Genomic DNA, 72,089 nt, shown 5'->3' with positions numbered 1-72,089 from the left:
GATGAGGCCTGCCCATCAGCACATCCAGCCACGAGAGGCGGGAGCAGGCGGCCGGAGCAAGAAGATCAGATATTGAAGTAGTAGCACGACTGTTGGATTTGATGGGGAATGTTGCATGAAAATAAAAAAATTCATACGAAACACCCAAGATATAATCTAGGAGATGCATACCAACGAAAGTAGAGTGTGTCTACATAACCTTGTAAACCGAAAGCGGAAGCGTATATAACGCAATTGATGTAGTTGTACTCTTCGCGATTCGATCACGATCCAATCCGATCTAGCGCCGAACGGAGGACACCTCCGCGTTTAGCACACGTGCGACTCGGCAACGTCTCCTCATTGATCTATCAAGCAGGAGAGAAGAAGTAGATCGGATCTCAACCAACTCAACTACTGGTGAAGATGGTGGTGGTGCATTGCTGGCAGAGCTTCGCCAAACGCTGCCGGAACCAATCTGAAGAAAAAAAAACAGAGTTATGGGAGAGGTAGCATTGTCGCTGGGGCGTGGGAATTGGTGTGCTCAGACACTCCCTCTCCCCCACTATATATAAGAGGCAAGGGGGAGGGCTGGGTCACAGCCCTAACCGCTGCTCCAAGGAGGGGACGTGGGCCTAGGGAGGTCTCCTCCCTCCCCAAGGCAACTGATACGTCTCCAACGTATCTATAATTTTAGATTGTTCCATGCTGTTATATTATTATTCTTGGATGTTTTACAATCATTTTATAGCAACTTTATATCATTTTTGGGACTAACCTATTGACATAGTGGCCAGTGCCAGTTGCTGTTTTTGCTTATTTTTTACTTCGCAGAAAATCAATATCAAATGGAGTCCAAACACCATGAAACTTTTTGGAAAATTTTTATGGACCAAAACACCCAAATGAGCCAGAGAAGTACCAGAGGGGTGCCCCGAGGGGGGCATGATCCACCTGGGTGCGCCTGGGGGCCCAGGCACGCCCTGGTGGGTTGTGCCCACCTCGGTGGCCTCCCGCACCGCCTCTTCGCCCTATAAATTGTCAAATATTCCAAAAACCCTTGGGGTAACCCTAGATCAGAAGTTCCGCCGCCGCAAGCCTATGTAGCCATGGTAAACCAATCTAGATCCTGTTCTGGAACCCCGCCGAAGGGGGAGATCATCACCGGTGGCCATCTTCATTATCCCAGTGGCCACCATGATGAGGAGGGAGTAGTCCACCCTGGGGGCTGAGGGTTTGTACCAGTAGCTATGTGTTTAATCTCTCTCTCTCTCTCTCTCTTTCTCTCTCTCTCTTTCTTTCTCTCTCTCTCTCGTGTTCTTAGATGGCACGACTTGATGTATCACGGGCTTTGTTAATATAGTTGGATCATATGGTGTTTTCCCCTCTCTATCTTGTTGTGATGAATTGAGATTTTCCTTTGAGATTTTGTTTTATCAGATTGAATACTTTTATGGATTTGAGAACACTTTATGTATGTCTTGCTATGAATATCCGTGGTGACAATTGGGTATCATATTGATTCACTTGATATGTGTTTTGGTACTCAACTTGCAGATTCCCGAGGTGACATTGGGGTAATCTATGCATAGGGGTTGATGCACGTTCTCGTCTTTGTTTCTCTGGTAGAAATCTTGGGGCACTCTTTGAGGTTCTTTGTGTTGGGATTGAGTATTATGAATCTAAAACTATTTTATGCGTATCGTATAATTAACTCATGGATACTTGTGGTGACATTGGAGTATCTAGGTGGCATTAGAGTTGGTTGATGCGTATCATATGGTGTTATTTTAGTAGGAACTCTTGGATAGATCGAATGGAAAGAATAGCCTTGTGTTATTTTAGTGTGAACTCTTGAATAGATCGAACAGAAATAATAACTTTGAGGTGGTTTCGTACCCTACAAACAATTTCTTCTTATGTTCTCTGCTAGATATGAACTTGGTTGATTCTTCATCGCACGTTGAGGGATGGTTATATGATCCAATTAGATTAGCATTGTTGAGAGATTGCACTAGTGAAAGTACGAACCCTATGCCTCATTTTAAAGCATTGCAATACCTTTTGTGCCCCATTTTATCAATTGCCACCTTGCTGTTTTTATTGTTCCTATTACAAAAATCAATATCTACTATCATTACTACACTTTTATTACCATCTCTTCGCCGAACTAGTGCACCTATACAAATTACCATTGTATTTGGTGTGTTGGGGGCACAAGAGACTCTTTGTTATCTGGTTGCAGGGTTGTTTGAGAGAGACTATCTTCATCCTACTCCTCCCATGAATTGATAAACTTTAGGTCATCCACTTTAGGGAAAATTGCTACTGTCCTACAAAACTCTGCGCTTGGAGGCCCAACACGTGTCTACAAAAATAAAGTTGTGTAGTAGACATCAAGCTCTTTTCTGGCGCCGTTGCCGGGGAGGTGAGTGCTTGAAGGTATATCTTTAGATCTTGTAATCGAATCTTTTAGTTTCTTTGTTTTATCACTAGTTTGGTTTATAAAAATAAAACTACAAAAGATGGAATTGTGGTTGCATCATAGTATTCATCTTTTAATGTCTTTTGTGAAAATGATGGAAAGGAAAATTGTGCTCAATTAATAGAAGAAGAATTTTATAAAATGTTTGACAAAAAATCTTTGAATGATGAGCATCATTACAATGTTGTTGGTATGAATTCTTTTAATATCCATGATGCTAGTGATACGCAAAGCCACAAGCTTGGGGATGCTATGTTTGATGAAGATGATATTTTTATTCCCCCAAGTTTTGATGTGCAAATTTGTTATAATGGTAGCATGCCTCCTGTTTTGATGATTATAATGATGAAAGTGGATTTGGAGAGGTCATGACTTAGTGATGAATCCACCATTTTAGATGAGGCTTCAATTGACTACGATAACAAAGTTTCTATCTATGATGATTATGGTGATGACATGTATGCTATTAAGAATAATGATAACCATGAAACTTGTCATCATAATTTTAATTTTCACTCTCATAATAGTTATTTTCTTGAGTTTTCTCCCACTACTATTGATGAGAAGAAATTTTCTTATGTGGAGAGTAATAAGTTTTCTATGCTTTTGTGTCATGAAAACAATGCTTTATGTGATGGTTATATTGTTGAATTTCTTCATGATGCTACTGAAAATTATTATGAGGGAGGAACTTATGCTTGTAGGAACTGCAATAATACCAAGTTTTCTCTCTATGTGTTGAAAATCTTGAAGTTATGTTTGTTTTGCCTTCCTATGCTAGTTGATTCTTGCTCTCATGAACTGTTTGATCACAAAATCCCTATGCATAGGAAGTGGGTTAGACTTAAATGTTCTAGTCATATGCTTCATGATGCTCTTGTTATGTTTCAATTCTTATCTTTTATGAGAGCATCATTGAAATCATCATGCCTTGCTAAAAGGCATAAAAGAGAAGGGCTTGTTGGGAGACAATTGCTACCTCTTGAGCATGCATTGGTTTTCCCTTGAAGAGGAAAGGGTGATGTAGCAAAGCAGCGTAAGTATTTCCCTCAGTTTTTGAGAACCAAGGTATCAATTCAGTAGGAGGTTACGCACAAGTCGCCTCGTACCTACACAAACAAATAAGAACCTTGCAACCAACACGATTAAGGGGTTGTCAATCCCTTCATGGCCACTTGCAAAAGTGAGATCTGATAGAGATACTAAGATAAATATTTTTGGTATTTTTTATGATATAGATTGGAAAGAAAAGATTGCAAAATAAAAGACATAAGGAATAGTAAACTAATAGGAAGATAATATGATGAAAGATAGACCCGGGGACCATAGGTTTCACTAGTGGCTTCTCTCAAGATAGCATAATTTATGGTGGGTGAACAAATTACTCTCAAGCAATTGATAGAAAAGCGCATAGTTATGAGCATATCTAGGCATGATCATGTATATAGGCATCACGTCTGCGACAAGTAGACCGAAACGATTCTGCTTCTACTACTATTACTCTAGACATCGACCGCTATCCAGCATGCATCTAGAGTATTAAGTTCATAAGAACAGAGTAATGCATTAGGCAAGATGACATTTTGTAGAGGAATAAACTCAAGCAATAATATAGAAACCCCATCTTTTTATCCTTGATTACAACAAGACAATACGTGCCTTGCTGCCCCTGCTGTCACTGGGAAAGGACACCACAAGATTGAACCCAAAGCTAAGCACCTCTCCCATTGCAAGAAAGATCAATCTAGTAGGCCAAACCAAACTGATAATTCGAAGAGACTTCCAAAGATAATTAAATCATGCATAAAAGAATTCATAGAAGATTCAAATATTGTTCATAGATAATCTCGATCATAAATCCAAAATTCATCGGATCTCGACAAACACACCGCAAAAAGAATTACATCGAATAGATCTCCAAGAAGATCGAGGAGAACTTTGTATTGTGATCCAAAGAGAGAGAAGAAGCCATCTAGCTAATAACTATGGACCCGAAGGTCTATGGTAAACTACTCACACATCATCGGAGAGGCTATGCTATTGATGTAGGAGCCCTCTGTGATCGATTCCCCCTCCGGCGGAGCACCGGAAAAGGCTCCAGGATGGGATCTCATGGGTACAGAAGGTTGCAGTGGTGGAAATAGGGTTTCGTGGTGCTCTCAGATGTTTTCAGGGTATATGAGTATATATAGGTGAAATAAGTAGGTCGGTCGAGCCACAAGGGGCCCACGAGGGTGGGGGGCGCGCCTACCCCCTGGGCGCGCCCTCCTACCTTGTGGCCTCCTTGGTTCTTTCTTGACCTCCACTCCAATTCTCCTGGATTACGTTTGTTCCAAAAATAACTCTCCCGAAGGTTTCATTATGTTTGGACTCTGTTTGATATTCCTTTTCTGCGAAACACTAAAATAGGCAAAACAACAACAATTTGCGCTGGGCCTTCGGTTAATAAGTTAGTCCCAAAAATAATATAAAAGTGCATAGTAAAGCCCATTAAACATCCAAAACAAATAATATAATAGCATGGAACAATAAAAAATTATAGATACGTTGGAGACATATCAAGCATCCCCAAGCTTAATTCCTGCTCGTCCTCGAGTAGGTAAATGATAAAAACATAATTTTTCATTTGGAATGCTACCTACATATTTCTCAATGTAATTTCCTTTATTGTGGTATGGATGTTCAGATCCGAAAGATTCAAGATAAATGTCACACCCTAGCTAGTTCATCCATTAGAGTGTTGCATCATGTTTATCCTTCACCAGGAACTTGAAATGGGGATGACAGATCCCCCAACCCCCCCTGAAACCAACTAGGGTTTACTAAAAATAATTTCAATGAACCTGAAATGCCCTTCTAAATGTCCATCATTTTGGTCTTGGGTTAGAACCTCTGCCAAAATTGGTTCACCTTTTTCTAGGACACATAAGGTCACTGGATTAAATCTTAAGCTATTTGAGTTTGTGCATTTTAATAATATAAGATATTTTAAATGCTCAAATAATTTTGGAAATAAGTGTGGGCTGTTGGAAATATTCTAAACAAGCCCCTAATTATTTTCAGGATTTTTGGAAATGCCTAGCTATTTTTAATAAAGCCAAACAATTGCACAAAATTAGAAAAAGAATTTAAATGAAAAGAGAGAGAGAGAGAGAGAGAGAGAGAGACAGAGAGAGAGAGACAGAGAGAGAAAGGCCAGAGGCCACTTACCTGCACTGGGCCGGCCCACCTGGACCATGCGAGTCACCACCCACCGCGACGTCGCCGAGCTCGCCACGCCACCTCCCTGCCTGCCTGCGTCGCCCGCGCCAGCGCGATGCCTCGAAGGGCCTCCTCAGCGCCACCCCGAGCCCCTGGACATCTCATTCTCCCCCTGTCCTCTCTCTCTCCCTCTCCCGCCATGGCGGAAACAGCTGCCGCCGCACCGCCGTCGTAGCCGTGCCCACCGTCGTCCTCGCACCGCTCCACCGTGTCCATGAGCTCTACCGTCATCCGCTCCGTCGAGCTAGCCGAGCCCCGAGCGGTCGCACATTCAGCACCACCTCCACCGACTTCGTCTTCACCGCCCGTCGCCAGAGATCCCTTACGCCTTCACCGCTGCAACAGCTCGTCCCCGACCTCATCGTCTGCTCCGCCGTAACCACCATGAGCCTAGCTACCTCCCCATCCTCTCCGTTCCTGCTCTCGAGCACCGTAGCGATCGCATGAAGCTCAACCGCACACGTCGTCGCCAAGCTCGTCGCCGACGTGACTCCGGCCATGCAACGGCCTCACCACCCTGCCCGTTAGCCTCACCGCACCTCCAGGAGCCCGCAACACTACTCCACGCTCCTCGCCGTGCCTCCTAGCGACGAGCCCGAGCTCGCCCGAGCTCCGGCAGCCGCCAAGGTCGTCACCAGCGCCGTTTTCGGCGACCCCGAGCCCAACCACCACCACCACTGGACGCGGCTCATCCCTAGCTACACGTAGATGCCCTCCGCCGCCCTTTTGGTCGCCGGAGCACGAATCCCGCACTGTCCTGCCCCGTTTGGCCTCGCCGGCGGCTAAACACCGGCGAGTTTGACCCCGCTGACCGAGTTTGACCCCGGGTAGACCCATTTTGACCCCCTGGGTCAATGACAGGTGGGGCCCGCCCTGCTAATTAACCTAGGATTAGTACTAACTAAAATTAGTTAGTCTAACGACACTGACAAGCGGGACGCACTGGTTAGGTTTGACCTAGACCGTCTCCCTGACGCAATGCTGACGCAATAATTCATTTACTAGATTTATTCTTATACAGGAAATTCCAGAAAATGCTGCAAACTTCAAAAATTCATAGAAATTAATCTGTAGCTCCAAATGCAAAGTGTTATGTATGAAAAATGATCAGAAAAATCCAATCTATCCATCTGTACTGGTTTCATGCATGTTTAAGCAAGTTAACCTGATTTTTAGTGCAGAACATGATAAAGCACTATTAAGGGCCATATATGAGCTTGGAACTTGAATCTTTGATTCAAAATGATCCAAACCCATCTGGTCTTAGTATCATTAGCCCAATACACTCATTTTACCATGTCTCATGCATGCATCATATTGTTGCACATTGTTTGGTGATGATTGTATATCGGTGCTCTCTGCGGCAAGTTCTGCCCCCGAAGAGTATCGCGAGTATCCAAACGAGGAGCAATACCAATCCACGGACCCGCAAGGCAAGCAACCAACCAATTGATCATATCGATACAATCCCATGTTCTCGCCTCTGCTCTCTTTTACTGCATTAAGACAACGCGTTTCAAACTGCTGTGTGCTACGGTAGTTGAACCCATTTCCTCTGCATGACCTGTCATTGCCACAGTAACTAGATGAAACCCACTAGCATGTGTAGGAGTTGATTGAGCCATGTGTATGTGTTTCCTACCTTGCTATGCCTGCTATGCTTAGAGTTGTGTCAGGTCTGGTTCATCTGGGTGATGGGCTAGAGTGAAATGATCATGTCAGTAAAGAGAGTGATGTGTTGAACATGATTTGGTAAAGGTATTGATGAGAGGCCATGTAGGAGTACATGGTGGGTTGTTTCATTGAAATCGTCCTTAAGCACTGAGATCTGTAAGTGTGATTTAAGATTCAGGTACTACCATGCATTGGGCCCTGAAATATGACCCCACTCGACTTCTTATCCACCATAGTCCTCTGTCGAGGAGTTGCAATTAGTTTCTAGTGTTTGTAGCTTACTGGAGGCCGTGGGTAGCGCTGACCTCGGGGTGGGCTGTGATGCGGTAGGTACGTGGCCGGGCATGCCGGGCACCCATTAGGTGTCTCCGAACCCTATACACATCATTCGGGACCGTATGTGGAAACCTCGGCCGGACTCCCTACGGATGGAACCTTAATAGGCGATAAACCTGGACTAGAGACTTAGGTGTTTAGGTAGGTCGTGGTCTACACCCACGTCGGCTTTCGCTTGAAGTCTGCCGAGCACATGTCGTGTGCAGACGCTAAATGGTGGAAACATGTATGAAGAAGTACACCCCTGCAGGGTTAACATCATCTATTCGAATAGCCGCGTCCACGGTAAAGGACTACTTGGTTGCCTATACAGTTCATAGACAAGTAAATGGATACTACTAAAAGCCTCAAGATAAGCGTGAGTGCCGAGGATGGATCTTCCGTAGGATGATGGGGGTGGATCCTCGGTAGTGTATTGAAGTGGTGTGTAGTGGACTCGAGTGCGCAAAACAATTTCAAGTTGGTGTCTCATAAGATAGCTTAGCCAAGAGTCAAAGCTAGCTTGCTCCAACAACCCCACCATCCCTTCTTGATAATGTGCATGTATGTAGGATCTGATGTAAATCTTGCTGAGTACCTTTGTACTCATGTTTGCTCAATTTACGTTTTACAGAAGATGCTGCAACCCCTTCTAATGGGTTCTTCATAGACGTCGATGTCGACGAGTAGGCTGAAGCCCAGGTGGTGATCCTGAGCTCACGATGGGCCGTGTAGTATAGTCAGGCTTTCTCAAGCCTCTTTTATTTTCTAGTCGTCTATACTCAGACATGTTACTTCCGCTGTTGGATTGTATGTTTGTATGACTTGAATGCTGGGTCGTGTGACCCGTACTTGTGTGTATGATATGTATGGCTCTCTGAGCCTTTAAATAAAGTACTTGAGTTGTAGAGTCATGTTGTGATGCCATGTTGTATTTGCACATATCGAGCATATTGTGTGTATCATTGAAATGCTTGGTATGTGTGGGATCTGACTATCTAGTTATTTATCCTTGGTAGCCTCTCTTACCGGGAAATGTCTCCTAGTGCTTCCACTGAGCCCTGGTAGCTTGCTACTGCTCCGGAACACTTAGGCTGGCCGGCATGTGTCCTTGTTTGTTCCTATGTCTGTCCCTACGGGGAAATGTCACGCGATGACTACCGGAGTCCTGTTAGCCCGCTACAGCCTGGTTTACCGGAGTCCTGCTAGCCCGGTGCTACAGCCCGGAATCACTCGCTGATGACCGGCACGTTCGTTGTTGTGTCATGTATGACTGTCCCTGTAAGTTAGTGCCACTTTGGGTTCACAACTAGCCATGTCAGCCTGGGCTCCTTGTCATATGGATGCTAGCGACACTATCATATACGTGTGCCAAAAGGTGCAAACGGTCCCGGGCAAGGTAAGGCGACACCCATGGGAATACCGTGTGTGAGGCCGCAAAGTGATATGAGGTTTTACATGCTAGATCGATGTGGCATTGAGTCAGGGTCCTGACAGCGTTGGCATCAGAGCCGGACTGCCTGTAGGTTCTCCAAGCCAAACTGGTCGATGTTGAGTCTACAAATGCTTTAGTTATATGTAGGGGAATTGAATGTGGGATGGAACATAAGGTTCTTTTTACTCCTCTACCTCATGGCATTCTGATCTGAGTCAGTCCATTCTTTCCATCGGGGGTTAAGGATTAGGATCTCTTCCCTCTGTCAGGTTCACGTGTTACTAATCAGTAGTACCTTATAGGATTGATGGATACAAGCCTAGTTCAGTTCTACTGCCCCATTATGTTGCTAAGATGGGCCTAGAATCTTGATATGATGTTGTTCAGTGTCTATGCAATCCTTTACAAAGTGTCTCAAAATCTTTTTTGAGCATTTACAGCCGTTATGTCGTCCAATTTCTGCTAGAAATTCTAATGCCTTTGCATTACATCGTGTTTCAGATGGCTTCCCGCACCCAGAATCAAGTTGTTCGTTTGACTCGGTGCCTCGATGTACCTGGCCACACCGCCATGTTGGTCCGCGTAATTATCGAGGCTGGTTACCGATGGTATCCCGAGTATACCGTTGAGGAGCACTATAGTGATTTCAATCAAAGCCAATACCTCTACAGGTCAGGATATTCCCTTCCTATCCTGGATCCACTGAACCCCTCCATTGCTCATATGGACTTGGGGTTACCATCGAGATGTCCATGCAGGATGCTGCTTATTCGATGATGACTATTATGCGAGCTAGAACTGCCTTGCTTCGGAACACTGACCTCCGCTATATGCCAGCGTCACTCCCTGGGGCAGAAGGTTACTTCATAGCTATCTACACTAACTCTTCTCATGAGGATTCATTACTCCACACCACCGCATAGATGCTTGAGGATAAGGACCGCGAAAATCGTGCCTTGCGATTGGAGCTTTTCAACTCCCGGTCTGATCATTGGGCCACTTTGACCCGGTTTGCACCTAGTGTGCAGGCTGGGTATATGGATATGCGGGATCTATAACCCGTGCGATCTAGTCTGCCGGATCGTATGGATTGGCGTGATGTAGGGGGCATCACTCCTCCCCGTGGACCTCGTCTGCCGCCGTTTGTGGGACCAAGGCCACATCCGTGTCCTTATGGACCGCAGGCTGCACAGGATCGACTATTTCCAGATGATCACGTTCAGCTTCCAGGACATGGGGGTAATCTCTATGAAGATTACTATCGAGATGTTTGAGCTGATGGTAGCACCACCAGTATTGTAACAGTTATATCATCCACAGTCCTGCGTGACTCGTGGGATATGACTTAGTGTGTACCAAATTCCGGAGGTGTAGAAAAATAATGTATAGGAGCTTGGGATGCCTCCAATGAGATGTAATCTTCCTTTCACCGCAGTTGTACTCAGTTTGGTCTTGTCCTAAACCTTGTATGGTGTGTATGACGATGGAATAAATGTAGCAGTTTCTGTATTTACCATGTCATACAGATGATCATCTTGCATTCCGAGTTATCCCTTACATTCTGCATTTCTATGTCAGAATCTTATCATTCTAGACTAAACCATTGTCTTGTTTTCCTAGGATGGTTGAGGGAGTCCTGGATTAGGGGGTATCCGGACAGCCGGACAATATACTTTGGCCGGAATGTTGGACTATGAAGATACAAGACTCAAGAATTCGTCCCGTGTCCGGATGGGACTTTCCTTTGCGTGGAAGACAACCTTGGCGATTCGGATGTTAGATCTCCTTCTTTGTAACCGACTTTGTGTAACCCTAGCCCCCTCCAGTGTCTATATAAACCGGAGGGTTTAGTCCGTAGGACAAGAACAATCATAATCATAGGCTAGCTCCTAGGGTTTAGCCTCTACGATCTCGTGGTAGATCAACTCTTGTAATACTCATATCGTCAATATCAATAAAGCAGGAAGTAGGGTATTACCTCCATCGAGAGGGCCCGAACCTGGGTAAAACATCGTGTCCCCTTCCTCCTGTTACCATTAGCCTTAGACGCACAGTTAGGGACCCCCTACCCGAGATCCGCCAGTTTTGACACCGACATTGGTGCTTTCATTGAGAGTTCCTCTGTGTCGTCGGAGCAAGGCTCGATGGCTCCTTCAATCATCAACAACAACGCAGTCCGAGGTGAGACTTTTCTCCTCGGACAGATCTTCGTATTCGGCGGCTTCGCACTGCAGGCCAATTCGCTTGGCCATCTGGAGCAGATCGACAGCTACACCCCTGGCCATCAGGTTAGGTTCGGAAACTTGAACTACACGGCCGATATCTGCGGAGAATTGATCTTTGACGGATTCAGGCCTACACCAGGAACACCGAACAGTCATGACGAGCACAGCTTAGATATGCTGTCAGGCAATATTCGGGATACCGCACCTGCCATTGCCCCGGACCTAAATCCGGGGCAGATCACGTCGTCCGACAACGGGTGGATGGACCCCTCCCTGGAAGCCGCATACCCATCGGCGGTAGAGCCGAACACAGACTCCACCTCCAAGGAAATCTGTGTCACCGGACCCCGGACTTGTGTCCGGCTGCAGGCTCCGGACCGTACGCACCCGGGCCCATCAAATCCGATTGGGCTCTGGTAATGGAGTTCACCGTTGCAGATATCTTTCAGCACTCGCCCTTTGGCGATATGCTGAATTCATTAAAGTCTCTCTCTTTGTCAGGAGACTCTGGGCCGAACTATGTCCGGCTCGAGTGGGAAGCAGGCGACGAGGAAATTCGTTACCCACCCACCACCCACTTAATAGCCACTGTCGATGACGTAACAGACATGCTCGACTTTGACTCCGATGGAACGGACGGTATGGACGTCGGCGCAGGGGACAATTTCAAACCACCGCCCACGGGGCGCTGGACTGCCACCTCATCATATAATATATACATGGTGGACACGCCTAAGGAGGACAATGGCGACAAAAAGGACACAACGGAGGATAAAACCCCCGGACAAAAGCCAAAACGACGGCGCAGACGCCGCTCTAAGTTCAGCCATAGTAAAAACAACGATAAATAGGGGCTTCCATCTATAGTAAGAACTTCATCCACAACAAATAGGGGCTTCCAGCCGCGATTTCTCTGCCTGTCGAAGCTCCTCCCACGCATCCCTAATTTCGGAACGCGTCTCCTTAGCCGCATCAAGGGCCTTCTTCAGGTCAGTCGACTTCGCCTGATTCTACTTTTCAAGGAGCTCATACCGGCTGGTGGCGTCTCTCAGCTCCACAGCCATCTCGGCTATTTTATCTTGGCTTCGGCGATGAGCAGTCTGTTTGTCTCCCAAATATTCGGCCACCTTTAGGGCAGCCACATTGCTAGCCTGGGCTTGTTCCTTGGCTAGGGCAAGTTCTGCCCTCAGGGCCTCCACGGCAGCAGCTCCGCCTGCAGCCAAAGCATATCACATTAACATCATGCTCCTCGTAATATTTCCTATAACAAATGAGGAAAACAGAGCACATACTCTGTGACTCGTCAAACCGCTCATTCACAAGCGTGATGTCGGCGTCCACAACTTCAATGTGTCGCCTCAGTTCGGCAAATTCAACGGTCCGGTCTACCGCCGGACCCTTAGCCACCTGCGCATGAATGCAGTGCGATCATTACTTGAGAGTGTGATACTCTGTTTGCCGCCTAGGGCTGGCAACCAGAGTCTCAGGGGCTACTATCTATACAGAGCACACCTAGCGCATGCGGTACAACCAAAAAATTACGTATGTACCTCAAAGCCTTTGAGCAGGCTCGTAAAAGCTTCATTCAACCCGCTTGTGGAGGATGAAATCTTCTCAAGCATAGTGCCCATTAACGCATGGTGATCCTCTGAGAGAGAAGCTTGCTCTAGAAGGCCTGTCAGCATGTCCGGTCGGCAGACGGACTGTACCAGACCCTTCTTATTGCCCCCCGTGGGAGCTGAACAGTCTGGGCTCAGGGCGGTCGAAGTGTTAGCTTCTGGCCTCAGCGAATCTGTCTCCTTGACGACACCTCGGGGTCGCCCGCCCCATGGGGCAGAGAGGTAGGTGGGGTTTCACTCTCCATCATCTCCGGAAGAAGATCTCCCGAAGACAAACTCTATCGAGAAGAGCTACTAGCCGGACTGCAAAGGATGAATCCTGGTTATGGTTCTCAGAGGAGGAAGCGGTAGCTTTGTATTTACAATTAACTTACAACTCGGTAGAGGGCTGGCCCATTTGCGCGCATGGCGCGGTGAGGATGCCCTCCGGGATAGGGCCCCCAGGCAAAGTTTTCTTCACTTTTCTAGGCACCTCCGTTTCTGAGTCTTTGGAGGCAGCCCTCCTCTTCCCGCAGGGGGATGAGACCTTAGAGTCCCCTCCCCGACTATCCTCCTTCGTGGAGATAGTAATTCCCCCGGTTTGGATGTGCAATGTGTCAAGCTCTGCTTCCCTATTCTTTGCTTCGTCTTTCCCCGAGGCCACTTGGCTTAGCACACGGCTAAGCATCCTAGCTATTGCAGGACTAGGCGAGCCTTCGGGAAGTGGTGCCGGACACCTGATTATCTCCGCCTTGCTGAGCCAATCTTGGCCGCGGATGGTTTTCAGAATAATGTTGTGATAAATATAAACGAAGTGTTCGGGTTCAGGGTTACTTACTTGGGTATTTGGGCGGTTGCAGCTCAGGCCCGCATCGTCGATGGTGTCCGGACACTTTACTTGTGGTCCAAATAATAACCTATACATCCATTCGAGGGTCATGCTGGAGAAGTGCTGAATAGTTCCCAGACCTTCCGTGCTGAACTCGCACATCCGGAGAGGCTGACGTTTGCACGGCAAGATCCGTCGGACTAGCATTACCTGATTTATGCTGACAAGACCGATGTCCCTCTCAAGAAGCTCCCGAATACGGCTCTGCCATGTCGGTACATCATTAGTAGGCCCCCAGTCCGGTCCCACATTGGCCCACGATGCCAGTGGAGGCGGAGGGCCCGAGCGGAAGTCGGGGGCAGCCACCCACTTTGTGCCTCTGGAAGCCGTGACGTAGAACCACCTCCGCTGCCATAGATCGGACACCTCCGAGAAGAAGCCCTCTGGCCATGGGGCATCGGTGTTTCTGCTTATTGCAGCGCCTCCTCACTCCGCGTGTGCCCCTTGATCTCCTTCGGCTTTACATTGAAGGCCTTGAGCCATAAGCCGAAGTGCGGGGTGATGTGGAGGAAGGCTTCACACACGATGATAAATGACTAGATGTGAAGGATGGAGTCCAGAGCTAGATCATGAAAATCTAGCCCGTAATAGAACATGAGCCCTCTCACGAAGGGCTCGAGGGTGAATCCTAAGCCACGGAGGAAGTGAGAAACAAATACGACGCTCTCGTTGGGCTCAGGAGTAGGGATGACCTGCCCTGGAGCAGGAAGCATGTGCTTGATGTCGGCGGTCAGATGTCTGGCCTCCCTAAGCTTTGCAATGACCTCCTCTGTGACCGAGGAGGCCATCCACCAGCCTTGGAGCTTGGATCTAGACATGATTGAAGATCTGAAGTGCCTAAGCTTGAGCTTCGGGTGTTGGAACTCGAGATGCGGAAAGGCGCGGGCGTGGTAAGAGAGAGGGATAGGCCTCGGCCCCTCTATAAAGAGGGTGAATATCAAGCGTCCTCAGCGTGACCGTTTGTGACTCGCCTAAAAACACGGAGTTATACCAACAAGCGTACTGGGGTTTCCCACACCCGTATTGATGGGAATCCCGCAATAAGGGGGACATGATCTCTGCTTCGACAATACGTGCCCAGGAAACCACCTCGCAATATGCGCAGTAGCTGGCTGAGAAATGGTTCAAATAATTACTCGGCCATGGTGTGATGTCACGTTATCTAAAGTTGTCAGCAGATTATATTTGTGGAATATTGTTCTCTCTATGGTGGTATGTGAAAATCGTCTTGCAGAGTCAGACACGATTTGAGTGTTTGAGATTACTTTGGAGTATTCGGAGGTGGAACCCGCCTTGCAATGCCGAAGACAATCTGCGCGCCGGACTCGTCGTCATTGAAGCCTGGTTTAGGGGCTACTAAGGGAGTCCTGGATTAGGGGGTATCCGGACAGCCAGACTATATACTTTGGCCGGACTGTTGGACTATGAAGATACAAGACTCAAGACTTCATCCCGTGTCCAGATGGAACTCTCCTTTGCGTGGAAGACAAGCTTGGCGATTCGGAAGTTAGATCTCCTTCTTTGTAACTGACTTTGTGTAACCCTAGCCCCCTCCGGTGTCTATATAAACCGGAGGGTTTAGTCCATAGGACAAGAACAATCATAATCATAGGCTAGCTCCTAGGGTTTAGCCTCTATGATATCGTGGTAGATCAACTCTTGTAATACTCATATCGTCAAGACCAATCAAGTAGGAAGTAGGGTATTACCTCCATCGAGAGGGCCCGAACCTGGGTAAAACATTGTGTCCCCTGCCTCCTGTTACCATTAGCCATAGACGCTTAGTTCGGTACCCCCGACCCGATATCCGCCGGTTTTGACACCGACATGGAGAACCGGGCCACTACATGCGAGAGTGTCCCCAGACCAACCCCAACCAGTCTGGAAAGGCTGTTGGCCGTGGCAAGCCAACAAGGAAGGTGTACTATGCCAAGCCGGCCACCGCTGCACGTGGCCATGTGAACCGTGTCTCAACTGAAGAGGCTCAGGAGGATCCTAATGTCGTTCTCGGTACGCTCCTTGTTAACTGCCATCCGGCATCTGTTCTTTTTGATACTGGAGCATCTCATTCATTCATATCCAAAAACTATGCTCGTTTGCATAACACCGCATTCTGTGACATGCCTTCCACCATGGAAATTTCGACTCCTGGTTCTAGGTGCCAAACCTCTAGATTAAGCCATGGGAATGAAATTCAGGTTGACAAACTTGTTTTCCTTGCATCATTAATAGCTCTCAAATCTTCGGATATTAATATCATCCTGGGTATGGACTGGATGTCAGCCCATCATGCCAAGATTGATTGCTTCTCTAGGGTTGTTCAACTTACACATCCATCGGGCGAGATAGTCAATGTCTTGACTAGAGTAGCCAAGTGACAGCTATATTCTATCAATGCCAGTCCTTTGCCAGACCTTGAAGACGTTCCGGTAGTCCGTGATTTTCCGGATGTCTTTCCAGAAGAATTGCCAGGTGTTCCACCTGACCGAGATGTCGAGTTCGTGATAGATCTTATTCCAGGAACTGTCCCAATCTCTAGAAGACCCTATAAGATGGGGGGTATCCAGACAGCCGAACTATATACTTTGGCCGGACTGTTGGACTATGAAGATACAAGAGTCAAGATTTTGTCCCGTGTCCGGATGGGACTCTCCTTTGCGTGTAAGACAAGCTTGGCAATTCAGATGTTAGATATCCTTCTTCATAGCCGACTTTGTGTAACCCTAGCCCCCTCCGGTGTCTATATAAACCGAAGGGCTTCGTCTGTAGGACAAGAACAATCATAATCATAGGCTAGCTCCTAAGGTTTAGCCTCTATGATCTCGTGGTAGATCAACTCTTGTAATACTCATATCGTCAAGATCAATCAAGCAGGAAGTAGGGTATTACCTCGATCGAGAGGGCCCGAACCTAGGTAAAACATCGTGTCCCTGCCTCCTGTTAGCATTAGCCTTAGACGCACAGTTCGGGACCCCCTACCCGAGATCCGCCGGTTTTGACACCGACATTGGTGCTTTCATTGAGAGTTCCTCTGTGTCGTAGCAGCAAGGCTTGATGGCTCCTTTAATCATCAACAACAACGTGGTCCGGGGTGAGACTTTTCTCCCCAGACAGATCTTTGTGTTCGGCGGCTTCGCACTGCGGGCCAATTCACTTGGCCATCTGGAGAAGATCAACAGCTACGCCCCTGGCCATCAGGTCAGGTTCGAAAACTTGAACAACACGACCGTTATCTGCGGAGACTTGATCTTCGACGGATTCGGGCCTACGCCAGGAGCACCTAACAGTCATGACGAGCACGGCTTAGATCTGCTGTCAGGCAATATTCAGGATACCGCACCTGCAATAGCCCCGGACCTAAATCCAGGGCAGATCGCGTCGTCCGAGGACGGGTGGATGGACCCCGCCCTAGAAGCCGCATACCCATCCGCGGTAGAGTCGAACACAGACTCCACCTCCAAGGAAATCTGTGTCACCGGATCCCCGGACTTGCCTCCGGCTGCAGGCTCCGGACCGTACGCACCCGGGCCCATCAAATCCGATTGGGCTCCGGTAATGGAGTTCACCGCTGTGGATATCTTTCAGCACTCGCCCTTCGGCGATATGCTGAATTCATTAAAGTCTCTCTCTTTGTCAGGAGACTCTGGCCCGAACTATGTTCGGCTCGAGTGGGAAGCAGGCGACGAGGAAATTCGTTACCCACCCACCACCCACTTAATAGCCACTATCGATGACGTAACGGACATGCTTGACTTCGACTCCGACGGCACCGATGGTATGGATGTCGGCACAAGGGACAATTTGGAACCACCGCCCACGGGGCGCTGGACTGCCACCTCATCATATAATATATACATGGTGGACACGCCTAAGGAGGACAATGGCGACAAAAAGGACACAACGGAGGATAAAACCCCCTGACAAAAGCCAAAACGACGGTGCAGACGCCTCTCTCAGTCCAGCCACAGTAAAAACAGCGATAACAACGCTGGAAAAATGGACACCCCAGTCAACTCCAAAGGCAACAACGACCATATGGTACCAACGATGGAGCAGGATGAGCTAGGTCACAACAAACACAGCCCGGAGCAGACGCTCGATCACAGCGATCTCGAGGGCCGAACTCATCAACCTGCCTCCGGAGAAGAGTACAGTCCGGATGACGATGCATTCATCATCCCGAAAAAAGGTTTGGAACGAGATAACCTCCACAGAAGGCTTATGGCCACTGCGAGAAACCTAAAGAAGCAGAAGCAAAGGCTTAAGGCCGCACAGGAAACGCTCAACCGCAGATGGAATAAAGTGCTAGACACTGAAGAAAAATATGGCGACGATCGCCACACAAAGAGCTACCCAAAGCGCAAGCTGCTGCTAGAACTCGACGATGAGGCCATTCTGCCGAAGGACAATACGGCCCATAAGCCGGACCAACCACTTCATGACCGCGATAGAGCAGCTATTGATGCCGCACATGATTTACGTGAGCTCCTGGACAACAAGGCCGGCGCGACCAGATCCATTTATGGATCTAGAGGACATGCGTCGGTGTAGGACTACGGTTACCAGAATGATCAGACTGATCGAATACCAGTTTGGAATCAACACCGGACACAAAAACAGTCGACAGCATGCCACAACATGTCTAGATATAGAGGGGCTGCACACCGTTTGTGCTTCACCGAAGAGGTACTGGATCACGAATTTCGATAGGGATGCAAACCCATGAACATAGAGGGATATGACAAAACGACAGACCCTAGGGCCTGGATTGAGGATTTTATCCTTCATATCCACATGGCTCGTGGGGAAGACCTCCACGCCATCAAATACCTACCCCTCAAGTTGAAGGGGCCAGCTCGGCACTGGTTGAAAAGCCACCCCAAAAATTCAATCGGAAGTTGGGAAGAACTTGAGGACGCTTTCAGGGCCAATTTTCAAGGGACCTATGTCCGACCTCCGGACGCTGACGATTTAAGTCACATAATACAACAGCCCGGAGAGTCCGCCCGTAAGCTTTGGAACCAATTTCTCACTAGGAAGAATCAAATTGTCGATTGTCCGGATGCCGAAGCCCTATCGGCCTTCAAGCACAGTATCCGAGATGAGTGGCTCGCCAGACACCTCGGCCAAGAAAATCCAAGGACAATGGCAGCATTAACAAGCCTCATGACTCGCTTCTGCGCGGGTGAGGGCAGCTGGTTGGCCCGTAGAGGCACCAGCGACCCTGGCACATCCGAAATTAGGGACGACAACGGGAAGCCACGACGCAATAAAAACAAGCGTCGAAACAAGGAAGAAAGTCCGGACAACACGGCGGTCAACATCGGATTCAGGTGCTCTTGACCCGGCCAACAAAAGAAGCCATTTAAAGGCAACAAAGAGGGACCGTCCGGCCTGAACAAAGTCCTGGACAAATTGTGCCAAATTCATGGCACCCCCGAAAAACCTGCGAACCACACTCACAGAGAATGCTGGGTCTTTAAGCAGGCCGGCAAGTTAAATGCCAAACACAAGGGAAGGGAAACACCAAGTGAAGACGAGGATGAGACTCGCCAGCTGAACACTGGCGGACAGAAAAAATTCCCACCAGAGGTAAGAACAGTAAACATGATCTACGCGACTCATATACCAAAGAGAAGGCGCAAGCGCGCACTCAGAGACGTATACGCTGTAGAGCCCGTTGCCCCCAAACTCAACCCCTGGTCGGCCTGCCCGATCACCTTTGATCACAGGGACCACCCAACTAGTATCCGGCACGGAGGATCAGCTGCCTTGGTTCTCGACCCAATAATCGATGGATACCATCTCACTCGTGTCCTCATGGACGGCGACAGTAGTCTCAATCTAGTATATCAGGACACTGTCCGCAAGATGGGAATAGACCCATCTAGAATCAGCCAAAGTAACACCACCTTTAAAGGGGTGATACCAGGTGTTGAGGCCCGCTGCAGGGGCTCCCTCGTATTAGAGGTGACATTCGGTTCTCCCGACAACTTCAGAAGCGAAGAATTACTCTTCGCAATCGCTCCCCTCTGAAGCGGTTATCATGCATTGCTCGGAAGAATGGCCTTCGCTCGCTTCCACGCAGTACCGCACTACGCCTACCTTAAACTCAAGATGCCCGGTCCACGTGGCATCATCACAGATAGCGGAAACAAAGAGCTTTCCTTACGTGTGGAAGAGTATGCGGCGGCTCGAGCATCCGGACACTAAGCGGCCTCTCCTATCAGAACGCATGGTCGGTCGTTAAGACCACAGACACGGTTAGACGAGTCCGGCGCACCATCGTCGATAATAGCCCAGATAAACCTGAGCCGGGTGCTATACACGTAATCCCATAGAGGGCACCAGGGGCTGCAAACATGCAATAAAGCCCACCTTTTGGCTTGAGCTTATTAACAGGCCAATGTATTACACTCCTACTATCCATTTATAACAACCAACTCTTCGCACGCTTACGCCATACTCTTTTACGTGAGTTTTCCTTTTTACAGACACCATTCGTGCGACACCCTACCAGGACACGGCACAATGGAGACAAAGTCGCAGACGTGCAGCAGGGCGCCGCTCAAAGGTTTCTCTTTAGATTAAGCCCCTGTGTAAACCTTCTTTATTGTCTCTTGTTGCTTGACATCCCATGGGTACTTAATACACCCACAGGGGATACTGGCGTTATTGGCATTTTGCCACAACAGACTAACGCACGTACCTGGAAATACAAGGTTCATAATCAAGGGCGCTACTCAGCTCAGTACATGTTATAAAGTCCGAATACCTTCGGGAGTGTTCGGCGTCGCGAGTTTGGGCTTATATGCATCAGCTCCGAATCATGTCTTTGGTCAAATGTTGGGTTTGCCCGGATCCTGGGTTTGCTGCCTTACGTTATGTTTCTATCGGCTAAGGCGGTCAAAGGAGAACTACTGCGATTGTGCCCTGGTTATTTTGGACGAGCACCTCAGTACAGAAAGCCGAAAACTGACTATCATGATATAGCGAGATACTGGTCAACCACTTGAGGACTCATCAGATTCTTCGGGATTCCTCCGCATTAACGAAGGGCCGTTTCCCGGCCATGTACATACGCGCCCGTATCCGGATGCACGCGAAGGTACCAAGGGCTACATAGTAGCCCCACCGTCAAACTCCTATGGCTAAGTGAAAGTGTTCAAGCTATATAGTCCGGTTGCCTAGTTCGACGTGCGATCACCTCCTTAATGGACCAAGACATTGGATCAAGTGTGGTTACGGACGTTTTTGTGAACACCCCCGCATTGTATGCGTGGGGGCTGAAGCCAACGACTGCTAACTTTCAGGTTATATATATACATCAGACAGCCGCACAGGAGGCACAATAACACTTTCGGGCGAAAGTATAAATATAGCCTCTATAATTAAAGTAGATTTGTTTTTACAATCGAACGACTTCTCACTCGAACATGACACTCTTCGAGCACTGAGCCTCTATCAAACGAGCACCTTTGTTACCTGCTCAAAATAGTGCTCGGCTGGATCCTGGCTTCCCACCGGATTCTGGGTTGCAATAATGGTGGCCTCCATATCCGCCCAATATGTTTTAACACGGGCAAGAGCCATCCGCGAACCCTCTATGCACGCCGACCTCTTCATGGCATCGATTCGTGATACGACGCCAAGGAATTGTTGCACTAAACCAATATAACTGTGCTGCATCGGTCCCTTCGGCCATAGATGGTCTATTACAGACCTCATTGCAAGATCGTACAACCAATGGAGCTCGTCCATAGCGGCCATCCTTTCACTCAATGGCAACGGGCGCGTTAGCGCACTGAATTGCGATCAGAACAGCCTTTCTACTTCACTATCTTTTTTATTCTTGAAAAACTTGGTCGCATCAACCGTACTTTTTGCCAGATCCGCATACACGTCTACAACACTCTAGAGCCGATCCAGAGGAGCATACTTTGGATCTAAGAACTTCATCTACAACAAATAGGGGCTTCCAGTCGCGATTTCTCCGGCCTGTCGAAGCTCCTCCCGCGCATCCCTAATTTCGGAACGCGTCTCCTTGGCCGCATCAAGGGCCTTCTTCAGGTCAGCCGACTTCGCCTGATTCTCCTTTTCAAGGAGCTCATACCGGCCGGCGGCATCTCTCAGCTCCACAGCCATCTCGGCTATTTTATCTTTGCTTCGGCGATGAGCAGCCTGTTTGGCTATCAAATCTTCGGCCGCCTTTAGGGCAGCCGCATTGCTAGCTCGGGCTTGTTCCTTGGCTAGGGCAAGTTCTACCCTCAGGGCCTCCACGGCAGCAGCTTCGCCTGCAGCCAAAGCATATCACATTAACATCATGCTCCTCGTAATATTTCCTATAACAAATGAGGAAAACAGAGCACATACTCTGTGACTCGTCAAACCGCTCATTCACAAGCGTGATGTCGACGTCCACAACTTCAATCTGTCGCCTCAGTTCTGTGAATTCAGTGGTCCGGTCTACCGCTGGACCCTTAGCTGCGCATGAATGCAGTGGGATCATTACTTGAGAGTGTGATCCTCCGTTTGCCGCCTAGGGCTGGCAACCAGAGTCTCAGGGGCTACTATCTATACGGAGCACACCTAGCACGTGTGGTACAACCAAAAAATTATGTATGTACCTCAAAGCCTTTGAGCAGGCTCGTAAAAGCTTCATTCAACCTGCTTGTGGAGGATGAAATCTTCTCAAGCATCATGCCCATTAATGCACGGTGATCCTCTGAGAGAGCAGCTTGCTCCAGAAGGCCTGTCAGCATGCTCAGTCGGCCGCCAGACTGTACCAGACCCTTTTTATTGCCCCCCGTAGGAGCCGAACGCTCCGGGCTCAGGGCGGTCGAAGTGTTAGCTTCTTGCCTCGGCGAATCTGGACTCCTCCGTGATGACACCTCGGGGTCGCCCGCCCCATGGGGCGGAGAGGTCTGTGGGGTTTCACTCTCCATCATCTCCGGAAGAAGATCTCCCGAAGACGAACTCTGTCGAGAAGAGCTACTAGCCGGACTACAAAGGATGGATCCTGGTTATTGTTCTGGAGGAGGAAGCAGTAGCTTTGTATTTACAATTAACTTACAGCTCGGTGGAGGGCTGGCCCGTTTGCGGGCATGGCGCGGTGAGGATGCCCTCCGGGACAGGCCCCCAGGCGAAGTTTTCTTCCCTTGTCTTGGCACCTCCGTTTCCAAGTCTTCGGAGGCTGCCCTCTTCTTCCCTTTTGGGGAGGAGACCTTAGAGTCCCCTCCCTGACTATCCTCCTTCGTGGAGACAGTAATTCCGCCGGTTTGGATGCACAATGTGTGAAGCTCTGCTTCTCTATTCTTCCCTTCGTCTTTCCCCGAGGGCACTTGACTTAGCACACGGCTAAGAATCCTGGCTATTGCAGGGCTAGGCGAGCCTTCGGGAAGTGGTGCCGGACACCTGATTCTCTCCGCCTTGCTGAGCCAATCCTGGCCGTGGATGGTTTTCAGAATAATGTTGTGATAAATATAAACAAAGTGTTCAGTTTCAGGGTTACTTACTTGAGTATTTGGGCGGTTGCAGCTTAGGCCCGCATACTCGGTGGTGTCCGGACACTTTACTTGTGGTCTGAAGAATAACCTATACATCGAGCGTCATGCTGGAGAAGTGTTGAATAGTTCGCGGACCTTCCGGGTTCAACTCCCACGTCTGGAGAGGCCGACGTTTGCACGACAAGATCCGTCGGACTAGCATTACCTAAATTATGCTGACAAGACCGATGTCCCTCTCAAGAAGCTCCCTAATACGACTCTGCAATGTCGGTACATCATTAGTAGGCCCCCAGTCCGGCCCCACGTTGGCCCACGACGCCAGTTGAGGCGGAGGGCCCGAGCAGAAGTCGGGGGCAGCCGCCCACTTTGTGCCTCTAGGAGCCATGATGTAGAACCACCTCCGCTGCCATAGATCGGACACCTCCAGGAAGAAGCCCTCTGGCCATGGGGCATCAGCGTTTTTGCTTATTGCAGCGCCTTCGCACTCCGCGTGTCGCCCATCGATCGCCTTCGGCTTTACATTGAAGGTCTTGAGCCATATGCCGAAGTGCGGGGTGATGTGGAGGAAGGCTTCACACACAACGATAAATGACGAGATGTGAAGGACGGAGTCCGGAGCTAGATCGTGAAAATGTAGCCCGTAATAGAACATGAGCCCTCTCACGAAGGGATCGTGGGTGAAGCCTAAGCCATGGAGGAAGTGAGAAACAAATACACGCTCTCGTTGGGCTCGGGAGTAGGGATGACCTGCCATGGAGCAGGAAGCCTGTGCTTGATGTGGGCGGTCAGATATCTGGCCTCCCTAAGCTTTGCAATGACATCCTTTGTGACTGAGAGGCCATCCACCGGCCTTGGAGGTTGGATCCGAACATGATTGAAGATCGGAAGTGCCTAAGCTTGAGCTTCGGGTGTTGGAACTCAAGATGCGGAAAGGCGCAAGCGTGGCAAGAGAGTGGGATAGGCCTTGGCCCCTCTATAAAGAGGGTGAATATCAAGCATCCTCAGCGTGACCATTTGGGACTTGCCTAAAAACACGGAGTTATACCAATAGGCGTAGTGGGGTTGCCCGCACCCGTATTGATGGGAATCCCAGAATAAGGGGGACATGATCTCTGCTTCGACAAGACGTGGCCAGGAAACCGCCTCGCAATATGCGCAGTAGCTGGTTGAGAAACGGTTCGAATAATTACTCTACCATGGTGTGATGTCATGTTATCTAAAGTTGTCAGCAGATTATATTTGTGGAATATTGTTCTCTATACGGTGGTATGTGAAATCGTCTTGTAGAGCCGGACACGATTTGAGTGTTCGAGATTACTTTGAAGTATTCGGAGATGGAACCCGCCTTGCAATGCCGAAGACAATCTACGCGCCGGACTCGTCGTCATTGAAGCCTGGTTCAGGGGCTACTGAGGGAGTCCTGGATTAGGGGGTATCCGGACAGCCATACTTTATACTTTGGTCGGACTGTTGGACTATGAAGATACAAGACTCAAGACTTCGTCCCGTGTCCGGATGGGACTCTCCTTTGCGTGGAAGACAAGCTTGGCGATTCGGATGTTAGATCTCCTTCTTTGTAACCGACTTTGTGTAACCCTAGCCACCTCAGGTGTCTATATAAACTGGAGGGTTTAGTCCGTAGGACAAGAACAATCATAATCATAGGCTAGCTCCTAGGGTTTAGCCTCTACGATCTCGTGGTAGATCAACTCTTGTAATACTCATATCATCAAGATCAATCAAGTAGGAAGTAGGGTATTACCTCCATCGAGAGGGCCCGAACCTGGGTAAAACATCGTATCCCCTGCCTCCTGTTACCATTAGCCTTAGACGCACAGTTCGGGACCCCCTACCCGAGATCCGCCGGTTTTGACACCGACATGGGGAACCCGGCCACTACATGCGAGAGTGTCCCCAGACCAATGCCAACCAGTCTGGAAAGGTTGTTGGCCGTGGCAAGCCAACAGGGAAGGTGTACTACGCCAAGCCGGCCACCGCTGCACGTGGCCATGTGAAATGTGTCTCAGCTGAAGAGGCTCAGGAGGATCCTAACGTCGTTCTCGGTACGCTCCTTGTTAACTGCCATCCGGCATCTGTTCTTTTCGATACTGGAGCATCTCATTCATTCATATCCGAAAACTATGCTCGTTTGCATAACACCGCATTTTGTGACATGCCTCCCACCATGGAAATTTCTACTCCTGGTTCTAGATGGCAAACCTCTAGAGTAAGCCATGGGAATGAAATTCAGGTCGACAGACTTGTTTTCCTTGGATCATTAATAGCTCTCAAATCTTCGGATATTAATATCATCTTGGGTATGGACTGGATGTTAGCCCATCATGCCAAGATTGATTGCTTCTCTAGGGCTGTTCAACTTACACATCCATCGGGTGAGATAGTCAATGTCTTGACCCGAGTAGCTAAGCGACAGCTATATTCTATCAATGCCAGTCCTTTGCCGGACCTTGAAGACGTTCCGGTAGTCCGTGATTTTCCGGATGTCTTTCTAGAAGAATTGCCAGGTGTTCCACCTGACCGAGATGTCGAGTTCGTGATAGATCTTATTCCAGGAACTGTCCCAATCTCTAGAAGACCCTATAAGATGGCACCACTAGAACTAGCCGAACTTAAGAAACAACTCGATGAGTCCTTGAAAAAGGGTTTCATCCATCCTAGTTCGTCTCCATGGGCTTGTCCCATCCTCTTTGTCGATAAGAAGGATGGTACGGATCGGATGGTTGTAGATTATCGACCCGTCAACTTGGTCACAATAAAGAACAAGTATCCGCTCCCCAGGATCAAAGACCTGTATGATCAGCTCGCTAGATCCTCAGTCTTCTCTAAGATGGATTTGAGGTTGGGCTACCATCAAACCAAAATCAAGAACGGGGATATTCCCAAGACGGCCTTTGTTACTCGTTACGGCCAATACGAGTACACTGTCATGTCCTTCGGTTTAACCAACGCCCCAGCCACTTTCTCTCGGTTAATGAACTCAATCTTCATGGAGTACTTGGATAAATTCGTTGTGGTTTACCTCGATGATATACTCATCTACTTCAAGAATGAGGAAGAACATGCCGAGCATCTAAGGCTAGTGTTGATGAAACTTCAAGAGCATCGCCTTTATGCCAAATTTTCTAAATGTGAATTTTGATTGCCAGAAGTGACCTATCTAGCCATGTAATCTCTATTAAGGGTATTGCAGTCAATCTTGAGCGAGTTCAAGCCGTTCTTAATTGGACTCCACCTGAATTGGTCAAGCAAGTTCGGAGTTTCCTTGGCTTAGCGAGCTATTGTCGCCGCCTTGTTGATAACTTCTCCAAAGTTCCTAAACCTCTAACTGAACTCCTCAAGAAAGATAAAAAGTTCGAGTGGACCCCATAGTGCGAGCATAGTTTTTAGGAACTGAAAAGATGCCTGACTTATGCTCCCGTACTGGTACCACCAGATTTCTCCAAGGACTAGGTTGCATTCTCATGCAAGATTGTCACGTAATTGCTTATGCTTCACAGCAATTGCACCCACATGAGGAAAATTATCCTACTCATGATCTAGAGCTTGCAGCTGTAGTCCATGCACTCAAAACCTGGCGACATTAGCTCTTTGGTAATCGTTGGGAAATCTTCACTGATCACCAAAGTCTGAAGTATATATTCACCCAACCGGATTTGAATCTCAGGCAAAGACGTTGGGTCGAGTTGATCACAGATTTTGACTTAGGAATAACTTACACCCTAGGAAAGGCCAATGTCATGGCTGATGCACTAAGTCGTAAATCTTATTGTAACAATCTGATGTTACAACAAAGTCAACCACTTATCCATGAGGAATTTCGAAAGCTTAACCTTCACATTGTTCCTCAAGGATTACTTTCCACCTTGGTGGCGAAACCTACTCTTATGGATCAAATCATCGCTGCCCAAAAGCGAGATAAGGGGATATCCCGGATCAAGGATAACATTGCTAGCGGATATGCTAAATGTTTCTCTACAAATGATCATGGTGTTGTGTACTTTGAAAACCGTCTAGTGGTTCCCAAAAACTAGCATCTATGGCAGTTGATCCTTAAGGAAGCTCATGAATCTCCTCTCACCATTCATCCCGGAAGTACTAAGATGTATCAGGACATATGCTAGAGGTTCTGCAGGACTAGGATGAAGAGAGACATTGCTCAATTTGTTGCTAATTGCGACGTCTGTCGTCGTGTAAAAGCATAGCATCAACGGCCTGCTGGCACCCTTTAACCCTTAGCTATTCCTGAATGGAAATGGGATAAAATTGGTATGGATTTCATCACCGGTTTTCCCAGGACCAAGAGAGGGAATAACACTATCTTTGTCATTATCGATCATCTCTCCAAAGTGGGCCATTTCTCGCCTGTTCGTGAGAGCATAACTGCTAGTCATCTAGCAGACTTGTATATCTCTCGGATAGTGTCTCTCCGTGGTGTTCCATTGGAAATCAACTCAGATCGAGGAAACCTCTTCACCTCTTGATTTTGGAAACTTTTCCAAAATGCTATGGGAACCCGTCTTTCCTTCAGCACCGCCTTTCACCCTCAATCAAGTGGTCAAGTAGAACGCGTCAACCAAATTCTAGAAGACATGCTTCGAGCTTCTGTTATTTCATTCGGAATGGATTGGGAGAAATGCCTTCCATTGCCGAATTTGCTTATAACAACAGCTATCAATCTAGCTTGTGTAAAGTCCCTTTTGAAGTTCTCTATGGACGAAGGTGTCGAACGCCTCTTAACTGGTCAGAAACCGGAGAAAGACAATTCTTTGGCCCGGATATGATCCAGGAAGCAGAACAACAAGTTCGCATCGTTCGTGAAAAGTTGAAAACAGCCCAATCTCGTCAAAAGAGCCAATATGACCGAAAACATATGGCTATGACTTTTGAGGTTGACGAGAAGGCTTACCTTCGGGTTACTCCTCTGAAGGGAACCCATCGCTTCGGTATCAAAGGAAAATTGGCTCCTCGCTACATTGGACCCTTTCGCATTCTTGCCAAACGAGGAGAAGTTGCCTACCAATTGGAACTACCTCTGCATCTCTCCAAAGTCCATGATGTCTTCCACGTCTCTCAACTCAGGCGTTGCTTCTAGGAGCCTATCCGTGGAGTGGACCATGAAACGCTTGATCTTCAAGATAATCTCACGTACCGAGAATACCCCGTTCATATCCTCGATCAAGCCGAGCGTACCACGACGTCATAATATCAAGTTTCTCAAGGTTCAATGGTCGCACCATTCTGAGAAAGAAGCAACTTGGGAAAGGGAGGATCGTCTTCGACTCGAATATCCCGCCTTCTTGTCGGAGGATCCTAAATCTCAAGATGAGATTTTTCTGAGTGGGGGTGAGTTGTCACACCCTAGCTAGTTCATGCATTAGAGTGTTGCATCATGTTTATCCTTCATCAGAAACTTGAAATGGGGATGACAAAACCCCCAGCACCCCCCTGAACCCAACTAGGGTTAACTAAAAATAATTGCAATGAACCTGAAATGCCCTTCTAAAATGTCCATCATTTCTGTCTTGGGTTAGAACCACTGCCAAAATTGGTTCACATTTTTCTAGGACACATAAGGTCACTAGATTAAATCTTTAGCTATTTGAGTTTGGGCATTTAAATAATATAAAATATTTTAAATGCTCAAATAATTCTGGAAATAAGTGTGGGCTGTTGGAAATATCCTAAACAAAGCCCCTAATTATTTTCAGGATTTTTGGAAATGCCTAGCTATTTTTAATAAAGCGAAACAGTTGCAGAAAAATAGAAAAACAATTTAAATGAAGAGAGAGAGAGAGAGAGAGAGAGAGAGAGAGAAAGGCCAGAGGCCACTTACCTGCACTGACTGGCCCACCTGGCCCATGCCAGTCACCACCCACCTCTGCCAGTAGGCAGAGGAGGGACACCGCGACGCCGCCGAGCTCGCCACACCACCTCCCTGCCTGCCCGCGTCGCCCGCGCCAGCGCGACGCCTCGAAGGGCCTCATCGGCGCCGCCCCGAGCCCCTGGACATCTCATTCTCCCCCCTGTCCTCTCTCTCGCCCTCTCCCGCCATGGCCAAAGCAGCTGCCGCCGCACCACCGTCGTAGCCGCGCCCACCGTCGTCCTCGCACTGCTCCATCGTGTCCACGAGCTCCGCCGTCGTCTGCTCCGTCGAGCTAGCTGAGCCCCGAGCGCTCGCATGCTCCACACCGCCTCCACCGACCTCGTCTTCACCGCCCGTCGCCAGAGATCCCTTTCGCCGTCACCGCTACAACAGCTCGTCCCCGACCTTGTCGTCTGCTCCGTCGTGACCACCGAGAGCCTAGCTACCTCCCCATCCTCTCCGTTCCTGTCCTCGAGCACCGTAGCGACCGCATGAGGGTCAACCGCACGCGCTGCCGCCGAGCTCGTTGCCGACGTGACTCCGGCCATGCAACGGCCTCGCCACCCTGCCTGTTAGCCTCATCGCACCTCCAGGAGCCCGCACCACTACTCCATGCTCCTCACCATGCCTCCTAGCAACGAGCCTGAGCTCGCCCGAGCTTCGGCAGCCGCCAAGGTCGTCGCCGGCGGTGTTTCCGGTGACCCCGAGCCCAACCACCGCCACCATTGGACGCGACTCGTCCCTAGCTACACATAGATGACCTCCGCCGCCCATTTGGTCGTCGGAGCACGAATCCCGCACTGCCCCGCCGCGTTTGACCTCGCCGGTGGCTAAACGCCAGCGAGTTTGACCCCGCTGACCGAGTTTGACCCCGAGTGGACCCAGTTTGACCCCCCTGGGTTAATGACAAGTGGGGCCCGCCCTACTAATTAACCTAGGATTAGTACTAACTAAAATAAGTTAGTCTAATGACACTAACACGCGGGACCCATTGGTCAGGTTTGACCTGGACCGTCTCGGTTGACCGCTGACGTCACCCAGACGCAATGCTGATGCAATAATTCGTTTACTAGATTTATTCTTATAGAAGAAATTCCAGAAAATGCTACAAACTTCAAAAATTCATAGAAATTAATCTGTAGCTCGAAATGCAAAGTGTTATATATGAAAAGTGATCAAAAAAATCCAATCTATCCATCTTTACTAGTTTTGTGCATGTTTAAGCAGGTTAACCTGCTGTTTAGTGCAGAACATGATAAAGCACTATTAAGGGCCATATATGAGCTTGGAACTTGAATCTTTGATTCAAAATGGTCCAAACCCATCTGGTCTTAGTTGCATTAGCCTAATACAGTTATTTTACCATGTCTCATGCATGCATCATATTGTTGCACATTGTTTGGTGATGATTGTATATCGGTGCTCTCTGCGGCAGGTTCTGCCACCGAAGAGTATCGCGAGTATCCAAACGAGGAGCAATACCAGTCCACGGACCCGCAAGGCAAACAACCAACCAATTGATCATATCGATACAATCCCATGTTCTCGCCTCTACTCTCTTTTACTGCATTAAGACAACGCGTTTCAAACTGCTGTGTGCTATGGTAGTTGAACCCATTTCCTCTACATGACCTGTCATTGCCACAGTAACTAGATGGAACCCACTAGCATGTGTAGGAGTTGATTGAGCCATGTGTATGTGTTTCCTACCTTGCTATGACTGCTATGCTTAGAGTCGTGTCAGGTCGGGTTCATCTGGGTGATGAGATAGAGTGAAATGAGCATGTCGGTAAAGAGAGTGACGTGTTGAACACGATTTGGTAAAGGTATCGATGAGAGGCCATGTAGGAGTACATGGTGGGTTGTTTCATTGAAACCATCCTTAAGCACTGAGATCTGTATGTGTGATTTAAGATTCAGCTACTACCATGCATTGGGACCTGAAATATGACCCCGCTCGTCTTCTTATCCACCCTAGTCCTCTGTCCAAGAGTTGCAAGTAGTTTCTAGTGTTTGTAGCTTACTGGAGGCCGTGGGCAGCGCTGACCTCGGGGTGGGCTATGATGCGGTAGGTACGTGGCCGGGCATGCCGGGAACCCATTAGATGTCTCGGAACCCCGTACACATCGTTCGGGCCGTATGTGGAAACCTCGGCCGGACTCCCTGCGGATGGAACCTGAATAGGCGATAAACCTGGACTAGAGACTTAGGTGTTTAGGTAGGTCGTGCTCTACACCGACATCGGCTTTCGCTTGAAGTCTGCCGAACACGCGTCGTGTGCAGACGCTAAGTGGTGGAAACATGTATGAAGAAGTACACCCCTGCAGGGTTAACATCATCTATTCGAATAGCCGCGTCCACGGTAAAGGACTACTTGGTTGCCTATACAGTTCATAGACAAGTAAATGGATACTACTAAAAGCCTCAAGATAAGCGTGAGTGCCGAGGATGGCTCTTCCGTAGGATGACGGGGGTGGATCCTCGGTAGTGTATTGAAGTGGTGTGTAGTGGACTCGAGTGCGCAAAACAATTTCAAGTTGGTGTCTCATAAGATATCTTAGCCAAGAGTCGAAGCTAGCTTGCTGCAACAACCCCACCATCCCTTCTTGATAATGTGCATGTATGTAGGATCTGATGTAAATCTTGCTGAGTACCTTTGTACTCATGTTTGCTCAATTTACGTTTTACAGAAGACGCTGCAACCCCTTCTGATGGGTTCTTCATAGACGTCGATGTTGACGAGTAGGCTAAAGTCCAGGTGGTGATCTTGAGCTCACGATGGGTCATGTAGTATAGTCAGGCTTTCTCAAGCCTCTTTTATTTTCTAGTCGTCTGTACTCAGACATGTTACTTCCTCTATTGGCTTGTATGTTTGGATGACTTGAATGCTGGGTCATGTGACCCGTACTTGTGTGTATGATATGTATGGCTCACTGGGCCTTTAAATAAAGTACTTGAGTTGTAGAGTCATGTTGTGATGCCATGTTGTATTTGCACATATCGAGCATATTGTGTGTATGATTGAAATGCTTGGTATGTGTGGGATCTGACTATCTAGTTGTTTATCCTTGGAAGCCTCTCTTACTGGGAAATGTCTCCTAGTGCTTCCACTGAGCCCTGGTAGCTTGCTACTGCTCCTGAACACTTAGGCTGGCCGGCATGTGTCCTTCTTCGTTCATGTGTCTGTCCCTACGGGGAAATGTCACGTGATGACTACCGGAGTCCTGTTAGCCCGCTACAGCCCGGTTTACTGGAGTCCTGCTAGCCTAGTGCTACAGCTCGGAATCACTCGCTAATGACCGACACGTTCATTGCTGGGTCATGTATGTCTGTCCCTGTAAGTTAGTGCCACTTTGGGTTCACAACTAGCCATGTCAGCCCGGGCTCCTTGTCATATGGATGCTAGCAACACTATCATATATGTGTGCCAAAATGTGCAAACGGTCCCGGGCAAGGTAAGGTGACACCCGCAGGAATACCGTGCGTGAGGCCGCAAAGTGATATGAGGTGTTACATGCTAGATCGATGTGGCATTGAGTCGGGGTCCTGACAATAAAAGTTTAATATTGACATAAAAATAATAATACTTCAAGCATACTAACAAAGAAATCATGTCTTCTCAAAATAACATGGATAATGAAAGTTATCCCTACAAAATCATATAGTCTGGCTATGCTCTATCTTCATCACACAAAGTATTTAATCATGCACAACCCCGATGACAAGCCAAGCAATTGTTTCATACTTTTGATGTTCTCAAACTTTTTCAATCTTCATGCAATACATGAGCATGAGCCATGGACATAGCACTATATGTGGAATAGAATGGTGGTTGTGGAGAAGACAAAAAGGAGAAGATAGTCTCACATCAACTAGGCATATCAACAGGCTATGGAGATGCCCATCAATAGATATCAATGTGAGTGAGGAGGGATTGCCATGCAATGAATTCACTAGAGCTATAAGTGTATGAAAGCTCAACAAAAGAAACTAAGTGGGTGTGCATCCAACTCGCTTGCTCACGAAAACCTAGGGCATTTTGAGGAAGCCCATCATTGGAATATACAAGCCAAGCTCTATAATGTAAAATCCCCACTAGTATATGAAAGTGACAACATAGGAGACTCTCTATTATGAAGATCATGCTGCTACTTTGAAGCACAAGTGTGGTAAAAGGATAGTAACATTGTCCCTTCTCTCTTTTTTCTCTCATATTTTTTTTATTTTTTTATTTGGGCCTTTTTCGCTTTTTTTATGGCCTCTTTTTTTCTTTTTGTCCGGAGTCTCATCCCGACTTGTGGGGGAATCATAGTCTCCATCATCATTTCCTCACTTGGGACAATGCTCTAATAATGATGATCATCACACTTTTATTTACTTACAACTCAAAAATTAAAACTCAATACTTGGAACAAAATATGACTCTATGTGAATGCCTCCGGCAGTGTCCCGGGGCATGCAATGAATCAAGAGTGACATGTATGAAAGAATTATAAAGGTGGCTTTGCCACAAATACGATGTCAACTACATGATCATGCAAAGCAATATGACAATGATGGAACGTGTCATAATAAATGGAACGGTGGTAAGTTGCATGGAAATATATCTCAGAATGGCTATGGAAATGCCATAATAGGTAGGTATGGTGGCTGTTTTGAGGAAGGTGTTAGAGAGGCTAGCAATGGTGGAAGGGTGAGAGTGCGTATAATCCATGGACTCAACATTAGTCATAAAGAACTCACATAATTATTGCAAAAATCTATTAGTTATCGAAACAAAGTACTATGCGCATGCTCCTAGGGGATATATTGGTAGGAAAAGACCATCGCTCGTCCCCGACCGCCACTCATAAGGAAGACAATCAATAAATAAATCATGCTCCGACTTCATGACATAACGGTTCACCATACGTGCATGCTACGGGAATCACAAACTTTAGAACAAGTATTTCTCAAATTCACAACTACTCAACTAGCATGACTTTAATATCACCATCTTCATATCTCAAAATAATTATCAAGTATAACACTTCTCATAGTATTCGATGCACTTTATATGATAGTTTTTATTATACCTATCTTGGATGTTCATCATATTAGGACTAATTTTATAGACAAAGCAAACTACCATGCTGTTCTAAAAGACTCTCAAAATAATATAAGTCAAGCATGAGAGATCAATTATTTCTATAAAATAAAACCACCACCGTGCTCTAAAAGATATAACTGAAGCACTAGAGTAAAATTATCTAGCTCAAAAGATATAAGTGAAGCACATTGAGTATTCTAATAAATTCTGATTCATGTGTGTCTCTCCAAAATGTGTGTACGGCAAGGATGATTGTGGTAAACTAAAAAGCAAAGACTCAAATCATACAAGACACTCCAAGCAAAACACATATCATGTGGTGAATAAAAATATAGCCTCAAGTAAAGTTACCGACAGACAAAGACGAAAGAGGGGATGCCTTCCGGGGCATCCCCAAGCTTAGGCTTTTGGTTGTCCTTGAATTTTCCCTTAGGGTGTCACGCCCAAGATGCGTCCCTATCCTAAAGGAACTCGAAGGTCCCACCAAGGATAGAAGCGCATCTTGAAGACGCTTTTGCAAGGTGGATATCATTACATCAACATTACATAATAGATGGGGATACATACATAAGGCATACAATGCCACACGAATACATCAATACAACATACATAAGATCAACATCCGACTATGGATGAAACACAAACAGAAGCTCAAACGACATCCACCCTGCTAGCCCAGGCTGCTGACCTGAAACCTATCCCCTGATCGAAGAAGAAGCGGAAGAAGAACTCCAAAACAAGCAAGCATCGCTCTCGCGTCAAGATCATCGCATAACCTGTACCTGAAACTGTTGTTGTAGTAATCTGTGAGCCACGAGGACTCAGCAATCCCATTACCATGGGTATCAAGACTAGCAAAGCTTAATGGGAAAGGAAGGGGGTAAAGTGGTGAGGTTGCAGCAGCGACTAAGCATGTATGGTGGCTAACATACGCAAATGAGAGCGAGAAGAGGAGCAAAAGTAACGGTCGTGAAGCTAGCAATGATCAAGAGGTGATCCTGAACACCTACTTACGTCAATCATAACCCAAAACCGTATTCACTTCCCGGACTCCGCCGAGAAGAGACCATCACGGCTACACACACGGTTGATGCATTTTAATTCGTATCTGGTGTCAAGTTATCTACAACCGGACATTAACAAATTCCCATCTGCCACATAACCGCGGGCACGGCTTTCAAAAGATAATACCCTGCAGGGGTGTCCCAACTTAGCCCATGATAAGCTCTCGCGATCAACGAAGGATATACCTTCTCCCAGGAAGACCCGATCAGTCTCGGAATCCCGGTTTACAAGACATTTCGACAATGGTAAAACAAGACCAGCAAAGCCGCCCGAATGTGCCGATAAATCCTGATAGGAGCTGCACATATCTCGTTCTCAGGGCACACCGGATTGTCCAAACTTCCGGTAGGCCATCGCAGAGTTGCCCTTGGTGGCCACCAGCGGCTGACAGGTTGGACCAACACTCACGACGAGCACTGGCCCGGGGGGGGTAAATAAAGATGACCCTCGGGCTCCGAAAACCCAAGGGAAAAAGGGCTAGGTGAGGCAAATGGTAAAACCAAGGTTGGTCCTTGCTGGAGGAGTTTTATTCAAAGCGAACTGTCAATGGGGTCCCATAAATCACCCAACCGCGTAAGGAACGCAAAATCCGGGAACATAACACCAGTATGATGGAAGCTAGGGTGGCAAGAGTGGAACAAAACACCAGGCATAAGGCCGAGCCTTCCACCCTTTACCAAATATATAGATGCATTAATAATATAAGAGATATTGTGATATCCCAACATAATCTTGTCCACCATGGAGCAATCATCAACTTCACCTGCAACTAATAACGCTATAAGAGGGGCTGAGCAAGGCGGTAACATAGCCAAACAACGGTTTGCTAGGAAGGGTGAAAAAGGTTAGAGGCTGACATGGCAATTTTGGTGGCTTGATCAACAAGAGATAGGTAGCGGGGCAAAGCGATAGAACGAAGCAACTAGCATAGCAATGATAGTAGTGAGATCCAGGGTAGCGGTCATCCTGCCTGAAATCCCGCTAGGAAGAAGAACGAGTCCAGGAAGAAGACGAACGGGAGTAGTCGAACGAATCCTCACAATCGCAACATTACCGGAACTAGGAAGCAACACCGTAAAGAAACAAACAACATGGTAAATGCATAAGCATAAACATGGCATGATGCACAAACAAGTATGTATGATGCATGTCCGGTTTAATGAGGCATGGCATGGCAAAGTGCAACAAACAATACTACAAGTTAAGTGGAGCTCAATATGCAACGAGTTGCATATTCACAAAACACCACATTCAACTATTTAGTTAGCTCCCATTTAGGTACCCAACAATATTAAATGTTGATTAACATGGCAAGAGGTGAAGCATAATAAAACTATGTATCTAGGAAATTTAAATGAGGCCGGAAACAACAAACAATAATTCCGGAAAATCCTCATGTCCATATTTTAGTTTTGGTACTGTTATGCCCTAAAACATATTTTAATGATGTTAAACAGCAAAATGAAATGCACCATGTTAAACTAGGCATTTTTCCACCCCATTTACATATAAAGTTTACTAAAATTGGAGCTACGGTTATTTAGTTATGAAATAAATCATTTTAACATGGCATTTGAGCAAATTTAAATAAACATCATTTTAAACATTTTAAACATGGATGAAAGTGGCATATTATTAATCTGCACAAAATTCTAAGCATTTTACATATTTAAAACATTTTAATCCGATGCACGGTTTGTGAGTAATTAAATGCATGAACTAGGAGGGTTTTCTGCAAAACTGCACTCTTAGGATAAATAGAGAAATTCGCCAGACATAGAAAAAAAACTACGCAGGCCAAATCTGAGGCGGACTGGACTTCTCACCACGGCACTTGGGTTGGCTCGGTGGTGTACTGGGGTGGCTGAAGGGCGCGGCTGGGCCGGTCGCAGCTGGTCTTGGCTGGATCGAACAAGGAGGCGCGGGGCCGCGGTCAACGAGACGACGACTCAGCTGCTGCTGCTCGTTGCAGGAGAAGTAGACGACGCGCCACGGTGGCCTGGCGCGGCTGGGACTTGGCGGCCGCAAGCGACGGGGATGGCGGGGATGAAGAGGGGCGGCGAACCTCCGGATCTGGCCTGAGATGGCAAGGACGAAGGTGATATGGGGTCTCCTCGGGGCTGGGCCTCTCGGGTGGCCCTGCCTGCTTGAGTGGTCGTCTGGACCTGCACAAAACGGCGGTGACGACAGGGTCAGTCGGTCCAATGAGCAGAGAAAAGAAGGAGGGGCGGCGTGGACCTGCTGCTAGTCCGAGACGAGCTGAGCAGAGGGGCGCCGGCCTTGGCGTGACGACAGCGGTGCAGACGAACGGGACGGGGAGGAGGTCGAGGATGACTGGGGCGACGGCCTGGAGCGGCTGCTGGTTAGGTGGCTGGCCTCGGGAGGAGCTCGTCTCCCTGCATCGACCAAGAGAGCCGGGAGGTTGCGGGGACGAAGGACGACGGCTGGACGCAGTTCCAGCGAGGAGCGGCACAGGAACGGCAGGCGGGGACAAGGCAGAGGAGGCTGGCAAGCTCTGTTGACCCTCGGGAAGAACAAGAGGAGGTGTAGGAGCTCGACTCCATGGAGGTGCTCGAAGCAGAGGATCCAGGGGCGCGATTCCGGTGGAGCTCGAGGGTGAGGGCGGCGCTCGGGGTTGGCTGCGTGTGCGGGAATCATGGGAGGTGGATCTAAGTTGGATGGGACAGAGAGGATCGGGCGATGCTCTGGTTGGTGGGTGGCTGAAGACGAGGTGGATCGGGAGGGATCCCGAGAGAACAGTGGCGGCGGCGGACACGGAAGGATGGGACATGGCTCTTGGAATCTAGGGTTAGGCAGTATATATAGCAAGGATTTTGGTTAGGCGCTAATAGGACCCTCCGATTAAAATCAAACGATCGAGATAAATAGGCTACGGGGTCCAAATAAGAAAACAGAGATGTTTTATAGATGTTAGGGGATGATTCGAATCCAACGGTCATGACCGTGCAGTTCGGGTTCGGGGATGTTTCGGACACGCGCGCGAGGGGGCTGCGAGCTGGCAAGAGAGGTTAGGTGGTTGGACAAGAGGGAAACGAAAACACGGTTGGTCTCGGAACGGTCAACGAAAGCAAAGGGGAACGCGATAACTACGAATGGGTGCAAGCTTTGAAAACATGCAGATGCAATGCGCATGATGCTAAGAGATGAAATGCAAGACACGAACAAAAAGCAAAACAAAAGAAAAAACCCAACCACGAAGGAAATATCATATCGCATCTCCGGAAAAGGCAAGAGTTGGAGTTACGAATATGGAAAGTTACATCCGGGGCGTTACATAGGGTGCCTTGGGCATCCCCAAGCTTAGGCTCTTGCCACTCCTTATTCCATAATCCATCAAATATTTACCCAAAACTTAAAAACTTCACAACACAAAACACAACAGAAAAGCTCATGAGCTCCGTTAGTATAAGAACACAAATCACCACCATAAGGTACTGTAATGAACTCATTCTTTATTTATATTTATGTTAAACCTACTGTATTCCAACTTCTCTATGGTTCATACCCCTCGATACTAGCCATAGATTCATCAAAATAAGCAAACAACACATGGAAAACAGAATCTGTCAAAGACAGAACAATCTGTAGTAATCAGATTTGTTCGAATACTTCTAAAACTCCAAAATTTCTGAAAAACTAGGACAACCTGGACAATTTGTATAATGATCTACTTCGAAAGAATTGGTATTTTAGCATGTTCTGGTGAATTTTAACAATTATTTTCGTGAGCGCAAAGTTTATGTCTTTTTCAGCAAGATCAAACAACTATCACCCAAGAAGATCCTATTGGTTCTACTTGGCACAAACACTAATTTAAAACATGAAAACACATCTTAACAGAAGATAGATGAATTATTTATTACTAAACATAACCAAAAAGCAAGAAACAAAAATAAATTAGGTTGCATCCCAACAAGCGCTATCGTTTAACGCCCCTAGCTAGGCATAAAGGCAAGAATAGATCTAGGTATTATCATCTTTGGTATGAAATCCATAAGTGGCTCTCATAATAGATTCATAAGGTAATTTAATTTTCTTCCTAGGAAAGAGTTCCATGCCTTTCCTTAACGGAAATCAGAATCTAATATTTCCTTCTTTGATATCAATAATTGCACCAATCGTTCTAAGGAAAGGTCTACCAAGAATAATAGGACATGTAGGATTGCAATCTATTTCAAGAACAATGAAATCTATGGGAACATAATTCCTATTTGCAACAATATGAACATCATTAATTCTTCCCATAGGTTTTCTTAATGGTGGAATCCGCAAGATGCAAATTTAAAGAACAATCATCAAATTCACGGAAACCTAGCACATCACACAAAGTTTTTGGAATCGTGGAAACACTAGCACCCAAATCACATAAAGCATAGCATTCATGTTCTTTATCTTAATTTTAATAGTAGGTTCCCACTCATCATAAAGTTTTCTAGGGATAGAAACTTCTAATTCAAGCTTTTCTTCATAGGATTGCATTAAGGCATCAACGATATGTTTGGTAAAAGCTTTATTTTGACTATAAGCATGAGGAGAATTTAACACGGATTGCAACAAGGAAATACAATCTATTAAGGAACAATTATCATAATGAAATTCCTTGAAATCCAAAATAGTGGGTTCATTGCTATGTAAAGTTTTGACCTCATCAGTCCCACTTTTACCAATTTTCGTATCAAGATCTAGAAACTCCGAATCATTGGGTCACCTGTTAAATAAAGTTGACTCATCTCCAGTCCCATCATAATCAAGATTCATATTGCAAAACAAAGATTTAATAGGAGAGACATCAATCACTTTTAGATCTTCATCCCTATTGTCATGAAAGCTAGAAGAACACGCCTTTACAAAGCAATCTTTCTTAGCATGCATCCTAGCAGTTCTTTCCTTGCACTCATCAATGGAAACTCTCATAGATTTGAGAGACTCATTGATATCATGCTTAGGTGGAATAGATCTAAGTTTCAAAGAATCAACATCAAGAGAAATTCTATCCACGTTCCTAGCCAATTTATCAATCTTAGGCAATTTTTCTTCAAGCAAAGCATTGAAATTCTTTTGGGAAATCATAAATTCTTTAACACTATTCTCAAAATCATAGGGAATCTTATTAAAATTTCCATAAGAGTTTTTGTAGGAATTACCATAATTATTAGAGGAATTACTAGGAAACGGCCTAGGATTAAAGTTTCCTCTATACGCGTTGTTACCAAAATTATTCCTACCAACAAAATTAACATCCATAGATTCATTATTATTCTCAATCAAAGTGGACAAAGGCATATCATTAGGATCAATAGGAGCACTCTTATTAGCAAACAATTTCATAAGTTCATCCATCTTTCCACTCAAAACATTAATCTCTTCTATCGCATGAACCTTTTTACTAGTAGATCTTTCGGTGTGCCATTGAGAATAATTAACCATAATATTATCTAGGAGTTTAGTAGCTTCTCCTAAAGTAATTTCCATAAAAGTGCCTCCCGCTGCCGAATCTAAAAGATTTCTAGAAGCAAAATTCAACCCGGCATAAAAATTGTGTAGGATCATCCATAAATTTAATCCATGTGTAGGGCAATTGCGAATCATTAATTTCATCCTCTCCCAAGATTGTGCAACATGCTCATGATCAAGTTGCTTAAAATTCATAATATCATTGCACTTAGCGGGAGGAAAATACTTAGAGATAAAAGCATCTTTGCACTTATTCCATGAATCAATACTATTTTTAGTCAAAGACGAAAACCAAGTTTTAGCACGATATCTAAGTGAAAACGGAAATAGCTTCAATTTAACAATATCATTATCCACGTCTTTCTTCTTTTGCATATCACACAAATCAACAAAGTTGTTTAGATGAGTAGCGGCATCTTCACTAGGAAGGCCAAAGAATTGATCTTTCATGACAAGATTCAACAAAGTAGCATTAATTTCACAAGATTCAGCATCGGTAAGAGGAGCAATCGGAGTGCTAAGAAAATCATTATTGTTGGTATTGGAAAAATCACACAATTTAGTATTGTCTTGAGCCATTGTGACAAACAATCCAACACACAAGCACATAAGAAGAAAGAGAAAATGGCGAACGGAAAAAGAGGGCGAATAAAAATGGCAAGGGTGAAGTGGGGGAGAGGAAAATGAGAGGCAAAGGGAAACTAATGTAATGCGAGGGATAAGAGTTGTGATGGGTACTTGGTATGTCTTGACTTAGCGTTAGCTTCCCCGGCAACGGCGCCAGAAATCCTTCTTGCTACCTCTTGAGCATGCGTTGGTTTTCCCTTGAAGAGGAAAGGGTGATACAACAAATCAGCGTAAGTATTTCCCTCAGTTTTTGAGAACCAAGGTATCAATCCAGTAGGAGGTTACACACAAGTCGCCTCGTACCTACGCAAACAAATAGAACCTTGCAACCAACACAATAAAGGGGTTGTTAATCCCTTCACATCCACTTGCAAAAGTGAGATCTGATAGAGATAATAAGATAAATATTTTTGGTATTTTTAAGATATAGATTGGAAAGTAAAGATTGCAAAATAAAAGTCAGAAGGAATAGTAAATTAATAGGAACATAATATGATGAAAGATAGACCCGGGGGCCATAGGTTTCACTAGTGGCTTCTCTCAAGATAGCATAATTTACGGTGGGTGAATGAATTACTATCGAGCAATTTATAGAAAAGCGCATAGTTATAAGAATATCTAAGCATGATCATGTATATAGGCATCATGTCCACGACAAGTAGACCAAGAAAATTCTGCATCTACTACTATTACTCCACACATCGACCGCTATCCAGCATGCATCTAGAGTATTAAGTTCATAAGAATAGAGTAACGCATTAGGCAAGATGACATGATGTAGAGGGATAAACTCAAGCAATATGATATAAACCCCATCTTTTTATCCTTGATGGCAACAATACACTACGTGCCTTGCTGCCCCTGCTGTCACTGGGAAAGGACACCGCAAGATTGAACCCAAAGCTAAGCACTTCTCCCATTGCAAGAAAGATCAATCTAGTAAGCCAAACCAAACTGATAATTCGAAGAGACTTGCAAAGATAATTAAATCATGCATAAAAGAATTCAGAGAAGATTCAAATATTGTTCATAGATAATCTTGATCATAAACCCACAATTCATCGGATCTCGACAAACACACCACAAAAAGAATTACATCGAATAGATCTCCAAGAAGATCGAGGAGAACTTTGTTTTGAGATCCAAAGAGAGAGAGAAGAAGCCATCTAGCTAATAACTATGGACCCGAAGGTCTATGGTAAACTACTCACACATCATCGGAGAGGCTACAGTGTTGATGTAGAAGCCCTCCGTGATCGATTCCCCCTCCGGCAGAGCGACAGAAAAGGCTCCAAGATGGGATCTCATGGGTACAGAAGGTTGCGGTGGTGGAAATAGGGTTTCGTGGTGCTCTCGGATGTTTTCAGGGTATATGAGTATATATTGGCGAAAGAAGTAGGTCGGTGGAGCCACGAGGGGCCCACGAGGGTGGGGGCGCGCCCTCCTACCTCGTGGCCTCCTCGGTTCTTTCTTGACCCCCACTACAAGTATCCTGGATTGCATTTGTTCCAAAAATAACTCTCCCGAAGGTTTCATTCCGTTTGGACTCCGTTTGATATTCCTTTTCTGCGAAACACTAAAATAGGCAAAAAAACAGCAATTTGCACTAGGCCTTCGGTTAATAGGTTAGACCCAAAAATAATATAAAACTGCATAGTAAAGCCCATTAAACATCCAAAACAGAAAATATAATAGGATGGAATAATAAAAAATTATAGATACGTTGGAGACGTATCAACAACCCAACATTTACCCCTACTATTTTTGTGTGTTCACATGATTAGGCTACTATAGTAATCATGTTTTATAGCTTTTGTTTCAATAAAGTGCCAAGTAAAGCTTAAGGGATAGTGTGGATGATAGTTGACTTGATTTTGTGGAAAAACAGAAACTTTTGCACTTAGTCTAGGAATTTTGAAAATTAACTGGAATGTTATAAATTCTTATTTTTTTAAGATGATTAATATGAAAATTTTCTACATTGTCCTAATTTTTCAGAATTGATATAGTAGAAGTATGGTAGTTTTTTTTACTGTGAACTGTGGGGCAAAAACCCCACATCATTTCAAAACTTTATTAAAACCAGACAATAGTTACAACAACATGATTACAAGAGGTAACCAAAAGTAAAGAAGAAAATAAAATAAAGAGAAGGTAAAACTTAGGGTGGCAGGAAAGATATCCACTTGAGCAATTCATCCTTGTAAACAGATTTGATTCTGTGCTGCATCAGAGTTATGTCATGCCTGAAAGCTCCTCTCCATTTATTGAAACTTGCCCTCTCACCTCTGAAAACCTTGGCATTCCTGATGATCCAGATATTCCAGCAGGCAATAAACACTACTTCAGTGAAGAATGGCTTATCAAAACTCCTCCTTGCCTGGATGACCAAATCAGATATTGAGATTCCATCCGACCAATCAATCTGCAAATAATTCCAAACTCTGACACTGAAATTGCAGTTGAAAAAGAGATGGTCTCTGGTTCTCTTGCCTGAAGGGGGCAGAGCTTACAAGTAACACCATCATCCATGTGCCAGTGCCTCCTATCAACCATATCCTTGGTGTTGAGTCTGTCCATGATGAGCATCCAAGCAAAAACCTTGATCTTAATAGTGCAAGAGGATTTCCAGATCCAGCACAGCAAGTGGTTGAATATTTCATTTTGAAAAGCATGGCAGTAGAACAGCTTTGGTTTGTAAACCTTGGAAGAGCCCTGCCATAACCAAAGATCCACTACTAGGAAAAGGGCTATAGATAGGACTGATTCTAATGGCGCGCCAGGTAAACAGTGCGCCACTACTATATACTAATGGCGCACTGGTTGCAGGTGCGCCATTAGTGTGGAAGACACTAATGGCGCACCAGACTCACGGTGCGCCACTACTATTGATTTTTTTCCCATTTTTGCATACAAACTAATGGCGCATGATGACAAAGTGCGCCATTACTAGTTAGAACTAGTAATGGCGCACGGCCAAGACAGTGCGCCATTAGTATATATATATTTTTTTTTACTTTTTTGCATACCTACTAATGGCGCACCACCTGCAGGTGCGCCATTAGTAACCAGGGTTGCTAATGGCGCATTATGTGGTGGTGCGCCATTAGTAACCTCGGACCAACAAGATATTTTGGACAGCCCACCTACCCACTCACTTTCCCCACTTCATTCTCTCCACCTCCTCCTCCAAGCTTGTCTCGGCTGCCTCCTCCTCCTCACCTCATTTCCACCATAGATTCATCAAAATTAAGTGGTGAAATTACCTTTTTTGATAGCTAAGTAAAGGGAAAGCTATCTTCATGATGTAGATCTACTTTTTTTTCTCCCTAGCTCGCTCCAACAACGTGCACATGCACTTTTTGTGGCCTAGCTAGATCTATGTATGTTTGTGGTGTTGCATGTGTTTGTGGTGTTGCATATATGTTTGTGTTTGAAGGTACCGGTATTTGAAATGCGGTAGTTGCCAATATTTTTCCGGAATGTTTTGATTCATTTCCATTTCGGCGAGAATTTTGGCACTATGCATTCTTTTTTGTCCTATTTTTAGGGAAGGTCATGCCAAATTTTTTCTTGGTTCTAAAATATCATTTTGCTCTACCCTGCAGGCGACCATGGTCCGCACGATGACTGAAGGCATCGTGAATAGGTTTTTGAGCTCCGCGAAGGCCGAGATGCTTCAAAAGAACGAGGCGGAGATAAGATGTCCGTGTCGAAGATGCAAGCTGAAGAGCCTTATTGCGGACCCGGATTTCGGGCAGGTGTGGGACCACCTGCTCTTGCGTGGTTTCATGGATGGCTATCGGTGGCAAGGTGATGAAGATGACTATGAAGTCGTCCATGGGGGTCGGGGAAGAAATGAGGAAGGGCAACAAGACAAGTACCACCGCGACGAGGGCGGGCGAGAAGACGAAGAATCTCCAGGACATGATCACGACGATGATGCTGTACACAGTCATCATGTAGAAGATGTCGTAAATGATGATGGGGAAGATCAAGACGAAGGGCATGATCATGAAGATGAAGATGCCGGAGCAGACGACGATGGAGGCTGGGTGCATGACCCTCATATTCAAGAGCTGCTTCTCAAGCAGACGGATAACGCAAGAGCTGCCGCCCAAGAGAAAGCCAAGCTGGATCAACTAGAGATAGACGCGGTTACTCCATTGTATGAAGGATGCAGGCCCGAGGATACCCGTCTGAAAGTAACGCTCATGGCTCTGGAGATGAAGGTAAAACACAAAATGACCGACGCATGCTTCGATGAGAACATGTCATTCTGGCACGAACGTCTTCCCAAGGGGAACAAGTGCCCGACCAGTTTCGAGGAGGCGAAGAAAATCGTGTGTCCTCTGGATTTTCCGCACGTGAAATACCATGTGTGCATGAACAATTTTATCATTTATCGGGACGAGCACGCGGATTCTACCATATGTCCGGTGTGCAGCGTCACTCGATACAAGAAGAGGAAGAAAGCTCCTTGAAAATCAGTGTGGTACTTTCCGATCACTCCTGTCTGCAGCGGTATTTCGCGGACCCTAAGGTAGCAAAGCTCCTGCGTTGGCACGCGGATAGGGAGGAGAAGAAGCGGGAAGATGAGGGAAATGATCCGGAGATAAATAAAAAAGACAAGATGCTGAGTCACCCTAAGGATGCAAGCCAGTGGCAAGCATTGAACTTCGAATACCCGGAATTTGTGAAGGATCCAAGGAACATCGTGCTGGGCGCGAGCACCGATGGAGTCAATCCCTTTGGCAGCCAGAGAAGCACACATAGCACCTGGCCTGTGTTTGTGTGGATGTACAACCTTCCCCCCTGGTTGTGCATGAAGAGGAAGTACATTCACATGAGTATGCTAATTGAAGGGCCAAAACAACCAGGGAACAACATTAATCTGTATCTGGGGCTGCTGAAGGAGGAGCTAGACACGCTGTGGAAAATGCGAGCCAATACGTGGGACGCCGCAGAGAAAGAATATTTCCCTATGAGAGCCGCACTGCTCACGACAGTGCACGACTATCTCGGTTACGGATATCTCGCGGGGCAGGTAGTCCACGGATTTTCTGGATGCGTAAGGTGCATGGATGACACAACGTATCGCCAGCTAGATAGAGATCTCGGGTCTTCAAAAACCGTGTTCATGGGACATCGAAGGTGGCTTCGCGACGATGACCTGTGGAGGAAACGCAAGGATCTGTTCGATGGTGAAACCGAACCCCAAAAACGCCCGTGTACGAGGAGCGGCGAGGAAATAGACGAGCTGTTGAAAAATTGGAAAGACTGCCCACTGCCGGGAAAGAAGCAAAAGGCACCAGAGCCGGGAAAGAAGCGAAAGGCGCCAGAGCCGCTGCTGAAGGTATGGAAAACGAGGTCTGTTTTCTGGGACTTGCCGTACTGGAAGATCCACCATGTGCCTCACAGCCTTGATGTCATGCATATCACGAAGAACGTGTGTGAGAGTCTACTTGGTACCCTGCTCAACATGCCAGAGAGGACCAAAGATGGGCCGAAAGCAAGGGCAGACTTGAAATCAATGGGCATCAGGCAGGAGCTTCACGCTAATGATGATGATGATGATGATGATGATGATGATGATGATGATGATGAGGCGAAGCAGGACACAGAAAGTCGTCGCAAAGGCAAAAAGCCCAAGAAGACTGGAAATGACTACCCTCCCGCGTGCTTCACTCTAAGTCAGGAGAAGATCGAGCAGTTTTTCACCTGCCTCCTAGGAGTAAAACTTCCTTACGGTTACGCGGGGAAGATAAGCAGATACCTAGACCGAGCGAAGCAGAAGTTTAGCGAGATGAAGTCTCACGACTGTCACGTGCTGATGACGCAGATACTTCCAGTTGCAACCCGTGGGATCATGGACACGCACGTCCGTGAAATGCTATTTGGCCTATGCAACTTTTTCGACGTCATCTCTTGGAAGTCGATTGGCGTGAGGCAACTCAGAAGGCTACAGGAAGAGATCGTGGTGATACTTTGCGAGCTTGAGATGTACTTCCCGCCCGCATTCTTCGATGTTATGGTGCATCTGCTGGTCCATATCGTGGAGGATATCATCCAACTCGGGCCGACATTCCTGCACAGCATGATGCCTTTCGAAAGGATAAATGGTGTCATCAAAGGATACGTTCGCAACATGTCACGTCCAGAGGGAAGTATAGCCAGGGGCTTTCTGACCGAAGAGTGCATCTCCTACTGCACGAATTATCTAGGCGTCGAGAACCCCGTTGGTCTGTCCGTCAACAGGCACCTCGGCAGGCTCACTGGATGGGGTCACCGTGAGGGTCGCCGCGAAATGCATGTCGACTTCGAGGGTCGACTCGCCGACTTTGAAATTAGAATAGTAATACTTATGGCGCACGACTGGACGGTGTGCCATTAGAACCCTCCCCCTAGCTATCCTCCCTCTCTCTTGCCAGATCCCCTTCGACCCTCTCTACCTCACCACCAGATCCACCCGCGTCCTGCCCCGACCCACGACGCCACCGCCCCGACCCTCACCGGACTCCACCCCCGCTGCCCCCGCGCCCCCACGCCCCCACCCCCGCCGCCCCGACCCTCACCGGACTCCACCTCGCCGTCTGTGCCTTCTTCCACATCCTCCAGGCCTCCGCCGCCGCCGGCCGCCAAGGCACCAACCACCTCCTCGGACGGGGCGCTCTTCCTTGCGGTCTCCTCACCAACCACGATGCCGGCCACCTGCTCCTCACCAACCACGACGTCGGCCACCTACTCCGTCGTCTCCGGCAGAGGTTACTCCACCTAGCTGCAGCACTCGTGCGCTTGGCGGCTAGGGTTTGCCTCCAGCCTCTCCCCTCCCCCATCAATGAGAGGAGCATCCGGTGCCCCCGCCCTCGAGTTTGTCGACGGTGCCGTCCTCCAGCCGCAGCCACCGCAGGTACAGAGCCCCCGATTCCATCTTCCCCCTCGCCCCCATTTTTTTCCTCGATCCAACCCATCTTTCAGATGCAACTCTGTGATCTCCATCTTTCAGATGTTATAGTGTACAGGAGCAACTTTGCACCAATGCATGATTCTAGTTAAAGTGCCAAACATTCTTAAACAAATGAATTTTTTTGCAATTTGACATGATTACTTTGATCTTCTAGATGCTTCAGTCTCATTGTAGATTGAATTTGTTCATGCCATACATCTGTGTTGTGCTTCATAGGCAGCAACAGTCGTTCTTATCGCTATATGGCCCGTTGATAAAACAGCATTCATATAGATTAGCCCGTTGGGTAGAGAGAGAAGAGTAGGTTTGCTCTGGGCAGTGATGTGCACTGGAGTAGCCCTGTTGACATAGCTCATAGCAGTAGGTATTTCAAAATATATGGAGTAATGCATAAATTTGTACTCCAGCAAGTTTACTCCAGTACTCAGTTTAAAATTCAGTTTACTGTTAAATGACAGTAATTCAGTTTACTGTTAAATTTCAGTTTCACAAGCTAGTTTCCAACAAACAAAGCCTATGCTTATGAAGAATAAATCAGCTGAAATGGGATACTGATCCTTTTTTACTTTGTTTGTTTAGATTGTTGGAAATTTTAAGCTCTCAATCACTGAAGACCACTGTAGTTCTTTGAATTCAACCATTTAGGTGAGCTACAACTAGGAGGATTTTGGAGTAGTACTCTGAAACTATTGCTGTTAGAACATGTTGTTACTTGCTGTCAGTTAACTGAATCAGTACAAAACTCTTCTATGGAGTTAACCGAAGATCAGCAAGCAAATCAAAATCTGCAGCACATTTTCTTCAGTCCCTAACTGACAACACAATTTCTTCAGTCTAGTGATGCAGCAATTTCTTCAGTCTAGTGTAAATGTAACTGACTATTGGTCAAATACTCTAGTGTATTTATTGTAAATCTAGTCTGAAACTAGTAGAGCTCTTGGTGATTTGCAAATTCTGTTTAAATAAAAATTTGGTACATGCCTACTGATCATGTATGAAAGATGTTGCTACTGGATGAGCACAAGAACTACTCAATAGATAATTGATTTTGTAGAACAAGTCTTGTTGCCAGTCTTGAACCAATAGATAATCTTAATTGAAATTTGACCATGTCTTGTTGCCAGCCCTAATGAAAAAAGCAACTGAATTTCCAACAACCTGCTAGGTAGAACAATCCATTTCCAACAACCTGCTAGGTAGAACAATCCATTTCCAACAACCTGCTAGGTATATAAATGGGCTGCTGTAGAACTGTTCTTCATCTTTACAGTGCTATTGTATAGAAATATGCTGAATTTTCTGCTCTGATTGTTGCTCAAAGAAATTTAGCAAAAAAGGGTCCTGGGAGACGCCGCTGCTACTTGAGGCCCTTGAGAGGCCCTTCGTGTTGTGATAATTTTGCAGGTACCCTGAGAGGCCCTTGAGTTTGCTGGAATGTCGATTAACTTACGTTCCCGCAAATTCGGGTACTCCATATGTCCTATTTTCAGCAAAGGTCATGCTGAAATTTTCTGTGAATTTTAGCATGACTTTGCTAAAAATCGGACATATGAGGTACTTGCTACTAATGCATGGGCTGGGGTATCTTAATACTTAATTAAGTAGGATCAACTGCCCCTTTATTCTTGTTGTATTAAACCATAGGTGGCAATAGAGCCAAGTGATTAGGCCTAACCTAGGGTGCCTCGGCATCGATAAACCCTAAATGATGAAAACTTAACTTGGCTGCCCCGGATTCCTCGGTGTCGATGAGAACCTAAATGATGTACACTTAGGCTTTTAGGGTGCCTCGGCGTCGACAAACCCTAAATGATGAAAGCTTAGGCTTTTAGGGTGCCTCGGTGTCGACAAACCCGAAATGATGAGACCATGATCTTGTTCCTTGACAATAACCAACTTTTTGACCAAACTTTTTTCCTATTTAGAGCGAAACATGGCCCACAACGACGAGGCCGGTGGTTCGGGCGGCAAGAAATTCTGGGAGCTGTCCCAGGAGATGGAGGAATAACCTCACCACTATGAGGACGCCGCGGAAGACACCGATCCTAATTACACAACCCCTGGTGGCGTCGGGGATGACACCACTGATGGTGCCGCCGAGGATGCCACCACTGATGATGGCGGCGCACACACAGATGGCAGCCAATCGAAGAAGCAAAGGAAGGACCGGCGTCCGAATGCGCTCCGCACCGTCACGGAGGAATTCACTCAAGTGGACTCCGACAGGAATCCAACGGAGCCCAAACATATCGTCAAGGGGTACTCGGTTCAGCTCGGGTGCATTCTCCGGAGCACCGTCTCGATCAACACCGAGAACCTTAGGCATAAGGACCGAGGGAATTTGCGCAACCTCCTCTTCATGAAGCTGCACGACCGATACAAGTTCCCCGCCAAATTTGAAAACACATGCCTCTCAGGGAATAAAGTGAACAGTGCCGCCCCCACGAAGATGAGCACGGCCCTGTCTACTTGGAGAAGCACGGTGAAGAAAATGATTGATAAAGGTGATAGTTATGAGAAGATCAAGGTGAAATATCCTTTGATGAGCGAAGATGAGTACAAGGAGTTCAAGATCAAGTGCTCGAGCAGTGCAACCTCCGAATCAAGTCAGTGGGGGAAAGAAATGCGGGAGTTGAACTTAGGGGAACACAAACTCGGTCCCGGCGGTTACAGAGTGGCGGAGCCTATATGGGACAAGGAGGACGCGGAGCGTGCCGAGCAAGGCCTACTGCCCCGCTTCGAGAAATACAGCGGTAACAAGCAGACCAAGAACTATGTCAGGGCCCGGTACAAGGAGGAGCCGATAACAAAGGAGCTTACCACGGATCCGAAGACCAGGGCGCTTGAGCTTGTTCTGGTAAGGAATACACCCCCGCGTAATTAGCTCCATATGGTTGCACTCTAATTAATCCCCAATATTTCTAAATGGTTCACGTTCCTTTCGCAGGAAACTGAAAGCAGTAGCGCCGCTCGTCTCAGAGCTCCCCTTTCGACACCCCTTTAAATAGGGCGTTGAACATAATGAAAAGCAAGGATAAGCTCACTAAGCCGACATCAGCTGGTCGTGTGGCCGGCAAAGGCTTGTCCACAAAATGGGGGTCATACTATACCGCTGGTGTGCGGAAGGAGAAAAAGGCCAGCTCGGAAAGCCAGACGCGCGAGGTTGAAGCACTCAAGGCACAAGTGGCACGGATTCCGGAGCTTGTCCAAGAGCAAGTGGAACAACAACTAGGAACGAAGCTCAATGCCATGGTGCCTACGTTGATTCATGGGCTGACGACGTTCATTGCGGGCGGCCAACAGGGGCCTCCCCCGGTTCCCAGCTTCACGGCCAGCAACTCGCATAGCGCGCATGCGGCGCCATTGGTGTCTCCGGCGGCGCCATTGGTGTCTCCGGCGGTGGCGCCATTGGTGTCTCCGGTGGAGGCGGTACGCGTGTCTCCGGCGCCATCACGGGCATTGGAGCTTAATGCACCCGGGTGTACACCGACCGGCACCTCGCCAGCAAGCGCCCCCTCCGTCAGTTGCACGCCAGTCGTTGGCGGTGCCTCGACATTAGCCGAGCTCGACGGCATCACGGTAACTAAGCCTCTCGGCCGATGACTTCATCTCCTTGCCTTTGACTGGGCATCCCTGACGCCCTGTACATGTTTTCGCAGGTCACCGCTGACGTTCCTTGCACTCTTTTGCACTTCGTGGGCGCCAAGTTGGTCGATGTCGCCAAGGGCAGAATCGTTCAACCGGGCAACCGCATGTTCCACGGTAATCCGATGCCACCCACAGTGTATAGGGTTGAAGTGGTTCGGGTGCTGCCAGGCTACGACGAGCTGTTACCTCCGGTTCGACCCGCTGGGGCCGACGAAGAAGATGGGATGACCCTCAGCGCCTGCGTAAACTGGCCGCTGCTTTGGCCGAAGAGCCAGATTTGTTTGGCGACACCACCCCACAGACAAGACCGCCAGTCGTGCCGGCGCCAAGCCATGGCAAGAACACCGCAATGCTACCGGACCTGTCGGACATCCCTATGTCGGACATCCCTATGGCAGACGATCCGGACAGCCCTATGGCAAGGATCCGGATGACGATGACAACGACGACAGTACATTTACCAAAGTCGATAAGTACTTTGCCAAACATGGGTACGCTGACGAGTTTTGCGGGCCTCTTTCTCAAGAACCCAACCAAGACGACCGCAATCTAGCTGGTACGGCGGAGAAATCCAATTGCAATAAGCGTCGTCTGGCGTTCAGTTCTCAGGAGACGCCTCCAGCTCCCGCCTTCACCGAGCCTCAGATAGCTGAGGTGCAAAATATTATCAGCCCCAACACACTCAAGAAGGCGGTCTGTGAGCAGAACTCGGTCCCATTACAGGAGATCAAGAAGAAGGGACGGAAACGAAAGACTAACAAGGGCGCCGGTGCGAGCCAGATGACACTGAGTTCGATCCGTGCTCAGGACGGGCCACCTTCACCTAAGGATATCTCGAGGAGGGTGCATGTGGCGGGTAGGGCGATGCTACCGCCAAATATGCTGAATGATGCAACCGGTGCTATGCGGAGTCTGCATGACAGTGTTCTTTCTTTGGAGAAGCGGCGTCTCAGAGAGAAGGATGTGGCATACCCGGTTTTCGTGGCCAAGGTGCCAGAGGGCAAGGGCTTTGTGGATGGCGACATCGGGGGTACGATCGTCCTGCGGTTTGATGACATCTTTGTTATGTTTAACCTTCATCCGCTTCACTACACCTTCGTTCGGCTGTTTTCGCAGAGTATGGAGATGCGGATCATTAGAGACAAGACCCCGGACATCGTGATAGTCGACCCCTTCTACATGCGTGCCAAGCACTTGAGCAGCGTTGGGGACCGCCAAGTTGCGAGTTCACACCTCGAAGCCGTCATTCTGGCAAACCCAGATAAGGATAACTTCCTTGTGGCTTACTTTCCCGAGTAAGTCATCCCTTAACCACCCCGTAACATATGATTTCTTAGATTTCGATCGTTTTTTTTTCTAACATTCCGTGTTCTGTGCAGTGACACACATTGCACACTCATCCTCTTAAGCCCGAAATATTCCATGGCCACGTATTTCGACCCGAACCGTAACTCCAAGATAGACTACACAAATGTCAATAAAGTTCTTGATGATGTTCTCCCCGGCTACGCCAAATCTAGAGGCACCTTCACCAGGGCGTTTCGTAAGTACAGCAAGCACATGTTCTCACACAATACGAAGTTCTGCTGCGTCAAGCAGCCGCCTGGCGGTCAGAAGGATGCCTACTACGCCCTCCATCACATGGGGCGATCGTAAGGGACCATCATCAACTTCTGCTACAAGATAATCTCAAAGGTTGGGCCGCAAACTTGTCAGCAATCCAGGACGCGGACATCAGACAAGAATTCTTTCGCATCCAGTCGGACTTTGCGGACATCATCCATCAAGATGTCCTTCATACCTCGGGGCAGTTCTACCTCAGATATCAACCATCCAACAATGAGATAGATGGAATGCTACAAATGCAGGGTGACAACGACCGCGATTTCATGACCATCACGACAGACAGCGGCTTCATCCACGCTCCTGTCCGCTGAGTCGAGTCGAAAGTAGTGATGTGTAGTTCTGAAACATTGATTGGCTCATGTTGTAATTAAACTTTAATGAATGCGTATGTCTCTTTGGTTTGGACAGTCGTTCAACTTAGATGTAATCGATGCTATTTATTAGTAGGACCATGAATCGTGCTATTAATGTCTTGCTTTTCTCTTTCGATCCTTTTGTTGCATACTTACATATTGCTTATGAATTGTCTGTTGTTTGGCTTGTGCATAGAGATGCCGTCGTATGTCGTGTACAAGGGTAAGGTTCCCGGAGTCTACGACGTCTGGGAGGAGTGTCGGAGACAGGTTCACCGTTTCAGCGGTAACAGTTACAAAGGGTAGACCACTAGGGCAGAGGCCGAATCTAGATATGCCCGCTATCTAGCAGGAGAGAGGAGGGAGTGTTGGAGGAACCGGATGAAGACCAGTTTGATCGCGATGATGCTCATCGTGATGACCACAACTCTCTTTTATGTGATGGTAGTTTAGATGATCTATATCGACTTGTAATATGAAGACAAACTCGATACTCGCGGTCTTGAGACTTGTAATGTTTTATCTTTGTTCGGTCTTTTGAATCCGGAGACTAATATGATGAATTGTATTCGGAGACTAATCTTCTATTGTATTCAATGAATCTGCTGTTGCTGTGTGCTGCTATCTATATTCTGTCCAATAATATATTTTGTAACCTGTGCAAAAATCAGAAAAGCAAAAAGAAACCAAATATTCATACTAATGGCATATCAAGGCAGAGTGCGCCATTAGTATGCCAAAGGATACTAATGGCGCATCAAGGCAGAGTGCACCATTAGTGTGACAAAGCACATGGTTACATATGGCCCTCCGGGAGGCATACTAATGGCGCATGGAGTTACATACTAATGGCGCACTGCCAGGTGCACCATTAGTATACCAGATACTAATGGCGCACCAGTGGTGCGCCATTAGTAAAAAATTCTAATGGCGTGCTACTAGTGGCACACCGGTAGTGCGCCATTAGTAGGCAAAACCGGTGCGCCATTAGTAGGCCTTTTCCTAGTAGTGATCGTTACAAGTATCATCTCTTCTATAGGAGACTAACATATCTCTTATTAAGTTTAACTCATCAAAAGCTTGAGCACACAAAGGGAGGTGGAAGTGTTGGTATAAGTCTAGGGAATTGAAGATATCCTTAACTGAAATCCATGGATCCTTGGCAAAAGAGAATAATCTTGGAAATCTAGACTGTAAGCTAGAAACTTCAAGAACAGAAAAAAGCAGTGTCTCCAGCATTGACTTGCACCCAGGAGCAGTCCCTAAAATTCTGCAAGACCTTGCAAATATCCTTCCACCAAAAAGAGCCACAAGAGGTTGTTCCCTGGGGCATTCCATTATAATAATATGAATCCCAAATTAAGGACACCCAAGGAAGGTCTTTCCTATTAAGGAAATCACTAGCATGTTTGAGAAGCAATGCCACATTTTGAACACCCAGGTTCAAAATACCAAGACCACCCTTGTTTTTTTGGTCTACAAATCAGATCCCAAGCAGCAAGAGATGGTGCAGGCTCCTCTCTATTTTTTCTCCACAGACATTGTCTTTGTATTCTTTTCAGCTGCTTGAGGATACCAACAGGAACAGCCAGGCTTCCCATAAAAAAATGGCATGGAAGACAAAGCAGAGTTCAAGAACTGCAGCCTCTCACCTTGATTAAGGAAGGAGGAGCTGGCAGTCATTCTCCTCTCCATACAATCCACAAGAGGCATGAAATCCACCATCTTAGGCCTTGTAGTACCCACAGGCAAACCAAGATATGTAAAAGGCATCTTTCCAACTTGGCATCCAAAAGCAGTAGGAAGATCTGTCATGATTGCATTTTCAACATTTATAGGAATGATAAAAGATTTATGGTAGTTGACATCAAGACCTGTGGACTGAGAGAACACCAACAGCATATCCTTCAGGGCTAGAAGCTGCAGCCTGTCAGCAGGTAGGATGATCAGAGTATCATCAGCATATTGTATGACAGGGTAGTCTTGATCATGGCAGGGAATAGGTAGCTTTAGGATACCCTTGCTGAACATATCATTAATCACTGTTTGCAGTAGATAAGCAGCTATCACAAATAGGAGAGGAGAAACAGGGTCCCCCTGTCTTACTCCTTTTTTGCATATGAATTTCCTCCCAGGGACACCATTCAGAAGGACAGAAGAAGTACCAGTGGCAAGCAGCTGCTTCATCCATAGGATCCACTTCTCATTAAAACCTTTGTGCCTGAGAATTTGGAAGATAGCTTCATGCTCAACAGAATCAAAGGCCTTCTCAAAGTCCAATTTGAGAATCATAATTGGTCTCTTTGACTAATGGCATTGATGCAGATATTGAAAGGTCCAACCAATATAGTCCTGGATTGTTCTGCTCTTAATGAAACCATACTGATTCTTATGGATGCATTTCATGATCATCTTCTGACACCTATTGGCAGCCATCTTAGAGAGGAATTTCAGACCCATGCTCGTGAGTGAAATAGGCCTATAGTCTCCCACTTCCTCAGGTGAAAGTTTCTTGGGTACCAGAGTAATGAAAGAACTATTAATGTTCTCCAGGACTGTAGTCCCCTCATGAAAAGCCTAAGCCAGATCATAGAAATCATTTTAGATTATGTGCCAACACCTCTTGAAGAATAGACCATTGAAGCCATCTGGTCCAGGTGCTTTATCCACAGGCATATGCTTGACCACATCATCCATTTCCTCCTTTTCAAAAGGTTTAGTAAGCACATCCAGGCCATCCACTGGAGTGATTAGAGATGATAAATCAAAACCCATTACAATCCCTCTAGAAGTGCCCATTCTGTTCTTGAAGCATCTCCAAATAATTCCAGCCATTTGATCATGATCAGAGACCACAACAGAGCCATCAGGTAATTTAAGACTAGCAATTGAATTTCTCCTGTGCCTCTCAGTGGCCATTGCATGAAAAAATTTGGTGTTCTCACCCCAACCTTAATATACCTGATAGTGCATCTCTTTTTCCAGTACATGCAGTGCAAGTGCAGAAGCTTTTCCAAGTGTACCTTCACAATTTTTCTGAAATTGAATTCCTGCCTAAACATGGGCCTCCATTCCTCCAACTCATCTAGGAGGAAGACAACATGATTACATTTGCTAATCAGCAATTTCAACTTGGAAACATTCATTTGCCATCTCGTAAGGCACATTCTTAGATGCTTAAATTTGTCTGCAATCTTAGCAGTAATGTGAACTTTCCTAGATGGTACTAGCCAAGAGGATTCAACACAGTCCATAAAGCCCTCCAGTTCCATCCAATAGTTTTCAAACCTAAAAAGGTTTGACTTTGGTATGGTTGTCTTGATTGAGACAAGGCAAGGGATATGGTCAGAGGCAGTCCTGGCCAGGGGCAAAACCTCAGTCATTGGATAGTCAGTAATCCAATCTACTGAGGTGAAGAACCAATCTAACTGCTCCAGAAGAGGGATGTCCTGCATATTGGACCAAGTGTAGGATCTACCTTTAATTGGTATTTCATGAAGTCCCAAGTGTCCAATAACCTCATTGAAGATGAACATGTCATTTATGTCTCCACCAGGTAAGTTTCTGTATCCACTCACCTAAGGAAATTAAAGTCTCCTAGCAACAACCAGTGCTCATCAATGGGGATACAAAGGTTATATAACCAATTAATAAAGTTGTCCCTACCTTCACCCTGACAAGGGCCATATACAACAACCAAGGTCCAACTTTCATTATTTTGCCTGGAGGTAAACTGAATTACAACAGCAAACTGTTGAACTTCAACTAGAGTTCCAATAAAAACAGAAGAATTCCAAACCACAAGTATACCACCAGAAGCCCCTATTGAAGGGGAGCAACAAAAAGAGTCAAATCTCTTAGGGCAGAAACTCTTGATTGATCTGGAATCAAAGGATGAGCATTTAGTTTCTTGCAAACAGGCTATAGAGCATTGACTTTCCTCAATTTTCTGTCTAACAGCCCTCTGCCTAGATTCAGAGTTCGGACCTCTAACATTCCAGCACAACACATTCCAATTTCTACATAAGTTACTCATTAAAGCATACACTGAGAAGCATAAACCATATGACACACAATGTCACAGCAAAGGTTCTGACAGGGGTAACTACTACCAAGAAGCGAACTCAGAGAGATGAAGAGAGAGAAGTTAGCCGCAACCGATCATCGGAGGAAGCAGGCTTACAAGAAACTGATGGGACGATCGGAAGAAGAGAGTGATAACAGGTTTCTAGTTGACAACCTTCCGCGTTTCTTATTGGGATAGATTTCATACATTCCGATTTTCTTTACCCTCCCATGAGGAAAAGCTGGTGTGATTAAGGTTATCTAAAGAAAAGCTCATAGTGTTATGCCTTGTAGCTTATTCCACTCTCTATAGTAGTTCCCTTCGATTCAACGCTAGATGACAAGTAAAAGATAAAGCAATGATGGTTTTTATCAGAGCCACTTTACAACCGGTTTAGCAACTTCTTCATGCCCCTACGAATGAAATATTTGGAGTTTGACAACTGGTTGACGCCGGTTGATACTCGCATTTAGGGCGAGACAGAATGGGCGGGCACAAGTGGTCTGGTGTCCGAGCCGATTGGTCAGACGACGACTACTGCACATATTAGATTCTATTAGCCGCTTTTGGTTTACACGACCAATCACAGCGAGTGCTTGTCAAAAAGCTTTTGTAACTAATCGTGTAGGGGATTTTGGTCTATTATTAGGAATTTTAGGTTTTTTTGGATAACAGGTAGTTTAGAGTTTAGGGATTTGTTCAAAATAGCTAATAACTGGATTCCTAATAATGGAGTTAACTCTTTACTTACTACTTTGTGTGCTTTTTTATTATTCCTTGGTGCAGTTGCGAAATCCGCATGTCCAAAATAGCAGAACGAAGTCTGACCCACCACACAGATATAGGAAAGTTCATGACATAACTGACAGACAGAAAACACAAAAGAAGCAAGCTTAAGGGCCTGCCACACCTAGTAGATCAAGAGCACACTAAACATCAGGGATGACGGAGGCAGAAGCAAGTGGGTCCACCATAAGTGCATCCACAGAGAGGAGAGTGGCATCAATTTCCAACTCTCGCCCAATTTCCTGAAGTCGCGCAATAGGTGTCGCCGGGGGGATTTCTTCAGAAGCCGGTTCTTCAGTCTCCTGGGCCGTGAAAGGCTTCGCTCTGGGCTTGTTCCTCTTGGGTTGAATAGCAAGCTCATGGAAAATGGGCTTGAAACCATCCCGCTGGACTGAACTCCTCGTGCAACGGCTGACAGAAGTATCAACAATTGGTGTTGGCGCCAAAGGTTGTCGTGGCTTTCTTGCTTTCACCACAGCCGCAGGAGGAATCGTTTGATCAGGAGCAGGATCAACAAACAGAGCTCTAGCGACTGGCCTGGCCCTTCCAAGTGAGCCGTGGCAGGTCCAAATCAGGGAAAGCAAAATCCCAGCTTCTCTTTGACAGTACAACAGGTGATAGAGGCTGCATTGAAACGGGCTTGGGGACAGAGAAAACCATAGGAGCTTGTAGCAGACTTTCAAAAGATCTTCTCCGTAGCATGTCAGGAGGTAGAGGAGGCCCAAATGGCACAACAAGCAAAACAATTTCCTCTCTGGTCACAGGAGGCTGGTAGACCACAATAGCCCATTGATCAGGAGCATTCTCCTCATTGATTGGAGGAGGAACAGGGGCTTCAAGTTGATCATCATCCAGCATAATAACAGCAGCAGGTGGCACATGGGCATCAGCAGCAGAGCTTGGCTGAGCAGAGAAATCCACCACCATGGATTCCTGGTCCTGCACAGGATCAGGGGCTACATTGTCATCCCAATTTCCCCAATTGTCATCAGCCATCTCATTGACCAAAGGTGCAGGTGGAGGAGGGGGCACTGCGTTCCATCCCAAAGCAGGAAAATCAGGTAAATTGAAAGGAGGTATCTCAGGGAATGGAACTCCAGGCACATGGTGTGGATTGCCATTGATGGGCATCCAATCCTCATCTTGGGGCATCTGCTCAGCAAAATTTGCACCCAAGATATACAGGGGAGCAGTCCAAGAAACTCTTGCACCTCCATAGGGTGCAAAATCCATGAACACCACATCACGTGGCACCAGAATGTCTTCAGGGAAAGAGGCAAACACCAGAGACCTGACCAAGTAAGGATCCTCGCTAACCCAATGGTGAAATTTGCTGAAAGTGTTGACAGCAGCTCTGATACACTCTGTATTGTGAAGATCCAAGGGAATGCCAAGGAACATGAGGAGGCCCTGACAGAAACCCTGGATGCCGCAGAAGGACTCACCCTCATCGTGCTTCACAAAACGCACAAAGCGGTCATTACCTAGGGGCTGCGGCGGGAGCTTCAGCAGATGGAAACGAACAGTAGTGTCACGAAGCTCAAGAAGTCCCACAGAGCGAATCCAAGGCTGAGCCGATCTGACTAGAACTCCATGCGCTTGCAACCACTGAACTACAGCCTCTTTAGTAGCGCCAATCTCATCTGGCTGGGGGATAGGCATTACCTCTGCAAGCATAAACTCCTCATGGCGGCGCACAGTTGGGGTATGCGGCATGACAAAAGTTCTTGGAAGACGATCTTCTCCACCATCAATGATATGGTGGCCAGCGGGGACGTACATCAGAGGATCCAGATGAAAGTTCGCCATCGGAGCCGAAGGCTCAGCCTCCAACGACGGCGAGAGCAACAGCGGAGGAGGGGTTTCAGGTGGCGAGGCTGATGGAGTCTTGGGGCCAGGGCTGATGGAACTGGACGAGGGAGTTAATGCAGAAGTGGAAGAGAGGTCCAAGTTTGGTAAAAGTGTTGTCAGAGAGATATTCCCGCAGCGCGCCTCGGAAGTCGTAGCGTTAGTGGATTTGGGTTGCCAAACAAGCCCCAAAACCTGTGCAAATTTGTTGCAATCCTTCGTGACGTGACTCGTCCGGAGGCAGGAGATGCACCACAACTTGGACATGCATGCAGCCGCAAAGTGCCCCTTCCTCAAACACTTTTGACACATGAGAACCTCATCAACCATATTTGAAATTAAATCCTCAAAATCATCCCTGGCTTGCTGAGAAGAAGGAATATCCAAATTATCCGCTGAAGAAGCCGGGCCAGCCCGGTCGGACCCAACAGGAAGCAGCCCAGGGCCCGTGGCACATGCAGAGTTGGACCCTACAAAATTTGGCACGTCCACATTCAAAGCACCTGAATTCCCGTCCGAGATAGTCGGCGAGCGATCAGCTAACGGCAGGAGATCCTGAACCGTACCAAACGAGATAGATGGCCTCGCCGACATCCACCGGAGGCTCACCGGCGGCACGGGATGGATGACAACTCACTCATGTGGAGGGATAGAATATCTAGCATCTTCAATAGTCCGAATGCAATTTTCCGTAGCCGGATACCGATAACCTCGACAAGCATTATAGTTTTGAAATACCGCAAAAGATAATTTCTTGCCAACAGAACTTGTAGATTTGAATGAAGATTTTGATGGCCTAGAATGCATGGCTCGAACCCCAAGAGTTGCATGCCGCTTGGAAGGACTAACGAGGATCCACTAGGCATCACATTCCAATTTCCAAATCTTAAACTCACGACTCCAATTCGGGCCACCATTACTCCAAAGATGAAAGTAACATTTGAAATGATCACAAGCAAAAGATCTAAGACTAATAATGATCATGGCGACAGCCTTGCAAGATACCTGAAAGCCAAATACCTTATCCTTGATCAAGAACACCATGAGATCAATGCCCGAGCCGCCAATCACTGCCTCAAGAGCCACAGCCACCGAATCTTCATTCAAACGGAAATAATGACGTCCAAAAGAGACCACCATGGTGAAGATCTCCGAGTCTTCCATGGGATTCACCGAAAAGCTCATAGATTGAAAAACCTTCTCAGCAAAAACCAAACCCTTTGAGAAGTCCAAGCCAAGTGCGGAACCATCATTAGAACCCATGAAAGATGGGCAGGAACGTGTAGATCTCAAGACGCCGGAGAGATCTATCGGAGAGAAACTAAAATTTGGTGGCTAGGAGAGGAGATCGCTAGAGGTGGTGGAGATCGCCGGGGTGGGGTGGGAGAGGGAGCCATCTTTAATCAGGCACGCTCGACCAGAAGTATGGTAGTTGTCCAGATCATTACAAACTGTTCTATTTTTGAATGATTCTGTTTTCAATGCATAGTTTGCTTGTTTTCTAGTTTTTATGGCTTATATTGCTCAATATAAATTATCTAAATGATGAGGTACAGTAGGCATTGTGTGAGAACAATTATGGATCTTGTCTTTGACAGTACCAAAGTGAATGGTTTGCTCTTTATCATACTAACCTATCTCATGAAGTTCCATTAAGTTTTGTGAGATTGAAGTTTTAAAGTTTTGGGTGAGACTTCGATATGAGGAGAATAAGGAATGAGAAGACCCTATTCTTGGGGATGCCCAAGGCACCCCAAGTTAATATCAAAGGAAGATCCAAGCAGCTAAGCTCGGGGATGCCCCGGAAGGTATCCCCTCTTTCGTCTCCAACATTATTGGTAACCTTACTTGAGGCTATATTTTTATGCGTCACATGATATGTGTTTTGCTTGGAGTGTCATTTGCTTTTATTTTTAATTTCTTGATTCTAATTAGAATAATGTTCTTCATCTTTCATTTCAATAAAAATTTCAAGGATGGCGTCCACCATGCTTATTTTGCAAGTATATGAGTTGCTGTTTCAAAATAGAAAGTTTATTAATGTTGCAAAAATTCCCGAGAAAACTCAGAAAGTGATAAAATGTTGAAACTTTATGCACAGTAAGCAATGATAAATTTTCTACAGTGTGGTAAATTTTCATAATTTTTGGAGTTAAAGAAGTATTAATACTCTTACATTCTTTACATATTGTACTGTTTTGGCAAATTGCTGTTATGTTTGCATATATTTGCTTGTTTAGTGATTCTATTTGAGGATAGGAGTATTAAATACGCGGAGGCATTTAGTATTCAATGTTGAATAATAATTTTTGTGATTTTCTACAGTAGAGAATGATAAGGTTTCTGCATTAGTTTATACTAACTTATCTCACGAGTTCTTGTTGAGTTTTGTGTGGATGAAGTTTTTAAGATTTAGAGAAACCGTGATATAAAAGGAATTAAGGATACACAAAAGCTCAAGATTGGGGATGCCCAAGGCATTCCAATATAATATTTCAAGAAGTCTTAAGCATCTAAGCTTGGGGATGCCCCGGTAGGCATCCCACCTTTCTTCATCAACAATTACCGGTTAGTATCGGTTGAGCCTAAGTTTTTGCTTATTCACATGAGTTGTGCTATTCTTGGAATGTCATTTTGTTTTGTTTTGCTTTCTATTTTAATAAAATACTTAGATATGAAAGTTTTTAAATAAGAGAGAGTCCTCAAATAGCTACCCATTTACTAAACTACTCGTTTAATCTTCACTTATATCTTTTTGGAGTAGTTTGTCATTCACTCTCATGCTTCACTTAGATTATTTTGAGAGATGAATTTTTTTATGCTCATGTTATTCACTTAAATTTATTTGAGCTTGTCTAAAGCAATTGCAGCATATATGAAACTAGTCCCCAAGTGATAGATATTCAAGAGGGACATAATAAAAACTTTCATGAAGATCATTGGACAAAATAAACTTGATTCCTTGTAATCATTTTGAGATATGATGATAGTGATATGTGAGTCATGTTGGTGAGTAATTATGCTTTAGTAAGAATATTGATGTTAAGGTTTGTGATTCCCTATGCAAGCACGAAAGTCAATAGTTATGCAATGAAATTACATCCTACTTGTGGTGCATTATTCGGTGTTAGTTATGCTTAATGCTCGCTTATGAGATTTTTCTTTGCTTGGTAGGATGCTTCTCAACCTTTTCGCTATCCCTCACTTGTACTAAGTAGGAATACTACTTGTGCATCCAAGATCCTTAAACCTAGTTTTGGCATATGAGTCCACTATACCTACCTATATGCGGTATTCCCGTGCCGTTCTAAGCAAATTCATATGTGACATCTCTAAAGTTTAAAAATTATTTCCTTTTTGTGTGCTCGTACCGCTCATGAAGTGGCAGGGGGTGGCCAATATTTTCCATGCTAGACGTGTTATTCTCAAGATGAGTGTTTATTCACTTGTCATTGCGCGAGAGTACTCAAAGGTATTAGGGATGCCCAGTCCCGAAATGAAAAGAGAAATTTACTTTATGTTGTAAATAATAAATTCCTTGGAAAGTGTTGGTATGGAGGGCACCCGTGGATACGACTAGCCATGGATTGTGAAAGAATGGTGGAAAACAGAATAAACTTTATTTTCTGTTTGGGAACCGCCTATGATATATCTAGCATGGAAAGTATTGGAAACTACTTGATCGTTTTCGTTAACAGGAAAGGCATGCCACCCAAAATGTTTTTATCTCTATCTTTTTCGCTTTGAGCTCTGGCACCTCTACAAATCCCTATTTCCCTCTGCGAAGGGCCTTTCTATTTACTTTATGCAATTTTATTTTTATTTGAGTCTCTATCTTCTCTTATAAGCACCAACTAAGGGGCACGATGAACGTACTTGAGCATTGGATGTAGCTAATATGCGAGTGTGTTTCATGAATGGATCAATGATTAAGCATGATGGGCTAGGGATAACTTGCTTTAGTGTTGATATTTTGAAAGACATGGTTGCTTGTTGATATGCTTGAGTATTGAAATCTTCATGTCAAAACTAGACTATTGCTTTGAACCATATAAAAGTCCATATGTCCATGCTACACATGAAAAGAATGTTATGAACATGATAGGCAGCATTCCACATCAAAAATTCTGTTTTTATCTTTTACCTACTCAAGGACGAGAAGGAATTAAGCTTGGGGATGTTGATATGTCTCCAATGTATATATAACTTTTGATTGTTCCATGCTATTATATTATTATTCTTGGATGTTTTACAATCATTTTATAGAAACTTTATATCATTTTTCGGACTGGCCTATTGACATAGTGCCCAGTGCCAGTTGCTATTTTTGCTTGTTTTTTACTTCGCAGAAAATCAATATCAAATGGAGTCCAAAGACCATGAAAATTTTTGGAGAATTTTTATGGACCAAAACATCCAGGATGGGCCAGAGAAGTACCAGAGGGGTGCCCCAAGGGGGGCACGACCCACCTGGGTGCGCCTGGGGGCCCAGGCATGCCCTGGTGGGTTGTGCCCACCTCAGTGGCCTCCCGCACCGCCTCTTCGCCCTATAAATTGTCAAATATTCCAAAAACCCTTGGGATAACCCTATATTAGATGTTCTGCCGCCGGAAGCCTGTGTAGCCACGGAAAACCATTCTAGACCCTGTTCCGGCACTCCGCCGGAGGGGGAGATCATCACCGGTGGCCACCTTCATCATCCCGACGGCCACCATGATGAGGAGGGAGTAGTCCAACCTAGGGGCTGAGGGTTTGTACCAGTAGCTATCTGTTTAATCTCCCTCCCTCTCTCTCTCTCTCTCTCTCGTGTTCTTGAGATGGCACGATCTTGATTTATCACGGGGATCATATGGTGTTTTCCCCTCTCTATCTTGTTGTGATGAATTGACTTTCCCCTTTGAGATTTCGTTTTGTCAGATTGAATACTTTTATGGATTTGAGAACACTTTATGTATGTCTTGCTATGAATATCTGTGGTGACAATGGGGTATCATATTGATTCACTTGATATGTGTTTTGGCACTCAACTCGCGGATTCCCGAGGTGAAAATGTACTACTGGAGGATGCTTCTAACGCGACACTACGATCAGAGACCCTTTGACAAAACTGTGGTGCAATGCATTAATTGCAAACGGTGATGTAAAAAAACTGTCAAAAAAGATGCAAAACGATTGTGATCGAAGATACATCAAACATGGTTTAGATTTCAGTTGAATGTGCGCTGAGGGGCATATGGTTGATCTGTACGAACTGTTTGCGATGAGATAGAACAACAGAAATGGGCAGCCAGATCAAGGTGTGTGTGATATATGGCATACAGTTCACTCCGATGAACCGTTTGTGATGATTGAGGTGAACACAAACAATTCGGCGTAACAATACGTGTGTGATACCCGGCAAATAGGTCGGTTATCAGAATTGTGTGTGATCATTATAGACAGCCCATACGGTCTTTTTTTGTGAATTGTGTGCTCGTCAGGGCACACAGTTCAACAAACCAACCTATGGGTGATAATGTAGAAGATCTCTGTTGAATACATATTACTAACTGTCTCCGATGAGATTGACAGGATAAACAGAGATATATACAATTTGCTTAATTTAGTCCTTCTTGTTGTTTTTATTGTTGTTGGATGGCCCAGCAACATCGTCTTGGTGCGGACGCTTCTTGCTGCTGACCGTTGGCTTTTCATCATCGCCGCTGCCATCATCGTCGTTGCTGTGGTCGTCGTCCTCCTCCTCGTTCGACCATTCCTCCTCCTCATCATCGTCGTCCTCTTCTTCGTCCTCTGACGGCTCCTCGTCCGTCTAGTTGCCGTCTGACGACTCTAGAGACGGTGTCCCTTCCATGAACCGGATATAATCAAGGTCTGGGCTCGACGCCGGACTCATGGAAGACGAGCGGGATGATTCCGATATTGACCTATCATCGGGCGCCAGACTGCTGGCCGAACTGTCGTCCTCGCTGTCGCTCGACATGGCTGCAGAGTGTGTGCCAGTGTGTAGTGCGGCTTGCCGGGGACGATGAAGATGGTGGACACTTAAGCGGGGTATGCAGAGAAGAGGAACTACTAATTGAAGCGGGGATTGAAGCGGGGGTTGACGTATTATCTAACCGCTCATATAATCAACCACAATTATTTGTACCTAGCCGCTCCAAATTCCTGGGGTTGCACAGGACTCCTATTGGGTATTTGGCTGGTTTCCTTTTTCAGGACAAAAACAAGGAACGAGTTTTGGGATTATGCACCAGTACTGGTACGAACGGAGTAGGACAGTTGGCAAGCAATACATTGAGTTCTTCTTATTGATAAAGCCAGTAATAATCAAACTAGAAAGGAAAAGAATAAAGACAAAGAAAAATATCTGCACAAATCTTTGTGTAACATCAATGACATAGGACCTAGATGTGCATTACTTAGAGCACATCTAGATGTGCTTTAGCAATACTGTCAAACAAAACCCCTAATCATCACTGCAAACAGAGCATAGAACGTGGCTAATGCGACAACCACAACTACACATGCTAGTTCCTTCTTGTCTCTTTCTTTCATATGTTGCCTGTGATTGATTCTTTATTGCTTCATCATACTGATTGTACATTCTAGATCAGCCAGTTTCTTCTTCAGCTTTACGTTATCTTCTGCGAGCTTGGTGATAACACTCCGAGCCCTGCTATGCCATTCTTCATCCACCCAGTTAACAAAGGCACAAGCCTCATATCCCTGCCAATGTTAAATAGTATTTTGGATGAGCGGTGGCATTAACTGAAGTAAAATGATGAACTTAATTAGCACTAACCTCTGAGGGCCAACTGAGAAACCGCCCGCCAATGTCCAATCCCTCTGTGCATACATGTCAAGCGGGAGTGTGCCCGTGCACACAACTCAGCTTTTGGTACTTCTCAGTGGTGCAAAACTCGGAGTCGAACTCATGTTGCGGGAGTCTGGAGTCATGCTCCGGATCCGGCGGCAGATTGCTTTCCTGGGGGGGGGGTCATTCAGGACGGATTCATCAAGGAGCTATACTTTGTACATGCTAAAATAGATCGGGATAGATTGGAACCTGACAGGACGATTCGGATCCGTAGTACACCTGCCCTCTGATGACCTTAGGCAAGTGCACGGCGGCGACCGCCGTCGTGGCGGCAATACGAGCAGGAGCAGCCGCATGGAAACCATCAGCACCACTGGTCCGCATTCCCCCAATGTCAGCGCCACACGAGGGAATTTGGAGGCTATGTAGGGATATGGGGGAAATGGGGAAACCGTGGAGATAAGCTAACGGTCGGGAACTACTTATGGCACTATATGGTGTATACGGCACACTGTTTATAGATGTCGTTTGTGTGTTAGGTATTACAACGTCACACACGATTTCCACACCAAATAGTGCAAGAAGACAAAGTAGGTTAGACACGGTTGCCATTACATAACCGTATGTGATGTACTACCCTGTCCATATAATTGAGCTACGGTGAGATACTGTGTAAACAGCCGCTCTGCGGATATGCGCAAAAAAACTGCTCTGCATATAGAGATGGCGGCAGCGGCCTAGGGAGCGGCTACTGGAGAAGAGGTCAATCCTCGGTCGGTGGGCAGTGGCAGTGTCATAGGAGGTCAATCCTCGGTCCACGGCGGGAGATAGGAGGAGCTCAACCATTGAGGTCGGCGGCGGCGTGATTCGAGCACATCCATCGCGGTCGATGGAGGGATAGTGGAGGTCGAACTTCAGGCGGCAGCCGCACTAAGCTTTGCTCCTCGACCCTGCTGTCTCGGCGTGTCACCGCATCGCGCTTGTCTATCTACTGGGTGGAGGTCACCACGCGGCTAATGAATTAAGGTATTCTTTTTGTGAGTGGCTTAATTAAGGTATTCAATTCCTGAGGGTAGTGTTGTACTAGTACTCTGCGTGTAAATTGACTGACCATTAATTTTTGACATTGCACGTTTGGATAACAACATGGAGCACCCTCAGTAATTATTAAAATAAAACCTTGTGATTTATGCACGCATCTTTGGGCAGCAGTTAATCCGTGTATTAATGTTATTGTTTTCTTTTTAAGTGCTGCAGATGGGATGATCTCGATGGATGAAGAATAGGAAAACCGTAGATTTTATCAGTGGCGTGACAGAGTTCATGAATTTGGTTGAAAGTACAAACAGGAGATTTGGTGATGCGGATTACATCCTGTGTCCATGTACTGATTGTGCCAATACAGAGTCACAGGAAGTTGCAGATGTCCAGATGCACTTAGTCTCTAGGGGATTCATGGATGGATATACATGTTGGACCAGACACGATAAAGAGGAGGTCATGGATGAAGATACCCAAGGCAGCAAGATGCCAAACCCCGATCAGTGTCACATGGATGTTGAATCTAACATCGGGGCAGAGGCGTCAAGCTACCAATGGAACACTGGAAAGCCAAAACGCCCACTGGAAAACCAAGACGTCGACGCAGATGACGATGATTTTGATATGCCAGATTTTGCTGCTATGATTGCAGATTTCGAGGGCCCAAAAAGGATATGATTGGGTACAAGGATCTGCCAACCATTGATGCGGACTCCAAGAAAGAGTTGTATCCAGGTTGCAAAAAGAAATATTCCAGGTTGAGTGCCACCCTGGCGCTTGTCAGATTTAAAGCAGCAAACGGTCTATCAAACTAAAGCTTCACAGAGATGTTAGGTATTTTTGAAGAAATTCTTCCAGAAGATAATGTGCACCCTAGAAGCACGAATGAAGCGAAGAAAATTGTTTGCCCATTGGAACTTGAAGTACAGAAGATACACGCTTATGTGAATGATTGCATAGTGTACCGTGGTGAGTACAAAGATTTGCGTGCATGTCCCACATGCAAGCATGCACGATACAAGTGCAGGAGAGCACAGGACAAGTAAATATAGGACCACGAGATCAAGACAAGAATCCCGTTCAAGGTTGTTTGGTACTTGCCTTTAATTCCAAGGTTGAGGCGTTTGTTTGCAAACCCTAGAGAGGCAAAGAGGTTGCGATGGCATCATGATGAGCGAATTGCGGATAGATTTATGAGGCACCCGAAAGATGGGGCTCAGTGGGAACTAATCGACAACAAGTTTGAAAAATTTACCAAGGATCCTAGAAGTATAAGGCTCGGGGAGTGTACTGACGGGATGAATCCGTTTGGCGATATGAGCATCAACCACAGCACATGGTCAATGCTTCTGTGCATATATAACCTAGCTCCTTGGTTGTGTATGAAGAAAAAATACATTATGATGTCAATGGTTATCCAAGGTCCGAACCAACCTGGAAATGAGATTGACATTTACTTTCAGCTACTGGTAGAAGAACTGCTGACAGTGTGGATAGATGTGCCTGCTATAAAATGTTATGATGCTTACAGAAAGGAGATTTTCGATCTACATGCGATGCTGGTGCACACCATTCAAGATATGCCGGCATTAGACAACACATCAGGCCAGAAAACAAAGGGAGATGTAGGGTCTGTCACATGCATGGATAGGACAGCTAGCAGAAGACTTCCCAACTCGTGCAAAATAGTGTATTTGCGTCATCGTAGGTTCTTGCGGAAGAATCACCCATACCAAAAGATGAAAGCTGAATTTGATGGTACGACAGAGGCAAGTGCGGGCGCAAGACCCTATGATGGGGAGGTGGTCCACAAGATGGCTAAAACAATTAATGTTGTGCTTGGCAAGAATCACCCTTTCACGGTGAAACAAACACCCAAGGGTCAAGTGTTTAAGAAGAAATCGGTGTTCTAGAAATTACCTTACTGGGAGATTCATGTGTACGTCACTGCATTGATGTCATGCACGTACAGAAGAACGTATGTGAAAGCATCCTTGGTACTCTGCTTAAGATTAAAGGTAAAAGAAAGGATGGTGACAGTTCACGGCTCGATATTCTTGCTGATCAATCAAAACGCAAGAGTGAAGCAGAAGATGATGACAGATTCATCAAAGCTCGCCAGAGTTACAATTTCAATAAAAAGAAGCAACACATTTCTTCACCTATTTGTTGTCAGTTGAGACACCCTCTATCTACTGCGCAAACATCAGAAGTCTCGTGGATGTGAGCTCAGGTAAAATGAAGTTGGGACACATGAAGTCACATGATTGCCACGTAATGTTGACACAAATCCTCCCGGTGGCCATCAGGAATCTGATGGACAAAGATATAAGAAACACACTCATTGACCTCTGTGATTTCTTCAACCAACTATGTCAGAAAGTTGTAAATCCTGAAGAGTTGGATCATATGGAAGATGATATTGCAAAAATATTGTCCAACCTAGAGATGTTTTCCCACCGTCATTCTTTGATGTCATGGTCCATCTCACTGTGCACCTTATCGACGAGATAAAGTATTGTGGTCCTGTGTTTCTTCGCAACATGTATCCCTTCGAGTGGTTCATGGGAATACTGAAGCGCTTTTGTCGGAACTAAAACCATCCAGAGGAAAGCAACCTACAAGGTTATACCGCGGAGGAGGTGGTGGAGTTTTGCACCGAATACATGAAACAAAGACCTATAGGTTTTCCCCTCTCTCGCCACGAGGGAAGGCTGAAAGGTAAGCTGGTCCTTGCTGGCACGCAAATGGTTGCACCTGGAGAATTGGCACAGAAAGCCCATTTGACGCTACTGCTTAACATCCCAGTTCTCATCGCTTGTGCCAAAGAACACTTGGCGGAGATACGCCAAAGCTTCTTACCAATGGTGCCTTCATCAGATGTGGAGATGAAGGAGCACACGAAGAACTATGCCAAATGGCTGAAGAATCGTTTGGCACAAGGATCCATTGATGACGTTGCTACGTGGTTGGCACAAAAGCCATCACCTATGGTGTTGACGTACCAAGCATATGACATAAATGGATACACGTTCTACACTAAAGAACATGATTAGAAGACCTCGTATTAGAACAGCTCTGTTCGAATAGAATGCACGACTGTAAATGAAGCTGACAAAAGGGTATACTATGGAACCATCAAAGAGATTTGGGAGCTTGACTATGTGAAAGTTAAGGTGGCATTATTCAGGTGCGCATGGATTACTCTTGGTCAGGTAAGGATTGATGAGTACAGGAAGACTTGTGTTAACAGAACAACGATGGCATATCATGCGGACCCATTCGTTCTTGCGAGTGATGCTACCCAGATTTTCTTTGTGGAAGACCCCTTGCATAAGAATGTCCATTTAGTGATGCATGGGAAGAGAAGGGTACTGGGTGTCGACTGATGTCTACTACACAACCTTCTTCTTGTAGACGTTGTTGGGCC

This window comes from Triticum aestivum, chromosome 6B (genome assembly GCF_018294505.1).
Source record: "Triticum aestivum cultivar Chinese Spring chromosome 6B, IWGSC CS RefSeq v2.1, whole genome shotgun sequence".
Classification (NCBI taxonomy): domain Eukaryota; kingdom Viridiplantae; phylum Streptophyta; class Magnoliopsida; order Poales; family Poaceae; genus Triticum; species Triticum aestivum.
This window is presented reverse-complemented; position numbering follows the sequence as displayed.